Source organism: Electrophorus electricus, chromosome 3 (assembly GCF_013358815.1).
Source record: "Electrophorus electricus isolate fEleEle1 chromosome 3, fEleEle1.pri, whole genome shotgun sequence".
NCBI classification, from domain to species: domain Eukaryota; kingdom Metazoa; phylum Chordata; class Actinopteri; order Gymnotiformes; family Gymnotidae; genus Electrophorus; species Electrophorus electricus.
In genome coordinates this window covers 7,895,443-7,956,390 of record NC_049537.1, presented here as the reverse complement: position 1 = coordinate 7,956,390, position 60,948 = coordinate 7,895,443, and the positions used below count along the sequence as shown (strand labels likewise).

At 40.1% G+C, this 60,948-nt stretch overlaps 5 protein-coding genes and 1 non-coding gene across 10 annotated transcripts in view; 2 read left to right on the top strand and 4 right to left on the bottom strand.

Moving 5' to 3' along the window:
* Positions 1 to 356: 356 nt before the first annotated feature.
* On the bottom strand, positions 357 to 428 carry trnaq-uug. Its single transcript has one exon. It is a non-coding gene; the product is annotated as a tRNA-Gln (tRNA).
* Positions 429 to 3,572: 3,144 nt separating this feature from the next.
* vdrb (vitamin D receptor b) lies at positions 3,573 to 19,295 on the top strand. Of its 4 annotated transcripts, none has more exons than XM_027005581.2 (10): positions 3,573 to 4,177; positions 4,474 to 4,588; positions 11,416 to 11,560; positions 11,666 to 11,796; positions 11,959 to 12,143; positions 12,256 to 12,355; positions 13,014 to 13,194; positions 14,070 to 14,221; positions 14,505 to 14,621; positions 15,053 to 19,295. In XM_027005581.2, the coding sequence occupies exons 3-10, from the start codon at positions 11,418 to 11,420 to the stop codon at positions 15,304 to 15,306; spliced, it is 1,263 nt and encodes a 420-aa protein (XP_026861382.1). In that variant the 5' UTR covers positions 3,573 to 4,177; positions 4,474 to 4,588; positions 11,416 to 11,417; the 3' UTR covers positions 15,307 to 19,295. The 4 variants fall into 4 exon arrangements, with proteins under 4 accessions (XP_026861382.1, XP_026861381.1, XP_026861384.1 ...); XM_027005580.2 differs by having other exon boundaries at positions 4,457 to 4,588; XM_027005583.2 differs by lacking the exon at positions 4,474 to 4,588 and having other exon boundaries at positions 3,573 to 3,847.
* A 6,809-nt stretch (positions 19,296 to 26,104) lies between these two features.
* hdac7b (histone deacetylase 7b) lies at positions 26,105 to 39,787 on the top strand. 2 transcript variants are annotated; one of them, XM_027005566.2, is made up of 21 exons: positions 26,105 to 26,457; positions 28,187 to 28,275; positions 28,519 to 28,636; positions 29,015 to 29,117; positions 30,097 to 30,191; positions 31,902 to 32,018; positions 32,361 to 32,470; positions 32,986 to 33,178; positions 33,272 to 33,387; positions 33,922 to 34,006; positions 34,267 to 34,400; positions 34,492 to 34,662; positions 34,857 to 34,921; positions 35,019 to 35,088; positions 35,267 to 35,380; positions 35,956 to 36,053; positions 36,168 to 36,286; positions 37,382 to 37,515; positions 37,625 to 37,709; positions 37,849 to 37,969; positions 38,252 to 39,787. In XM_027005566.2, exons 2-21 carry the CDS (start codon positions 28,210 to 28,212, stop codon positions 38,355 to 38,357), a joined length of 2,220 nt encoding a protein of 739 aa, XP_026861367.2. In that variant the 5' UTR covers positions 26,105 to 26,457; positions 28,187 to 28,209; the 3' UTR covers positions 38,358 to 39,787. The 2 variants fall into 2 exon arrangements, with proteins under 2 accessions (XP_026861367.2, XP_026861369.2); XM_027005568.2 differs by lacking the exons at positions 26,105 to 26,457; positions 28,187 to 28,275; positions 28,519 to 28,636; positions 29,015 to 29,117 and adding an exon at positions 31,518 to 31,537 and having other exon boundaries at positions 30,145 to 30,191.
* A 3-nt stretch (positions 39,788 to 39,790) lies between these two features.
* Positions 39,791 to 43,289, bottom strand: slc48a1b (solute carrier family 48 member 1b). The gene is made up of 3 exons (XM_027005609.2): positions 42,801 to 43,289; positions 41,651 to 41,818; positions 39,791 to 40,895 (listed from the first exon to the last, which is right to left on the bottom strand). The coding sequence occupies exons 1-3, from the start codon at positions 42,928 to 42,930 to the stop codon at positions 40,759 to 40,761; spliced, it is 435 nt and encodes a 144-aa protein (XP_026861410.2). The 5' UTR covers positions 42,931 to 43,289; the 3' UTR covers positions 39,791 to 40,758.
* Positions 43,290 to 48,569: 5,280 nt separating this feature from the next.
* Positions 48,570 to 58,013, bottom strand: bin2b (bridging integrator 2b). Its single transcript, XM_027005639.2, has 12 exons — positions 57,853 to 58,013; positions 57,144 to 57,224; positions 54,067 to 54,121; positions 52,796 to 52,890; positions 52,619 to 52,714; positions 52,181 to 52,288; positions 51,978 to 52,063; positions 51,340 to 51,415; positions 50,940 to 51,022; positions 50,108 to 50,813; positions 49,932 to 50,030; positions 48,570 to 49,419 (listed from the first exon to the last, which is right to left on the bottom strand). The coding sequence occupies exons 1-12, from the start codon at positions 57,955 to 57,957 to the stop codon at positions 49,306 to 49,308; spliced, it is 1,704 nt and encodes a 567-aa protein (XP_026861440.2). The 5' UTR covers positions 57,958 to 58,013; the 3' UTR covers positions 48,570 to 49,305.
* A 2,105-nt stretch (positions 58,014 to 60,118) lies between these two features.
* stk35l (serine/threonine kinase 35, like) overlaps positions 60,119 to 60,948 on the bottom strand; it is a 10,508-nt gene continuing 9,678 nt past the window's right edge. The window contains exon 3 of the mRNA XM_027005565.2: positions 60,119 to 60,948. This exon is cut by the window's right edge and continues 5,298 nt beyond it. The gene's annotated coding sequence lies outside the window, so the exon portion shown is untranslated.

The following is a 60,948-nucleotide window of genomic DNA, read 5'->3' as shown; positions in this document are numbered from 1 at the left end:
GGCCTAGATGATTTCTATTGCACTTTAACCTGTAAAATCTATATGAACCTGAGTTACAAAATGTTTGTCACTCCTAATAATTCTGAACACAAGGTGGACTGACCTTTTATAAAGCTTATCACAATGTAAAGTATATGAGTAAATCAAGCGATGTAAAAAATAAAATAAAGAAAAAAAGTTACTCAGATTTCAAAGCAGGTTTTATACACAATAAATTGCCTAATAGGTTGTATGCTTTGTCATGAGCTATATGTGTCCTTTTGGCGGATTAAGATACAGCATGCAACACACCATACTTCTAAATTAATGGGGTATCGTGTCATTATTCCTTTCAAAGGTCATTCCTCAAAAGGACGAGGTCCCACCGAGATTTGAACTCGGATCGCTGGATTCAAAGTCCAGAGTGCTAACCATTACACCATGGGACCATGCGTACACCTAGCGAATGTTATCAAACACTATTTTGTAATTGTATTGCACAAAACATCTCATTTAAATGGCTTGTATATGGCTTAACTTGACGAGAAACCGCCGTCAATCGTATATACCAGCTTCCGTGAACGCTGGGATAGCTTCATTGTAATGAGCAATGTCAACAGACTAACGTTAGGTAAACCTAGCAAGCTAGCTAACATTGTCATCCATTTCCGACTTCACAGTCCGGCAAGAGCCATTTTCTGCTATACTAATAATGCATTTTGTCGTTTTTAGCTAAACATAGTATTCTAACATTTTAATATACATTAGCACGGTATTCTGCAGTAGTTCAAATAAACATCTTGATAACTAAATGTATACTTTTATATAAACCCTCGTATTATGATAGCTAGCTAGGTTAGCATACAGACTAAAAGGGTTAGGGTAGAATTTTAAGATAGCTAGCTAGCAAAAGGCATGCTGTGGCAAGACCTACTCAAAAAACTAGTTCGCATTTTCTTTTTTTCTAAATAGCTACAGCATCGGATATCTGTCTCGCTTGTCTGCTTTGCCACTCAAAATGTGCATTTCGCGGACTTTACGGGATAGCGTGGATACTGAAAGTTACATCCGTTGTTCTGGGAAAGTAACTTAAATAAGTATACACTTATTTAAAATATTACGTTGCCTTTTAAATTGAGAAAGCTAAATTATATGTAAATAATTTTAAAAACAGTTACTGCGATGTTTAAATTGCCATCTTCAGAGAGGAAGGATTACCAGTTCATAAAGAATCGCATGTAGTTGTTTAAGTTTGCACACACAGAATGGTGTACGGTCTAATTTTACCGTCTCATTTCAAGAGTTAAGAAATACTTTGTCATCCCATCCATGTAAAGATTTATAGTGTAGGCTAATTGAATAACGTTTCTTGAGGGCATAAATACACGTAGCATACAACACGGTTTATTGTAACACAGGTTGTAGGCTAAATCTGAGCATTTATACATGACACAGCAACCCAGTAAAATTGATAAGGTACACAAATGTAAGTGACAGTATGCGGTAGATTATGAACAGTACAAAGGTTTGCACCTATGCAGAAAGCCAATTACAGCTTGTCTACTTAGCTCTATGTTGTGATTATGAATAAGAAGGGTTAGGATCTTAAAATGACAGTAGGAGATCAGTTCCAATTTATGTTTATGAACTTACTAACAGTTCCAATTTATGTTTATGAAGGTGTTTTTCAGAGTTTGGCATGGAAATAATGGAAATTACTAAGAAATAAATAGAGCAAAACAGAAACATGCAAGATAACTGTAGGACTCCACAATAACATCCTGGAAGGCTTTTCAACCTTTCACACCATTTTTAATTCACCATCCTACTAAAACAAAGTCACACAAAAATAACTTTTTAAGACTGACTTGTCTTCTTGACTAAAAAGAAGTAAATTAATTAAATACTTTTACTTGAAATTGTAATAATGATTTGCCCCAGACCACATAAAACCAAAATGTGTCTTTTTGTTGTATTAAAACTGGCACTGTAATTCAGTGCAGGGCATTGTTCCTAGTTCCAAGCAGCTTAGTGGCACAAAATTAATATTTTAATGATACATTTGATTCTATATTTTGAGTTCAGTGCAATATCAACAATTAAAGCATTCACTCAACATAAAGTGAGAATACCTTTGGAATGAACTGTCAGGGCAATATGTGAATGACAGGTCTCTACTTCCCATGTCATCTTGTTTAATTGTACACATGTGCTATGTGATTTTCTGAAATAAAACAGAATATTTTAATTTGAAACACCATCTCCATCAAGAGAAGGAAAGACTTAAAGCTGTCCTAGAGACAGAAATGGGTTCTTCATGCCATCTGATGTTAGAGCTCAGTAATCAGTTTTCATTTAATGCCCTTTGAGTGCACACCACATCTACTTGATAAATCCCAACTCTTTAAATTATGAACCAACACATATGGAACATTGGTACAATACAACAAAACAGCAAAACAAATTAATATGTTACTGAACCTTGAGACAAAATGACACATTGGCCCTTTATCTCCTCACTGTCAGAGCAATGGTGACCACATTATTAAAGAATGGCAGACAGAACAGGGTTGTGACCTGGAGAAGAATGGTTGTGTGTCACTGTTAGACAGAGAAGGTTGAAACAGATGCACTTTCATCTGTGTTGTCAAAGATATAAACATATCCAAGTCAAATACTTTGATAAGTCTAAAGAAGGCATTCCTGTATTTGCTACATATTGAAATGAAAAACACTGTAAGAAGAAGGGCATCAGCCCCCATCCCCAACATACACACACACACACACACACACACTACAAATTGTACCATCTTTCTTGGCACTGTAGATTCCTCCACATCAGCTATTTTTTCCTGTCCCCTCATTGTCTGTCACTCACACCAGATTAGCAGCTCTGCCCTTGGCATAACCCTATCACACACATATACAGTACACAAAGATACATGCATACACGCTTGCACACATGAACACCTTCCCCCATCTCCTAGGTGCCACAGGGCTGGATTTCCCCCATGAAACTGACAATCACGCTGTCACATGAGTGCTCTCTTTCTCTCTTTCTTTCCCGCTGTCTCACTTACACACACACACACACACACACACACACACACACGCACACACACACACACACACACACACACACACACACACACACACACACACACACACACAAACCCACAAAGGCAATTTAGTCCTTCCAATGCATGCATACGACTACGACTGCATTATAGCTCAGGCTCAGACACACCCAAATGAAATATAAACCCTTCTGCGCAATGACCCACATCACCATTCAAAACATCCAGCAACTATACGTCTACTGTACATGTCCTTTATTTATTGGACTTATTATAAAGTCATAGAGCAAAATATCAGCTCAGCCATTGCGCTAGTCATCCTTTATGGTGCTGAACTGCATAGTGTCGCTTATGCTTATGATTTAACCATAAAAATGATGTCGTTTTCGCCGTCGCTCACGTGTACTCAGTTGTTTACCTCTTTGTCTTGTGACGTCATGACACACCCCTCGAGTGCGTGCGTGCGTATGTGTGTGTAGATGGAATGTGGGAGTTGTCCCCACGCGCGTTACAAGCGTCGATCCCTACCAAGCAGTGCGCGCGTGGCAGTGGATGTCACATTAACCAAAACGGCGGACGTACGCTTACAGCGGGGCGTTTTTATTGGAGGCCGTGCAGGGTAGAGCTTAGGCGGGGCGTAATTCCAGCGAGCACCATTTATTTAGGTCTAAGTTCAACATTGTTGCAGTCCTAACTAACGTGGGTTCAAAGTTTGTTTTGCCTCCGGAAAGCCATGACGGGATATCATTGCCTGCGCTGAAAGGAACCTTTATAGGATCATCGTTTGGTCTGTGAGCGCGATATATCAACATATATGCAACAAATCTGAATGGGATGTGTGGCAAAGCTCCGTAGCCTGCAACAATAACACGTTAGCATCACTTTAGCTAGCTACCCATTTCCGAACGTTCCCGTGTGCGGTGTTACGGTGCTGCTTGACGCGCTGCGAGGCGACCCTCTGCGGGTTTCGCTGCTGAGACGGTGGGCGTGTTTTCTCCGTTCCTTGGCGTTGCTAGCATGTGAGCTGGCGCCAACTTCACGGCACAAAAAAAGATTTACAAGTTAAGGGCAACAGGAGCAAACGAAAGTCACTGCGCACTTGATCGGAAAGTTATAGGCAGGTATGGATCAACCAGTTTACTATACTGTGATTGTGATCAAAGTCAAGCGAACAATTATGTATCAGCCCAGGCAACTCAACATAAAAGCTGCTCGCGTTTGTTCGCTAATGTTAGGTAACCTGCGCAAGTGACTGCGAACTTGGCATACGAGACCTGGCTAGCTAGCTAAATGTGTTAGATAGACTGTTAAATGTAACATAACGATTTCGTCTTTATTTCTGCATATAATATTTTTTGTTTTATATCTAACTTTAAATTGTCACAATGCACTGATTGTAGGTTACGTGTTAGTATAGACTGAAATGGTTTAGGCAACTCGGAAAACTTGGTTACGCCTCAAGAAGAAACACTCCCGACGGAAAATTAATTACGAAGAAAAATAATTAGTTTAAAGGCATGCAGAAAGCTCTGGTAAATATATTTATATTATTTTAATTATGTTCTGTTAACATTAACGTTACATCCTCACAGTCGCCTCGTTGCAGCCATTTGCAAGTGCGACATCATATAGACACTTTAAACTGCAAACTTCCCTTCCTGCTACAAACTTTAGATATTAGTTTTTGATCTGTAATATGTATCAACAAATGCATTTCTGTATTAATACGAGTAAAGCAATAATTTCTGCAGTAATTAAAAAAACAATCTTTTCGTAAACTCACTGGCGAATGAATGAGTAGTGTAAAGGCTCGTGCTGTACTTACTTTCCTTTTCGACTCTGAAGCTCGCCAAAATAAGAGCTATTCAAATCTTCTCAAAAATAGACGTGCACATTATCCTATCTTATAAATCTACGAATCTATCATGGACAGTAATAATGACGAGATTATTCTAAACTTGTTGGAATACACAACGTCCCTTTGCTGCTGTTTTTTTAAGATTTTCATTTCGTCTTTTGCAGTTATTGACATTTAATACATTTGTAATTAAGTGAAACTGTTTCTTTGTATCAGTTAGCTTATTGCAGTGTTTTCTTGTAAAATGCTGTATTGAACACTGTGGTACAGATGTTTTAGTTGTTCTGCTGTTTAGCATACATAGTTTGTTTAACATGTCTATGGGACTGGAACATCCTCTTTGAGCTTGCTCTGTGGATGTTAAACAGTTTTTAACATTGACTTAAACAGTGGGAGAATTAGATCCTATGTGCCTGGCCACACAAGCACATGTTGCTGTATTAGGTCAGTGATGATTCTCTTGTGAGTTGTCAAGCTCTGTAGCTGTTGTTGTGTTGACTGAAAACATTTGTAATGCTCAGATAAAGTTGTGTGTGTGTGTGAGAGAGAGAGAGAGTGATTGAGAGAGTGAGCGTGAGAGAGAAACCAGCAGTGGTTGACTTCTGACCACTGCTCTATTGTAGTACGGGACTGTGATTTGCTCATTTGTTGTGAAGGTGCATAATATGAGCCAATCATTTGTCAGAATTAGTTATGATATTTTGGATTCACATCTTTCTCTCTCATTCTCTCTCGCACACACACACACACACACACACACACACACACACACACACACACACACACACACACACACACCTTTCTGTCTCTTTCCTTCTTTTTATGATATCGTGCCTTTCAGTTCTAGTGTCCCCTCACAATGAGTTAGCAAAGCTGGATTTTTAGTTTCTCTGATTTCTAGCTCTGACAGGCTGAAGACACAGTTTAGGCCCCACGTGCAGCTTGGGTGTGCTCATATCACCCTAACTTCCCCTTTTCAGTATGAAACCTAACTATGGTGATTAAATTTGAATTTGTTGACATGTTTTGCTGATGAAGGTCTTGTCTTGTCTTGGAACGTGGAGTTTGATCGCATGTTTTCATTGCTGTTGTAGTCATGTGCATTTTAAGGGCTGGAATTTGTGTGTCTGTGTGCAGTTTCTGTAACTCTAGAAAGAAGCTGTGAGGCCTTGACTGCAGCCCTGCACAGAGGCCCATCGAAGGGGAAGCCGCCTGCGTGGATGTGTGTGTGTGTGTGTGCTTGCGTGCAGACCACTGGGATTGGACACGGGATTGAGGGACCCCCATACGGAAGGAGGGGAAAGGGAGGAAAATGGAAGGAGGAGTCATTCACCCTTTCTTGTAATGTGTGCTAGTGCTCCTGTATTGCACAGTGTGAATGTGTACTGAAGTTATTGAGAGACTCCTAGTTGAAGGTATAAGTGAGCTACGTATGTGGTGAAGAGCAGACCTTTGGCTCTTGTCAGTTCAAAGTGAGATACATGTAACTTAGTGAGCCTTGCTTTTAAATATTACTGCTAGATTAGGTGCTTGTACATTGAGGTCATTGTAAGAAACTCAGGTGAGACTATTCCACAGGTACATTTTGGACAGTTCAGGTACATTTTAAATAAATGCTGTCACTTAATAGAGAGGAGCATTTAAATGTTTAAAATTTTAAAATTAAAGTCCAAAATTCATTATTTAATGGTAAGTCATGTGGTTATCCATTGACGATAGACTATACATAGAATGTGAGTCTAGACTATGTATACTTTTGTTTTTCAGTGACTGGGTTCACAAGGAATGAAACAACAATGAATGGTCCTTGGTTTTCAAAACATTGACATTAAATGCAAGTCAATAATTCACACACATTTTATAAATCTTTACCAAATCGCAGTTTACTTGTGTTAATAACAAATAGATACCCTGAATTAAAGGCAGAGGGAGTTACATCACTTGCCTGATCACCCTGTCATGAGGTGTTCAGACAGATGTCTCTGATGCTAGAGATTTGTTCCATGTTTGTAATATAAGCTTATTTTGCCAATGCTGTTCTAGGAAAAATCAAGACGTTTACTGGAAAATATTCTTCCAGAGTGTTGCCTAGCCTAGACCTAAATTTGTGGAATTGCTGTGTTTTTGTGTGTGTTATAGGGATGGAGGGAGGAGAGAGAGAAAGAGGGAAACTTCTAGTGTATAAGTGCATATGTGTGTGTCTGGCTATGTCTTAGTTGCAGGGTTCGTTTAAGGACAGCGAAATTTTATGTGTTCTGGAGCCGAACTGACCCAACTGGCTCTGAGTATTAGACACATACAAACATCGCTTTGGTGTGCTGAGCAGTGGATCTGGAATTGGAGGCGATCAAGTGACTGTTGTACTGTGAAGGAATGGTGCAGGGCAATGTGCTTCTCCTCGTCTGTCTCCGTATCTCCTTCTGATTGTAGTGCTTTATGGATCTTCTGATCACTCCTGAAGTCTTCTGATCATTTGTAGAAGTGTTTTTAAGTGCATGTGTCTGCAAGTATGTGTCTGTCATTCCTCCAGCTGTAAATCTGTCAGTGTTTCTGCTTGTAGCCGTTTAGCCCTCAAAACAGTTTTCTCATCTTTTAGATTCAACACTGAAGGATTACACGCATTGATTTTAAACAGAAATTAATATTTATAGGAAGTCTTTAAAAATATGGGCACAATAAAAGGGTTCTATTGGGTAAAGGTTTATTGTTCATTCCACTTAAGTTCAGTTCAAATATTTGTTATGTTCATAGCAGATAAAAAGGTGCAGTGAATTGAAATGCAGCTCTGAAGACTGTGTAGCAAAACAATAAATTTAACAATGGTGAGATACAGGGTAAGGGGTGTGTAAGACAAAACAAGAGCATACAAAAAAACAAATATGAAATGTGTATAAATGTACATATGTATGCACACTTAAACATCCTGTGTATATGCGGATGTGCCAGGAGTCTGGTGTGGGTGTGTATATAGTGTCATTTACAGAGGAGCTGAAGAGTGAGATCACCAGTTCTAGGATCTGATGGTTTAAGGGGAAAAAGCTCCTCTTTAGCCTCTTGGTCCTGGCCAGGTGGTTATGGAGATGCTTTCCAGATCACACCCACTGAAAGCGACCATTGTTGGTGTGTGTGGGACACTTTGACGTCTTCGGTCATCTCCCTCCTGGTGTAGATGGCGTGCATGCTGGGCAGTGCTGACCTGAGTATTCATTTGGCAACCCTCACTACTCTCTGCACAGCAGTTACCCTACCGAGAGGTGATGTTCTTAGTGAAGATACCTTCTAAAGTGATGGCATGAAAGGGCTTCTGGAGAGCTGAGGAGATGTGGAGCTTCTTCAGCTGTTGGTGATGATACAGAGGCTGTCTTGTCTTCCAGAAAAGTCTTAAGTGTAAAGAGGTCCTCACAGGTGTGTACATTGAGGAAACCGCTCCTACTCTCCACCAGTGTCCTGTTGTTTGTAAGAGCTATATATGCCCAGGCACACAGTACAATGAAAAGAAGGTTTAGTTTGTCAATAACTCGAACCTAATACTGTTTAAGGTCTTGAATGAGTGACAGTGAAGTAAATTTAAAATTAATATGTCGAGCTGCACGTGTGTCTGATCTTTCCTCTGTCACGTGTGTCTGCACATGTGTGTTATGTTTCCTCTGTCAGAGATTCTGTTACTTTATCTGCATACATCTTACCACTTCGTGTACGATAGCCCATTCATTAAGGTTTGAATTGTTAAGTGCTTTGGCGTTTTTTTTGTTTGTTGTTTTCCACTGTTTGACACACCATGGTAAATGTCAGTCTTAATGACAGCCTATTGTGGTTTATTATTGCGATATTCTGATGCGGACTATAGCCATTGTTAGCTACATTTATGTTAGGAATCTACTCTTACACACCAAATGACTACCAAAGCCTTGACCTTTCACATTGTTTTTCTCAATTTCAATCTGGTCTCCTTTGTATAGCTCACTTTATCGCCTTTTCTAATAAACCAAGGGTGAATAGAGAAATGGTGTTAGAGCTAGAGTGTGCTACAAAGTGTCCATCACAGTGACAGAGACACAAAACAGCAAAATACTGGTGTCTTTTTTTTTCTTTTTTTTTCCCCTCTGTTTCCCAACTACAACACAGAAAAAGAATTTCAGGGTGTGATATATGTGAAACTATAAGCAAGGGCCTGATCGTGGAAGTGATGACACTATAAGCCGCGTCACTCGGATTGGGGTCAAAGTGCTGAATGAGGCTCTGCCTGTTTTCACGGCACAGGCAGCTATGTGGTTAACTCCGTACTATCTTAATGAATGCTGATTATGCCATATTTAGTGTAGTAGTGCGTCAAGCTATCACAAGCTGAAATGTCTTCCACGTGTTTGTAGATAATCTGAAATATCAGTGGTGTAAGTGGAACATAGTAAACTAGCAGTAAACTAATCAGATGTGCTAATGTATGTCTGAATGATGGAGTCATTGCTGTTGTTGTTTTTGTTGTTGATACTGCCAGCTGAACTTCATGTGACTGTAAACAGGTTTGAACAGGCTCTGTCTTCAGTGTGCCTGTAGACATATAGTGGAACACGTTCTTCCTGTAGTTGCATGATATGCACAAAATTCCATATTGCATTTCTTGTGATCATATTAGACAAATCTTCTACAGTATCAGTACCAAAGATAGAACATAAATCTTATTTTCTGTGATGTTTAGGAAGATTTCTTTGTAGATTTTGTAGTTTTCATCATGTGTTTGTGCATAAACCTAAGAGATCTGGAATATTAACAATGCTATTGGCAGATATTGGGTGGGGGATATAAGTTAAATTATTTTGTGCTTTATTATTAATGTCAAGCAAAAGCTTTGTGTTAGTGTGTGTATTGCACCTTTGGCCATAATAGGTTGGTTAATTATTTAAGAGGTTCCCCACAGGCTGCTGAAAGTGTGGGTCAGTCTGTTAGGAACCAGTAATCAAGCCAAATGACTTTACTTCTGCTCTGATCATGCTGATTGATGCTTATGTTTGTGTGTGCATATATGCATGTTCGTGCATGTGTTTTTTGTCTGTGTGTACATGCATGCATGTGGTTACAGTTTTCAGGCCCTTTTGCACATCATACAAGGCAACTGTGTGTGTGCATGTAGGGAAATCTGCAGTAGCATTTCTATAAGGGCACAGTAAAAGGACTACTATGGGCCTCTCAGCACATGCACCGGAAGACATACTGCGGTTATTTGAAAACCCCACCTTTCCCGCGACCCCCATGAGAGTTGGAATTTCCTCAGAACCTGGAATTCGGTGACGTCACTGGTCACGCTGCAGTGTGTTTGTTTAGGCTGCGCCATTCCTGTTTGCGGATTGTAAATGGCTCTCTGAACGCTCAGGCAAGGGTGGTGCAATTCTACCACAACCCCCTACCCCCCCTTAGAACAGCAGGTCTGCGGCAGACAACCACATATCCCTCGGCCTGCAGAACACCAGGCCTGTCACTCTGGGTGTTCTGCTCACTTGTGGAATGGCCTAAAACATGATTATCACGGTATCATGTAGATCAGTGTTTCCCATCCCAGCTCTCTGGGATCCCCAGACAGCTTTGCTGTGTCTCAGCACAACTGCAGCAGGTAATCGTTGCTCTTGTTTGCTTGCTGAGTGGCGCTATACACTGCAATAGAGCAAAAATGTGCTTCTAAGGCTGCCAGAGAACTGCATACACAAGTGCAGATGATCATACTATTGTGTCAGTGGTGTCAATATAGATTTATCATGGTATGAGTATTGATCATTAGGGTAGATTATTATAGCTCTGTACTTCAGTGTGATTTCAATGGTATGATGGGCTGACTCGTGCTCGTCACCCGGTGATGTTTATATCCAACACTGATCATGCTGATGAGCTGCTCAGCCCAGGTACTTCAGTGAACAGATAACAAACAGCACTGAGTTGTTACCATGAAATAACGACTGCAGAATTGGCAGATTGAATTTGAGCACCCTCTATAAATATAATAAACTAATAATGAAAATCCAAGTACCATGCTCCTAAATTTCACTTTGATCAATGAAACATGCTTTCTGTCTTGGATTACCCTTCTTCTTTTTCAAAGTGAAGCTCGTCAATATTCCACCTTGGCTCTGGATGTTCATTTCCCATGTGCATATCCATCAGCGCTGTTTTCTCCAAGGATCTTTCCTTTGCATCGGATGTTTTCTCAGTTTGTAGACTGTTGTACCCGTGACTGTGTCGCTGTTCAGATGATTTACAGCTCTATTAAAGTACTCTTAATTATTCAACATTGTGCTAAAGCTTGTCAGTTATGATTTGTGATTGTGTTGATATTGGTCAATGTTAAAGAACAGGGAGATTTCCAGCTGCGTTACCTGTTACGTACAGTCAATTCCTCTATCAGCTCCTCCCCCTCAGTCTGTAAATCAGTAAACCCACTACATAATGAAGTCTCTCTCCCTCTCCCTCTCTCTCACTCTCGCTCTTTCTTTCTATTTCTCTTCTCCTCTGTAGTGATGGAGTCCTCTGTAAGTACTTCCACGCAGGGGCCTGATGAATTTGATCGGAATGTTCCACGAATCTGTGGCGTGTGTGGAGACAAAGCCACTGGTTTCCACTTTAATGCCATGACCTGTGAGGGCTGCAAGGGCTTCTTTCGGTACACGCGCACACACACACACAAATGTAGTTTAAGCCCTCATTACATGATACTGCAAACATGTCAAATTGCTGGTGCTAAAATGTGAATTTAACTGTGTGCCAGACGCAGTATGAAGCGCAAGGCCAGTTTCACATGCCCATTTAGCGGGAACTGCACCATCACTAAAGACAACCGCCGGCACTGCCAGGCCTGTAGGCTGAAACGCTGTCTGGACATTGGCATGATGAAGGAGTGTGAGTAATTACATGCGTTTCGCACCTTGCAACAGTGCAGCCTCTCCACAAACTACAGAATCTTGGCTTGGTTGGTGTTCTGCTTCACTGTGATGTCTCGTTTTCCCTTTTTTACCTTTCCATGGTCTTTTGCAATTGATAATTATGGGATATCCCTGTTAGTTATCCTGACTGATGAGGAGGTGCAGAGGAAGAAGGATCTGATCCAGAGGAGAAAGGAGGAGGAGGCACAGAGGGAGGCACGGAAGCCACGCCTCACTGAGGAGCAGCGTGAGGTCATCGCCACACTGGTGGAGGCACACCACAAAACCTATGATGAATCCTACTCCGATTTTACAAGATTCCGAGTAATTCTCCATTCCTTATCACTTTGCTTGTACCTGTTGTTGCTCAGGAAGCTTTGCTCATGCGTGCGTGCGTGTGCGTGCATGCGTGTGCGTGTGTGTGCGTGTGCTGCAGCCTCCTGTGAGAAATGGCCCTGTGACACGCAGTGCCAGTCGAGCTGCTTCTCTCCATTCACTATCAGATGCTTCCTCTGACTCCTTCAGTCACTCTCCTGGTAAAACACACTCACATGCACAAAAACACATTCATGTGTATGCACACACAGTAGTCTCACAGTGGAAATGTCTTGCGGTACATGTATGTGTCTTTAGTACAGGGTTAATTTGAACAAGGCAGCATATTTTATTTTTGCTGAGCACTGATTCATAATTCACTACACTAAGTTGACACCTCACTAAGTTGACACATAAAAAGCAGAATCTTGCTAGTTCATGTGACCTACATGCAGATTCAGACAACAGCTGGGTATGTACAGCTGGCTATGTACAGCTGGATACACCCAGAATACCAGGAAGGACACCATTGCCAGCTAGTGGCAACTGTGAGAAGTTTCTTTTACCAGTGCTAGCTCCACATCCTTCCCCTGTTGGGAACTTATGCCTGGGTAATTATTTTAAGCGTTTATTTATTTTTGTTGGGAGTGTAACGTAACAGTAGGCTCTTTAAAATAATGCATGCAGTGTAAAGTGAGCCAGCAAGAAGCTGTTTGTACTGAACATTTTCTCACAAGTATATCACTTCAACAAACACACACACACACATTCACACCCACATGCATCACCCTTTGTGTGATGGTCTCTGTTGCTTAATTAGGTAGGATAACTTCCTTAAATAAACTCTCTGTTGCTCGCTCGCTCTCTCTCTGTCTGCAGAATCAGGCGACAGTAAGATGAATCTGAGTAACCTGCTGATGATGTACCAGGAGCACAGTTCTAGTCCTGAGTCCCAGGAGGGCGACAGCTCACGCCTCTCCATGCTGCCTCACCTGGCGGACCTGGTCAGTTACAGCATCCAGAAGGTTATCGGCTTTGCCAAGATGATTCCCGGGTTTAGGTACAGCTCTGTGTGTGTGTGTGTGTGTGTGTGTGTGTGTGTGTGTGTGTGTGTGTGTGTGTGTGTGTGTGTGTGTGTGTGTGTACATACATATGCAATTTGAAAGTGTGTTTGTATTTTATTTGTTAACGTTTTCCCATTAAAACCCAACAGACATAATGCTATGCTATAACTGATGTTTGACTTTTCATACAACACATATTTCGGTACTGTGAACTTTTAAGAACATCAGGGTAGAATGAAGCGATCGACCAGGACCATGGAGTGATATTATGGCCTATATCTAGCCAGTCTGGGGATCCTGCAGTGTGAAAGCATACTGACTAATTAGAACCAGTCCAGAGTGGTTTGGCATGACTTACCACATTTTAGTATAATGTGCTTAAGTAGAAGTTTCAAAGACAACTTGTTTGCATTAAAAAGCACAAAGACAAAGCACCAGATAACATGCAGAAAAAATGTTTTTGCTACCCTGATTAATTTCATTTCCTTTTTGAACAGGAAAATATAGCCCCTCTAAAAATGGGCTGTGTAGCATTTATTTTTGTGTTTTCCTGTGTTAACATGTCCTTGCACAATCATTATGAAACTCATGTTGTCATGGTAGCAAGAGAGAGAGAGAGAGGAAGAAGGTGAGAGAGAGAGAGAGACAGAGAGAGAGGTGGGGAGACTACACTTACTGTAACTGTCTTGAAGAGTATAATATAGACCATACCAAAGGATATACTGTGCAAAATTATACAAGGAGCAGTGTGTGTGTGTGTGTGTGTGTGTGTGTGTGTGTGCGCGCGCATGTGGGGTGGTTGGTGGATGTGTGTATTTGTGTGCGTGCATGGGTGGCTGGATGGGTGCGTGTGTGTGTACGTGTATCACAGAGATCTAACTGCAGAAGACCAGATCGCTCTGCTGAAGTCCAGTGCAATTGAAGTAATCATGCTGAGGTCCAATCAGTCTTTCAACCTGGAGGACATGAGCTGGAGCTGTGGAGGACCGGAGTTCAAGTACTGCATTAATGACGTCACTAAAGGTCCGTAAACACATGCAACATGGTGTGGATATTTGGCTCCTACAATAAGTAATTCAGCCTTGAGCATTTCACCAAATACTCAGCACTCAACAGCTTCACAGCAGACATATCTCAAGTGAGTTAAACATACATACGTCCCGCACAAATACCCGCACAAAGAACATCTACGCCACAGTATGCCATAAGCCCGATTAAATCAACGTGTGTGTGTGTGTGTGTGTGTGTGTGTGTGTGTGTGTGTGTGTGTGTGTGTGTGTGTGTACGCGCATGCGTGCGTATGTAGCTGGACACACTCTGGAGCTGCTGGAGCCTCTGGTTAAGTTTCAGGTGGGCCTAAAGAAACTGAATCTACATGAGGCAGAGCATGTGCTACTCATGGCCATCTGCCTGCTGTCCCCTGGTACGTCTCTCCTCTGTGTGTGTGTGTGTGTGTGTGTGTGTGAGAAAAAATCCTTTTAAATCCTTCTATCATTTGTAGATGCATTGTTGATGTAGTGGTAGATAGTGCAGGCACCCAGCCGTCGCAGGCTGTTGCTGCGTTAACTGATCGCGTGTGTTTTCTTGTGTGTGTATATGTGCCTGTGCGCGTGTGTGTACGTGTCTGTGCACGTGTGTGGATGTGCCTGTGTGTATGTGGATGTGCCTGTGTGTGGATGTGCCTGTGTGTATGTGGATGTGCCTGTGTGTGTATGTGCCTGTGTGTGTATGTGCCTATGAGTGTGCGTGCGTGTGTGTTTGTTTGTGTGTGTGTGTGCGCGTGCGCGCGTGTGTATGTGTGTGTGTGTGTGTGTGTGTGCGTGTGTGTGTGTTCACACCTGCCGTTGGCTTCAGATCGCCCTGGTGTGCAGGACCATGCACGAGTGGAGGTCCTCCAGGACCGATTGTCGGAAGTGCTGCAGGCGTACATCCGCGTGCACCGGCCTGGCGGACGCCTGCTCTACGCCAGAATGATCCAAAAGCTGGCTGACCTGCGCAGCCTCAACGAGGAGCACTCCAAGCAGTACCGCTCACTCTCTTTCCAGCCAGAGCACAGCATGCAGCTCACGCCCCTCGTGCTCGAGGTGTTCGGCAGCCAGGTCACCTAGCTGATCCCAGGCCCACATAGATCGTCGGGGGAGGTCAAAGAGCGTGACCCGACGAGTCTTGGTGGCAAAGGAGTGAATGTAAGGACTCGGGAGTGATGTGTGCATGTCTGTTTGAGTGAAAGGGAAACATTGTGTGCTTCTATCAGATGCATTGGTTTATGAGGTGGTAGAAGGTATATGAGTGTTTATCACAATATTCAGATAATAATGCAGCTCCACCACATGCCGTGGTGCACATTACCAGGTATTTTATTCCATAAACACTAGCCAACAGTACTACACTGTGTGTACCTCTTCGGTGTGTGCGTGCATGCGTGTGTCTGTCTGTCTGTCTGTCTGTCTGTCTGTCTGTCTATGTACATATGTGACAGACCTATTTTAAAGCTCTGCTTGATCCCCAAAGTGCTGTCCACTACTGCTGATTCTCTCGTTTCACCTCCTGCCTTTAAATGCACATGGTCCCCAGGGCTAATGCTAGCACACAACTCTACCTTGGCTCCACAAAGCACCATGATCCTAGCCACTGAACCAATCACAGAGCACTGTGATCCTAGCCACTGAACCAATCACACAGCAGGGCTACTCCCTCAGACCTTCTCCCCAGAGCTCTAGTTGGCTGCTAAATAGATGCCTGTCAGTTCCTCTTCTGATATGCACCTTGTAGTTACTGAGTGAATATCTTAGGTCTATGTGGAGTGGCCAGTGCTTTCAAAAGCATTAATCGCTAAGCTAATGTGTAAATATAACTGTATTCTTTAACTCCATATTCTTAAACTTTATACGTATACTCTTTACTTCTGATATGAGATCTGTATATAGAAACAAATTTCCCTGAAAGCTGTCTATAACTAACTGCAGGACAGGCATGCTCTATAATGCTGACTGGATTGAATGGTGGCTATACAAATGCACATATATACTCTGAAACCATAAGCTGATTGCCATGTAACCTCTGGGCTGAAATTGCAAATGGGGCTTTGAGGTATAACTATACTTTCCTTTTTTAGCACTGTTGTAGGTACAGTGAATTGTTAAGCTTTTAAAAGCTAATATATAGTCAACTTACATTATGTAAGCTCATTAGGTATAGATTTTCTCATAGTTGTTCTTTCACTTCCCAATAGTTATTTAGTTTGCTTTCTCCTAAAGGCCCTAGATGAACTAACATGTACATGGTGTTTAAATGTTTTGGGAAATAGCCTTGAAGTGCAGATCTCCCATGATTCTTTTTAAAAATGTTGAAAAAGTCAGGGGTTTATGGGTCTTGCAGTCCTTTGTGTCCCTTCAGTGGCCAGACTTCGTGTGAAGCCATGAGGCTACATTTTTAAGCGAGCAGGGAGTTGAGGACATTCTCTGCACATTGTCACTCTTGTGCAGTCTCTCATAGATTTGCTGCTCTAGTGCTCTCTAAAGGCTGATCATGTGTTACTTCTAGTGATTGGAAACTGAAGCGATTTGTTCATATGTAGTATGACTCGTATTGTTAGCATTTTCTTTGATGCATTTCTGGGGCACTATCTCTTATGTAGAATACATTACCATAACTGCTTATGAGTTCATGTGTATACTCTTTTTAATCATATTGTAAGTTTGCTTAGTCTGGTAGGTAAGGTCATAATTACATGGCACTGCATAAGGCTCCAAGCCACCACAAAATGCTCAAACGTGTTTGGAGGTATAATACATCCAGAAAAATACTAAATGTTTGTAAGTAATGCTCATGCATAAGGCTGCGGTTTTCAACTGTCCCCATGCGGTCATCTATGCAGAACACGAACGCCTTATGTCTGGGCTACTGTCCTCTTCATCTGTCTGTGTGTACTGCTCGCAGACACCTCGTGACCACCTCGCGGACTCGTGTAGCGTCCAGCCTCCCAATTCGGTGGGACTCGCCATGCCGGAGCTTCTGGGGGAGCATTCGGTGGAAGGGGTGTGCAGGGGCGGTGTGCAGGGGCGGGGTAACAGGCCAAAGCTGCTTGTTGTAGGCTCAGGGTAGAACACAGAATGTTCTTGTGTGATTTATCGTTCAAGCTGGTGGAGTGCTGCTTTTGGGAAGTAGGCGTGGCGTTTCAGTAGGGATGATCGCTCAGCCCGAAAGGAAAACATAACTACCTGGAGACTGAAGATAATTCAGTAGTGCAGGCATTTTGAATGTGTGTTTGTAGTACAGCAGAACTGTAAAGCACTTATCTACACTATATGTATATTCATATTTCTTTCTGGGCCTGGAATGTCTCGGTCTGGGTTGGTAGTGAATATGTGGGGGATGATTTCCCAATACAGTTATTTGCATAAAATAACTTAGTCATGGCACTTAAAATTTGTTGTTATTGAGATTTTGATTCACATGTATCTATGAATGTTATTTTCATCTTTTTTAGTCTTTGTTTATTTTCCCCCATATAGCCGTTCAACTTTACAGGTCCCACATGAGGTCTCTCTGCTCTGTCAGCCCCAGTCTGGGAAGGGTAAGCCCTGCAGGTGTCTCCTCACAGAGACATGACGTCTGGCACCGTGTTGTCCCACGCTGCCAGCACAGTGAGGGCAAGCACCTCCATGCACCTGAGGGCAGTACTGTGCACCCTTCTGCACGATACCTCACACGATTAGGAATTCAACCCCAAATCTGTGGTGCAGTGTTTCTCTGCACAACTGCACTGCTAGGTGCACCCTATTTTTGGTAGATTCAATATGGCACAGAATGGCAGATAGTTTGTGTAGGTGTGGGCATGTGCGTGTTTGTGCACGCATCTGTGTGTGAGTCCATGTGTGTATTTGTAGATATGCAGTGATGGAGGACAAGAGGACTTTTATGGTAACCCCTAGCCCCACAACCCAACATAACACAGGTTAAGGAAAACTCATAATTTCTTTCTCTCTTTCCTGTTCTCTTCATCTAACGCTGCTCATTTATATGTTGAATTTATATTTTCATCAGATTTCAAACTGGACAAATGACTATACTTTTCAGTCAAACTTTGTTGATTTTAAGGAATCATAGGACTTCATGATGATGATTTTATCATTTACAGTATATGTTGTCTTTGGTCTCTGGTTCTGTGATGCTGGATATACCAGGATCTACATGTGACATAAAAACAAACATGACAACTACAAAGCTGATGTTGATGATGATGATGATGGTGATGATGGAAACGAGGATGATATTGATGTTGGTCTCTCTCTCTCTCTCTCTCTCTCTCTCTCTCTCTCTCTCTCTCTTTGAGTCCAATCACAGTGTTGTGTTTGGCTGGAGTGAAGAGAGTAAGCAGGTTCCTATGTGAAGCTCTAATGGTGTTCTATTGGCATAGGATATTCAACACCCTATCCTGTGTAATATATACAATTACTCTCTCTCTTTTTTTTTGAGTCCAAAATGTAACCATAACAAACTACCTCACTGGGCTACAGACACATTTAATTTTGTATTTTTTTATGATTCATGTTTGTATTTATTATAATGCAGTGGCTGACATGGATGACTCAGTACCTCAGAATTTATGAATTCACACAGCGCAACAAAATCGCCTTAACATAATGGCTCTTTATTTGTTATCTTTGCATACAGTGTTTTTTTATCTTTAGCTTTCTCTCCAAGCACATCATCTGCACACACGCACATACAAACACAAAGAAGGACACACACACACACACACACACACACACACACACACACACACACGAGAAAGCTGAAAGCTCTTGTAGGTGTGGTCACTCCTGTGACTGACAGTGTTCAGTAGCTGCTGGGATTGGTTGGCCCCCCTCAGGCCCCTCCCCTTCTGAATTCTGACTGCTTGGTTGGATTTTGCTGCTCCTCAAAAACATTTACATAAATTAACTTAATCACCTCTGAGTCTTGCTCATTTCCCCTTTAAATGGTGATATTGCTTCAACAGTTTGATCTGGTGTACTGCAAAAGAACATATAGGACTTTTAAACTTAAAAACATCCACATATTAACATAATGGCCATAGAAACAGGAGTATCTACTCAATACACATATTCACATGGAGTTGCCAAAGTGTCAGTGCCTCTGATCAGGTCGCTATAAAGCAAGTATGCTTGAAGACACTCACTTTTAAAAGGGGAAAATACTCTCTCTTTGTGTCCTATTTCTTCTCTGGGCCACCACAGGGACAGCATATATACAAATTATTCAAGACAGTAACCTGTCCTAAATGATGTTGAAGAGCTCTCCACTGTGCCTGAGTGATTAGGTAATGTAAAATTCACTGTCATGAAGAAGGTATCTATGTAAGCAGGTTAACATTTGTATGCCTTCTCACCAGGAAGTCAGTCTGTTGGTAAATTAATAAAATTCAGCAGTTATTTTTAAAGTTGCCATTCCCTTCTTCCTTCAGCATTATTGTAAATTCATGTCTTTTGATTTGATGTAATGTTTGTCTAATGTTTTACAAATCAAAACAATAAATAACAGTGTATATTATAACAAAAAGTGTGCTCTTTTCTTGTAGGTAGCTTTGCGTACCTCTTACTTTAATGTAAAATATCTAAATATTTCTACCTGGAAATGTTATGTAATTTAATGAAGTTTTGATTTCCTCCACATCTTTTACTGCAGTACACTACAGTTACTCCCAATTCATGGCATCATTTAAGTTACCAGTAAATTTAGTATGCTCATTCCTGCTCCTGGAAGACCTGACACTGCAAGCTGTACCGCTTTATATTGTTAATGGTTTATCTAAATGGCCAATGTATTTTCTACACTGACGCACCCATTTTAAACCCGTGTCGTGCAGGTTAAATAGCTGTAAACTGAGTAATATTAGTACCAGAGCTGGAAAGACTGAGCTAGGTTATCTAGATTTGCTACTCTTTAAGAGTGCATTACATTTTAATGAAAGATCAGAGAATATCTGTTGAATACTTAAGTCAACAGACAGATTAGAACTTAGAACTTCATAAGCACTTTGTTCGCACAGCTCTACAGACTTTGACATTTTCAGCAGGTGGTAACCTAGCCTTTCTGTTCTTGAGGCTTCTCTGTGGTTTGTATTTTGTGCTAAATTCTCCAAGGTCTTGCTAATATAGTCTTTCCTTCACTTTCCTTAACTGGACAGCATTCTTGATTTCTTTGTCAGTTTTTCTTCAGAATTTTAAACTTTATTATACTCTAGTGTTGTATACTGTGGTCTTTTGCATTTACTGAGGTCAATGGTTCTTTCTTTCCTCTTCACAATGAAAGTGGGTTTATATATCTGATCAATTTTGTAAGCAGTTGATCTGATTTAATTCATATTTATATTTTGTAACTTCATGGAGGTATTGGCACGTTGATCCTGATGTTGAGAGCCAACAGCAACTACATACTTCACTTGATATGCACATCCTCTAGAGTTACAGCTCAGCAGTGTCATCATTTTATTTTTATATACAATTTGCCATTGTACAGACCCAAAAACCACAAACTGTCTCTGTGGGGTGAGTAGATATGGCCTTCAGGTCACTGTGATACCATGCAGTGTACCGTGGGGGATTGGTGCTGGTGCCTGTAGGGTGACGGTTGCTTTCTTAGCCAGGCTGAGGGCTGGCTATCTCTGTACCTAACGAGCAGCTCCTTAATATCTCATCTCGAGCAGCCACAGCCGTTCTCTCATTCCACTTCCTGCTCCACGTTGCTGTATCTGCACGCACGTGTGTATGAATGAATGTGAAAGGCCACTGATTTTATTGATGTGTACATTTGTGGGCTGATTACTGAGAGAGGTGATGTTCTGTGCCAGGCCAAAGAGGAGAGATAACAGGCGCTGGTGTACCCAGCAGTGACTGCGGACTGGTGATCCAGGACAGCGAGGAAGGGCCATGGGGAATGGGGTGGTGCTGAGGCCAGACTAGGGGGCCTACATGTACATTTCTCGAAATGATGAGGAAACTGCCAGCTAAAACTAACCTCCGTCCTAAATCAAAAACAGGTTATTTCTATAACCAGGCCTTGCTATCACATCAGAGATGTTCTCACGCTATTGCATAGCATTGCATGTGCTGCGATGATATCTGCACCCTGAACTCTTTCTTTCTTTACTCAAAGGATAGCAGGCCTATGGCTTCTTGCGCTGAAGAGCTGAGGCTAGCACAGTCTGCTCATAGTTTGCTCTCTAGGCAGAATTGTTCTGTTGAGTGTTTAGGGAAGCATTGGGGTGTCATGAAGCCTTAGGCAGTTTCTGTGAGGTTCTGCACAGCATGGAGGCTTTAAAAACTTGTGTGTTTCAATTTTTTCACACGATGGCTTTGAACAGTAACTGTAGTAAATAGTAAGAAATGTGTTAATGTTAGGGTGTAATGAGGAAGTACTAAAGGAGACAGTAGACATGAGGGGTTTTTTTTTTGCAGTAAGTCAGTTGGAATAACAGTAGATAAGAGTGGGAGGAACTCAGTGTATCTAAGAGAGAGAGAGAGAGTTACATCCTAATAGAATAAAGTAAAATAGCACAGCTGTCTCAATTGCTGTCCAATGCATACTGCTACATGCAGAGCACTCTCAGGAGAAATGTGCTTTCATTTTTGGAAGTTTTAGTAGCATGAAGGGATGTGGTGCATGTGTGTGTGAGATCAGGAGAAATGTGTGTGTGTGTGTGTGTGTGTGTGTACATGCATGTTTGTGTGTGTTTGTGGAGTAAGAACAGTGGTCTGTGTGTGTGTGTGTGTGTGCGCATGTGTGTGCATGTGGAGTAAGCGCTGTGGATGGTGTGGGGGTGTGTGTAAGGCAAAAGCAGGCATATTTGTGTCTTCAGGAAAGGGAGAGATGTGTTTTTGTGTATGGTCCTGTCTGCTCTCTGTTTCGAGCTCTACATGATAAATTAATGCTTCCAGAGTGCTTTCTTTCAGCTGACCTCTCTTGACCTTAGCCGATAAGTCTCCTGGTTAAAAGCAACTGCACTGCTTACTGAGAATCTTTCAGGGACTCATAAATGCATTACAGTAATAGGCCCACACACACTCATTCTTTCTCTCTCTGTCTTTCTCTCTCTCTTTCATACACACACAACACAAAAAATTCCCTATTATGTACGAAGCAAAATCATTTAGGTTGGTTGTAAAATACTTCAAATTTAAGTTCTGAGAATAATAATTATAATTAAAAAATATAGAGAATATGCATATAATCAAATAGAATACATTAAGAGCATTGTTTCTACTGTTAAATTATTACATTTGAATAAATTTCATATTGATGAACATATTGCATATCATCAGTAAACATAATGTCACATTACATAGTATATTTGTCTTAGTTAAACTGAAGCTTTAAAATTGTAAATTATCTCTTGCTATCATTCAACATTTAACAATTTAACAGTTTTCTGTTGATTCGTATTTTATTTCTGTTTCTATTTCTATTATGGAACCCAAGGAGGGTGGTAAAAATAACAAGCACACAATTGGTTGCTAAGGTACACAGTTAATGAATTCAGGTTTATCAATTATGCGAATTACTACAAGAAAAAGTTAAATTACTTCATTCATGTTAATAAAATTTGATTTCCTGTATCTCCATTTCCTCACAACACAGAGCTGTTACAAAGACATGCCTGAATTAATTTGTGGATATATACAGATATATACAGATATCCCACAACAAGCCTTTTAATATTAATGTCACATGTAACATAGCTATTGCTATGGTTATACCATACTATCCAAAGATTTAGTGCAGTGTCTCTGTAACTATATCCCAAACCCCAACAGAGTTACATGGTCATGTTATACACAAATGCAAAATTCCCTTTCAAGCTCTGGTATATAGTATACACTGGTATACTACTTTGAGTATCTGGTGAAATTAGCAGGGAAATGAAATGTTAGTCGGTGAAAAATATTTCTAATCTGGTTTGATTCTTTGACTAGACATATTTTATGCCATGTACCAACAAACTATTTTATTACTGCCCCTGAGGTGACAAGGAGGATTTACCCCAGCTTAAGGGTTAAAAAAACATGAATGCGTTTTTATTCACATTTAAGATTATATGTTTAATATAGCAGCCTTTGAAATTTTCTATCACAAACACTCCTCCAGAGCTTCAAACTTGTGGAAACCCCCTACAACATGTCCCTCCATTTCCAAATGTCACTGTGTCAGTAAAATGTATCACACACACACAAACAAAAATAGATGCCTGAAGTGAGGTTAGTGGTAATGTTTACTGGAAAAGAGACCAGAAACATTACATGGTTTGTGTGTGTGTGTTAAGGGCTGGGGAGTTACTGTGCAGGGCCAGTGCTGTTCAAATTTGCAAGTGGCCTGTGGTGATTCTCATGTGGATCAGCCTGTATGCATGTAAATATTTCAGAGTAAAGCCACATAGTGCTGTTTGCTGGTTCACACCTGTAGAGGGACAGCCCAAATCATATTTACACAGTGAAACAAATACACAACCACAGCTCACACACACAGAGAGAGAGAGAGAGAGAGAGAGAGAGAGAGAGAGAGAGAGAGAGAGAGAGAGAGAGAGAGAGAGAGAGAGAGCAATAAATAAACTGAGCTGCATGAGTAGGTGCAGTAGTAGTTCAGGTGAATTTTAGGGAAAGCTGCTGCTGTCCTCCAGCGACAATGACAATCTGAAGAACTAAGAGTATTGATTGGTAAGATGCATGATTTTAAACCATATATGTGCCACTGTAGTAGTACCATTCTACCATTTACATCTTTCAGTTTATCTATCTAATTTGGGTATTTTTCATATTTCTTCAGTTCATTGCTGAAATGCATGCCTGTCAAATAAATCGTGCTAAGGCAATTTTTACAGTTTATAAAACTGAGCTTGTATCCCAGGATCTGTTGAGTTTAATTACACTGCATTTATTAAGCACTTTTTACTATAGACATTGTGAAAAAATTGCATTCGTTGAGTCCAGGTTTAGAAGGCAGGACCAAGCCATACCAAGCCAGGAGTGAGACAAACCTTCTTACCAAAGCATGAACAAGAAAACTTGAGAAGTGTCAGACTTTAAATGATGTCCTCTCCTTCTGGGGGACCTATGAATTCTCCTGCAAGGATGTTGAGCTGGAAGCATAAAAAATTCAGGGATTCAGGGAAAAGATTGTAGCCTTCAAACATTTGAGAGAAAAACCTTCTAAACTACTAGTACTCAGAGAGCTGGAATAATATCAGCTGGATTCAACTTAGACTGGAGCCAGTGGCAAGCTATCACCATGGCAAGCTATTATCCCATCCATAGACATCAGAATAGACCAGAGGAGTGCATTTTTTTTAGCTAGTTCAGCTGATCCTACTGTTCTGCAATAGGGGAGAGACACACTGTATTTAGGAGAACTGGACTAAATTGAGAAACATATTCCTACAGTTTGGATTCCTTTACAGTTTGGACAGCTACTCTTGATGAAAAATCTCCTTTCCATGAACACTTTCACTCATCAACCACTTTATTAGGTATAACTGTTCAACTGCTTGTTAAGGCAAATATCTAATCAGCCAATCACATTGTTGCAGCTCAATGCATTTAGGCATGTAGACATGGCTGAGCATCAGAATGGGGAAGAAAGGTGATTTATGTCACTTTGAACATGGAATGGTTGTTGGTGCTCGCTGGGCTGGTATTTGAGTAACTGCTCATCTACTGGGATTTTCAGGCACAACCATCTCTAGGGTTTACAGAGAATGTTCCAAAAAAGATGCCAGATGTCAGAGAAGAATGGCCAGACTGGTTTGAGCAGATAGAAAGGCAATAAATGGTCAAATAACCACTTTTTACAACCGAAGTATGCAGAAGAGCATCTCTGAATGTGCAACACATTGAACCTTGAAGCAGATGGGCTACAGCAGAAGACCACTCCAGTTGCTGCTGTGAGCTAAGAACAGGCAACTGAGGCTACAATTCGCAAGGGCTCACCAAAATAGGACAATAGAGCATTGGAAAAATGTTGCCTGCTCTGATGAGTCTTGATTTTTGATGTGACATTCGAATGGTAGATTCAGAATTTGGTGTAAACAAGACGAAAGCATGGATCCATCCTACCTTGTATCATTGGTTCAGGCTGGTGGTAGTGTAATGGTGTGGGGGATATTTCCCTGGCACACTTTGAGCCCCTTAATACCAATTGAGCATGGTTTATATACCACAGCCTGAGTATTGTTGCTGACCATAAACGTCCATTTATAACCATAGTCTATCCATCTTCTGATGGCTACTTTCAGCAGGACAACATGTCATGTCACAAAGCTCAAATCATCTCAAACTGGTTTCTTGAACTCTGTACTCAAGTCACCAGATCTCAATCCAATAGTGCACTTTGGAATGTGGTGGAATGGGAGATACACATCATGTATGTGCAGCTGACAAATCTGCAGCAACTGTGTGATGCTATCCTGTCAGTATGGACCAAAATCTCTGAGGAATGTTTCCATTATCTTGTTGAATATATGCCACAAATGATTAATGAGTTCTGAAGGCAAAAGTGGGTTCAACCCTGTCCTAGCAAGGTGTACCTAATAAAGTGGCCAGTGTAAATCCACAACTACTTTTGTGGAAAGCTTTGGAGAACCTGTTCGTTTCAGGTGCAACCATTCCTCCAGCTTTATAGAACGTCTATACTGAGGCTCTGCTTATAGCAATAGCCTGAAAGACAAAAAAAAAAAAAAAAGAGTTCTACATGGATTTTTGATTATTTACTGTCATACTGTTTACTGCATTCAATCTTCTCTCTTACTCATTTTTTAATCAGTGGATGTGGGTGAGGTCATAAATAATGCACGATTTAGTTGTATGGGGTATTCCCTACCCACCTTATCTTCCCGAGCACGCACACAACAGACTCTCTTTACGTGACCTCATCAACGGTCATATTACTTATACCACTATGCTCGTTTGAGCTTTTGTTTGGGGAATGGTGTGTCTTCTAATTCGATGGGGATGGCTCAGTAGATTAATCTGAGGAGCGACGGTTAAACAAATAGGGTATTATAATTATATTAACTCATTTAGTGATACCTGCACCACAGATGGTATAACTGAATCTGAAAGGCATTATTTGTTCAGGCGGAGCTCTAGAAGCGAGAAACAGCAAAGAGCAAACGTCTAAATAGAATCAACCTCGTTCTGTTTTTTTATTTCTAATTCTCTGTGGACGTGACATGCAGATCTGTTGATTGAAAAAGCAGTTTAAAGGTCAGTACTAATATGTCTGGATTCATTTGTCTTTCGATATGTCGAAAATTGCTGTGAATACTATAGCGTATTTTCGAAAATGCTGTGGGATGATAAGTAAAGCATCTTTAGGCGTCTTTGGCTTAAATATATTGATTGTAAAAAGGAAAATTTGTTAAACCTTTTAATACTTCCAAAAACTGCCAAAAACATGATGTGAGTTACCCCAGACTCTACCTTGAATTCGCACTAGGGGACCCAGCTCCAGGACTGCTCTTATTCACGGGACGACACAGGAAGTTTTCACAAGACTCTTGTTTAAAGTAGTTCTGTCTGTTCCTAATTCCAACTATCGTGAAGTGCAGGTCATGATAAGTGCGATGTAGGCGTTCAAGAAATTGTTTGGGGTCATCGCTGCGTTTTAACAAATAGTCTATGAGATTGTCATTTGTTTTTCTTTATTTCAGCAACGGAAAACTATGCAGTTGTGATAGGAAATGTAAAGTTGATTTTTAGCCTGTGCAACCTATTCGTGCGGTTTGATTAGAGTGTATAACTTGGTGGGTTTACCGGGCATACACAATCAGGACCTTCCGTTCGAGCATCTCTAGAAGACGCACACCACCACCAATTAAAATAATTAGTAATGCACATCCAGCTCTAGCTTCTTTTCTTGAGTAAGTAAGCTATGAGAATAAGTAGGTCTTCTGTTAATACTGTTAGAACCTTGAATTAAAAAAAATCTCCACTCAAGTTTATTTTAGGTCTCATTAACAAAACTTAATACCAACTTACTAAATAAAACCTGACGTTATTTAAATGAATTTGCTTAATATAATATTATGACATTAATAATACTTTTAATAAGCAAAAACTTGTGAATTCTTTCTAAAATTATTTTGTGAGTAATGTACTTGAAGGTTTCACTTTCACAGTGATTAACTTACTTAGGATCAGAGATTTATGGAATTAACATTTGAAACATTTCATGTTTGTTTAGCCTCTTTGTAGTAGATATTTATGTTTTAAAGTGTTGGAAAGTCATTTGGAGGTTGCATTTTCATAATGTCAACAACACGATTAATGTTGAGCGTTTTCAGACACAGGTCATATGTTGAGGTTGAGGTTGAGAATAATAGAACATGCTGTCATAAATAATACCAGAGGAGCAGAAAACCCTCTAACTACAGTGAAAGGAAGTGAATGTTTTGTTAAGTGTATGCTTTAATAGAGCACTTCCTCATTAGTTGTAAGGTTACCATAGTGATTCGCTCCAGATTGAGTATGAAGTGGTTTCCGTGGGAGCGCGAAGAGGAGTCTGTGGTGAGGTATCACATATATTCACAGAGAAGGCTAAAAAAAGACTATGCACATACTGCCTGTGTCCTTACTCCATACAGCACAACATCCACAACACAACAAGCTGTGTTTTTCTTCTTCATTTTCCCCTCTATGTTTCATCTATGACTTTTATGGTGGGTCTTTTACGATATCAAAAGATGCTACAGCCCCAAATTTTGCCACAACGTATTCCAGAGCTTTGATCTTTTTGTACAAAAACAGAAGTTTGAGGAGTTCATCTGCTGTAGCTGTGTGTGCCTTGTGACACACTGATTTAAAAAAATATATTCACATTATGCATACACATATGCAAAATTTGTTCCTCTCTCTCTCTCTCTCTCTCTCTCTCTCTCTCTCTCTCTCTCTCTCTCTCTCACACACACTCTCTTTTGCCCCTTTTCTTTCCTAGTGCATGGTGTATTTTCTGTCCCCATGGATCCACAATCATCTCCAGGGAGGTTGACCTGCCACCCGCTCCTTTATGGCCTACAGCGACAGGTAGCAGGCTGTAGATTAGTTCTGTGCCTATACACTTCATCAAAGCTTAGAGGGACATTAATCTAGATCTCCCTTACTATTCAGCAGGCTAACTGTTCACAAGGAGCTTCATCACACAATCAGATTCACATTACTTTCATGGTGTCCAACTGAGACACCAAGGCTGTGCATGAGAAATGTACATATGCTGTAGCATGCCTTGGTCCCCTCCTACCTAGCATTTGTTTCTTGGTCTCTATACAGACGTGTGAGCAGCACCTGAGCCTGGAGACACCAGGGGGGAAGCAGAGGGAGAGAGAGGAAAAGGGAGGTGAAAAAGAGGCTTTTATTCGGCTTTGGAATAAACAGAAGAGCCAACACAGTAATCTACATCCCACCTACCCGTTTCTCTTAAGGAAATTTCAATATGAAGAGAGAGAGGAAGAGATAGAGTTTCCAGCATTCTAAAAAGGGAACACAGGGGAATTCCATAGGCCAATGCCATGAAATTGGTGTCCTCGTGAAGAAGCACACACTCCAGTGTGTGCTTTTGTCTCTGTCTTCCTTTCTCTATCTCTTTCTTTCTCGCTGTCTCCTGGACTTATCTTAGTCTATACTGTGCATTCAGAGTCTTGGTTTTAGTATTCTGTAAGCACACTGTTGGGTCACAACTTTAAACGCCTACACATACATCACACGTATTTCAGTGTCAGAGAGACATCCACTTGTGCATTGCATCTTTGATTGTTTGCCTGGACAGGCGCAGTGGCAAGTCCTTGGGTGAAACAGAGGCTACATGACTGGATTCTAATGAAGCCACATCAGGCTGCACTCACCCACAGCAAACCCCCCATGAATTTCCGGTCAGACAGAGCCTCATTACAACATTCTTTCTCGCTCATAACAACTGCTAAAGGCATGTCTTAAAGCAACAAAATGCCTATCTCTCGGAAATTATAACATTTAGTTTCCACGCCTAATGTATTTTTAAAATTTTGTTTGTAAACATTCTAATTGTGAAATGTATGCTGTTGCTTAAATATTATGTAATGGTCTTCCACATAGAGCTTTTGTGTTGATTTGTAAATCACTGTGATAGTAAATAATGACTAAGTCATTGAAATCATAAAGCACTCTACCTCCATGCTCTAATGATCCTGCAGTTTGATTTCTTTGACCAAGGAGGTGAGCAGCTGCCATCACTATAATAGACATCCATATGATCAGTAACAGTCCATTATGGGGGACTAGGTTGAAGGCAGATGCATATATTAGCAATAACTGCAATTTAGAGTATAGCTTGTCCTGAGGTGGCTCACCAAGGACCATAGCAGTATGTAATGAATGTTATTTCCCAAAAGATGCAGAAAAATCCTAGTCTGTACTGTGACTAAAAAGATGACATATAATCTTAACTTTGTTGTAATAGAATACATTTATATGGCTGTACATTTTTTTAGTATTCTTTGCCTGCTTTTTTGAAAGCTTGAGCTTAGACCATGGTACTTTGAAGTGTCATGTACATTTTCTGTAAGACAGGCAGTTATATTTAAGAAAAGTAAAATGGACACTGGTGAAACTCACATGGAGCATGCTTGCTGTTCTGCAACCTGGTCCTGTTTGACAGTTCTCATGTGAAAATCACAATTAACTGTACTACTAAGATGAAATTCAAAGTTTTTGAGACTTTTTGGCAATCTTTGACCCTGATGTGCAGTAAAGATCACACAGTAAATCCAGAAGAACTAAGGGCTCCCACACAGTTGGCTTCATACCAGTTAAGATTTTCAGTCTGTAATGTTTAAGTGTTCTTGGCAGTAAATGTCTGTGACCATTGTTTAGGGTGCTGGCCCCTATTCCTGACCTAGCCTTTCATCAGGACCAACAGTGCTCATCTGTATCTCAAACTCACAGTAGCAAGCATCTTCGGAGAACAGGTAATATACTCACTGATCTCTGAGTGGGAACAAAAAGTTACCTGTTGAGTAATTCCAGTCTTTCCCAGCCACTTAACCACATTGCACTTAACAGGAACCACATTCTCCTACCATCTAACACAGCCTGTGAAACAGTAACACAACTTATAAAACATTTCATCCTCTATTTGCAACTCTCTACTTCAATGAAAACAATAAATTCATGCTGCAAGGGACATAGTGTTTAAAAGTGTATAACTCATAACTGTATAACTCCCTCAAACAGTAGCACACATCAGTTCAACAGTAAAACATATACAAACATTTACGAACTATTCACAGGCAAAACACTAACTACATGCCTCAAAGATGCAGATAACAACTGTGGTTGGTTCTAAAGTATTTAAACAGTTTCTTACCACGGTACAATGCTAATGGATACCTAACGTAACCCTCTGTGACCCACTAAAATGATAGTAAAATCTGTACACACACACAAACACACACACACACATACACACACAGAGAGAGAGAGAGAGAGAGAGAGAGAGAGAGAGAGAGAGAGAGAGAGAGATGGTCCATTACAGTGAAGGCAAAAATGAGAAAAGACATCTTTACTGTAAGTACAGTAATTTTATTGGGCTTCATATAATATTGTACTGTATGAAGCTATAATACAGTACTGAAATATAGGTGAATACTCAACCTCAAAATATCAAACAACCTAAAATACTATTATAAGATACAGCAAAATGCAAGACAAAGGTTTTCCATTTGCATTTCTCATGCCCTGATATTGGGCTACATGTGTTCATCAGCATGACAGATATTTTACCAGGCAATGCAGCATGGGAAACATCTCTGGACATAGCTAATCCAGCCTTGGCAGTCTGCTGTCTCTGTCATAGTGTTTAAAAGTGTCAATTAGTCATAGGGACAATGATCATATACTTTCCATCTTTAGACAGAAAAGAATTCCTCAATAGCACTGAGAAATGGGGAATATGATGTCTTTTTAGACACCACTAGTAGTCTGTTGATCGGTTTTGAGTTACATTTGCAGGCAGTGGTTAAGCAGTTGCAAGTCGGACCCAATTTGAGGAAGTGTTTTGGGATTAGTAATTAGCAACTGCAGCCAGAGTGTTGTGATTTGCGTGTTCAGACACTTTCATGTGATTTTTGTGTTATCAAATGATCACTGTGTCTACTGTTTTGCAAAAAGGCCATTAGGAATGGAAACTGATGTGTAAGTGGTGAGAAAGTGTTCACTGTTGTGCAAAAATGTTTCCTGTTTTGTTCTTATGAATTTGGAATGGACATCATGCACTGATGCCTTGGCCAATGCAGTTTAGCACCAGAGAAAAACAGTAAGTAATTAAGCTTGAGCAATGTTAATTATACCGTGGAATTTATTTTGCTTACTTTTTCCAGCTGGATACTGACACTACATAAGTGTGAGGTTGAGAAGAATAATTTCCCTGAGCCAATGTATTAGATAGACCCTGTAGGGGTATAGAAACAGGCTTTCTGCCAGGCCCAGTTTAGATTGTCTCTCCTCTACAACTTTATTAGTGATTACATTTTGATTGCACCTGTATGATAGGTGAACCTAATGAAGTGGCTGGTGAGTGTATGTTGTGCAATGTACATTTGACATTATATGAATTAGATGCAGTACCATCTATAACTGGTGTGATTTTTTTATCTGTGTGTCTGTGTGTATGTTCTTAGCCTCAGAACCAATTCGGAAACTGAAACCAAAAAGAAGTATGAACAGTCGAAAAAATCATCTTTGCCGTAAATCAAGTGCCCCCTCTCCAGGCAAACCATCCTCGCATGACACATATGGTATGATGATCATAATCTCAGTTCTTGTATTTGTAATTCTAGTCCCTGGGGGTCACCTTTAACTAGAGGCCTAAATCCAGATTTAGGACCATTTTATTGCAAACTAAAAGGAGAGCTGTAATTCTGATTTTTAATGCATCCCAGTTACTTATTATTTCTATTGCACCCCTCCGTGTGTGTGTACGTGTGCGTGTGTGTGCATGTGTGTGTGCTCATGCATGTGTGTGCATGCGTGTGTACGTGTGTGCGTGCGTGTGTGTGTGTGTGCGCGTGAGCGCGCGAGTGTGCGTGTGTTTTTACCTGTGCCTTCTTTTGTGCGTGCGTGTGTGTGTGTGTTTACAGATTCCTGGTCTAGCAGCAGTAGCACTCCAGTATCTCGGCGCAGTTCGCCCTCCAGTCTGTCAGACAGTGGAGCACAATTCTGCGACTACAACACAGGACTGTCTCATGAGGTCTTTCTTTCTCTTTCTCTCTCTCTCTCACACACACACACACACACACAAACACACACACCGACAACTTTAGATCTTATAGGATATATGGTAGATTGTTTCATATGACAATTTCAAAAGGTGAAGAGTGTTGATTGCTGGATATATCATCTAAATACACTTAAAAACAGCCTTTACCTTGGTATAATGAACTGTTGAAATGACTCTTTACAGTTATGCTGTCTGTTTTTTTTATTTTTACTTTTTTTGTGCATCATGACATTTGGATGCTATCGTAAACTTCTACATGCACTCTTTCTCCTCTCTCTCTCTCACACACACACACACACACACACAAGCACAGAGTGAGCCAACATGCTCCTCTCCTTCAAACGCCTTCACTCATCCTACCAGCTCTCCCCCAGCCTCAGTGCATTCATGGGACTAACCTCCAACACATGCTGATGATACTGTGCATAGAACACGCATGGTTTACTGCTCTGACTGTAGTGTACTTCCATTGATGTCTCCTGTAGAGCAAGAGGAATATGAGCAGCTTGAGGTGGGGGAATGTCTGCATGTCCTCTTCCCCAGCCATATATGCTTTACCTAGGCAGGAGGTAGGGGCAGGGGCCAGTTCCTCCACCTTGCTATCAGTGAACATCCTGAACCATCCTGTTATCCTACCCATGACAATGCTACCTACGGCTCCCTCACCACATCTCCCAGGTGAGCATGGCACACACCGCAATGAGCCAGTGGAGACTCAATACTTCAGCTGGCCCTGTGTAGAATCATGACATGTATTGTTCATTGTCACAGTGCATGTGGGTGCAGAGCAGCATAAGCTCCAGTGCAGAACTCGGTCCCTGCAGCTGTGCCAAGGTTACCGAGAGAACTGCAGCAAGCGACCTCAGAAAGCCTCACATATACATGAGGTGAGAGAAGCAAGCATACCCACACACATGCATGTGCACACACACAATCTTTCTCATTCCTGGTTCTGGAGAGTTTAGTGTTTTTCTCCCGCTCACAACACACCTGGTTCAGCTCATAGGTAATGGTAAGATAAGGTTTATGGTGTGGGGAGTACTTCAGCAGTAGGACAGGGAACTGTTCCATTCCTTATGCTGTCTGATTCCTCCTTTCATCTCTGCTACAAATAGATAATACAATACTGTACTACAAATGTGTATTTTAATATGAAGTACCATGTATGTTAAGGGACTATTGGAATTTTAGGATGAAATATGTACTTCCACATATTGTACATCAAACACTACCTATAAACATGCACTTTATAACAGCATTTTTATTATTTAAGCATTATTTAAGCATATGTATATGGCATATGTGATTCTTATATGGTTTATACAGGCCTTTTGGCATATGGGATTTCTCATGTCTGTACAGTCTCTCTCTCTCTCTCTCTCTCTCTCTCTCTCTCTCTCTCTCTCTCATGTGGCCTGCAGCAGTTGACCCGCACCAGGTCCTTTCCTCTCTTTAAGCAACAGATCACCCATCATGCTTCCGTTATCACGAATTCCCAACGCACAGGTAAGAGCAGGAGATGAAGTGCACTCAGAACTAGACAAAATGACATGGCCAGACTGAACTGTTTCACTTTACTGAAGAAGTTTCCAAATAAATACAGCTGTGACTAGTATCAGGCTCATGACAAGTCTCTGGCTCATGTTTGCTGAAACTTTGGATATTGTTAGACAATCAGACATTGTGCAGTGAAAGTTTATTCAGAACCTTCAATTTATAGACTTGTTACAGGTATTGCTTTCTGATGCATCTGTGTGTATGTTTAGGGTTGGTGTGTACCTCACAGATACTGAAGCAACAGGGTACCTGCACTGAGCTCAGCTCTCCTCCTGAGCATGCTGGGAAAATCCAGAGTCTGTGGTCCAGACTGCAGGAATGTGGGCTCAGAAATCAGTGTCAGGTACAGACCGGAACATTTCAGTATAGGCCTATGTCAAACGCCATAAGGGCCACCAGAGAGCCCCTCAAGCATGCTGTGTGCCATGTTTCAGTGGGTCCCAGGCCGCCAAGCCACACTGGAGGAGCTCCAGGTTGTTCGACCGGAGAGCCTCATTCATCCCTATGGAACGAACCCCCTGAGCCGGCTGCACCTGGCTGGGACGCGCATGGCAGCAGGCAGTGTGACAGAGCTGGCACTGCGGGTGGCACAGGGTGAACTGAGGGTGAGATACTAGCTGCCCCAGGGCAACAACTCCGCCACACTTTCCCCTTTTGTAGGGTTTCTCATCTCGAGCCTTTTTCTGGACTTTTGTTCAATGAAAATCATGGACAAGGGAGGAGCAATAGAGGCCAAGCCGATACTATGTAATGGAGCTCACTATCTCTTATCTACTCTGTCTCTTTGTACTCAAACCAGAATGGTTTTGCAATAGTTAAACCCCATGGACATGATGCTTCACTGTCCTCCAACACCAAACCCATGTGAGTAGCACAGTGCTCCCACACACACATAAGAAAAATCACATACACATTCATATTTACTTTCTGCCACTCATATATTTTTTATGGCTTTTTTTAGTTCAGTGGCCATAGCTGCTAAGCAGCTTCAGTGCAGACTGAATGTCAGAAAGATTCTCATTGTGGACTGGGTGAGACACTCACACACACACACACACACACACACACATGCATACACATGCACACACACTCTCACTCTCTTTCTCATACACACATGCACGTATTTAATGATTTTCAAATTCAAAATATCTAAAAATATCTAGGACACTACCCCTAACATATGGTTTCACATCTTGTGCCCTGTTTCAGGATATTCACCATGGTAACATAACTCAGGAAGTATTCTACACAGATCCCAGGGTTCTCTACATCTCCCTACATCGCCATGGCTTTGGAAACTCTCATAGAGGAGGACCCACTGAAGTTAGTCCCAAAGAACCCAGTCTACTGGGCAAAGTCATTCACAAGCATGGCATGCTTCTGTTCAAGAAAGATAGAGAGTGTCTATGGGGGGAGGGAAGGTTGGTTTGTAACTGTACTGCCAAAAAAAATAAATTACTAAAACTGAATTTAATGAGAGTTAAAAACACAAATTGAAATATAAATCATCCTAATTTCAACCAAATAGTACTAAATAGTAAAATATCCAAAAAATGGTGAGAAATTATTTTTGTTCTTTATTTTTCCTGGTGAAATAAGCATTCGACATATTCACAGAGAAACTAAAAATAATATAGAAATTGAAAAATGCATTAAGAACATCTGTGTGCATGTGTGTGACCTTATAACTGATAAATGTTGGTTTGCCTGCTTCAGAATTTAAATGCATGTGTGTGTGTGGTGTAGATTTGTGAATATGGGTGTTGATTTTGTGTATTATGCACAGTGGGCCATGTGTGTATTTATTTGTGTGTTGTGACCAGTAGAGCATGTGTGTTTGTTTGTGCATTATGTACAGTACAGGGTTTGAATGTTTATTTTGTGTGCACCCTGTACAGGTTGGCTCAGGCCAAGGAGAAGGCTACAATGTTAATGTAGCTTGGTCTGCAGAACTGGATTGTTCATTAGGAGATAAAGAATACTTGACAGCATTTAGGTATGGTGTCACAGTCTTCTCTGCTTGGCTAGGTAGTTGTGCATGATCAACAGTGAAAAAATGATGCTAGAGGTGTGCGATGCCCTAAACTTACATTCTCCTGTCTGTTTGCAGGACTGTGGTCATGCCTATTGCTCAGGAGTTCTCTCCCGATGTGGTGCTGGTGTCCTCCGAGTTTAATGCAGTTGAAGGCCACCCAGCCTCCCTTGGAGGACATGGGGTGTCTGCTAAATGTACGTACCAAACGTCCACTGTGGATGCAACGTCTTGTGTGATTGTTGGATAAAAGTTGGATAAACAATGTGTTCAAGATATCACACCAAACACCAAAAACTGGTTATACTATAACACTGTACCAGTCTGAAAGAGACGAGCTGCCACTTTTTTTAAATGTAGTGTCAACAACCTACACAAATGAGCCCCAGTGTTAACTTCAGGATGTACATTTGAAAAGTTCTCTTTTTGGTCTGAGGAGAACCTTTCAGTCTTCTAGAGCCCAACTCAAACTGGACTTTATTCTAATATGTCTGTAGCTGTGTCAAGGTGCTTAAGGATTGACCTGAGACAAAATCTCAACTGTTTAGAACAAATGTAAATATTTATTGGCTCATGACATAATTAGGTAGGGCCTTTTGCATCAGTATTACAGTAACATTTAACATCTTTATCCATACAGACCTAATATGTAATTCAGTTAAGAAACACCAAAAATATCTTGACTTTGTCATAGCCATTTTTGTAAATCTAATAAACTGACTTTACCTTTCATTCTAATCATCATTATCTAATTATTCTAACAGCATTCGAGTCATGTCATGTGGCTGAATTACATTTAGACTTTTTCCCACAGCACTTGTCATTAGTGCTGTTCAGGGATTTCACAACAAGTAAGTGTTTGGTGGATTTGGACACCGTGGATTTAGGAAAAAACCATGAAAAACTTTATTAAATTTGTCATTACCTTACAGTACAGATAGCTCTTATCAGACCATGCAATTTCAATTTCACATGACTGCTTAGTGTAGCTGGCACGTGGATCATGTAAACACTGTATATGACTAACCATTCACATGTGATACTGTACTCATTTTATCCTGCTGAAGCAACACGAGATGAAAAGTATTTGTTCACCGAAAAATGGGAAGTGAAAGGGTTTGTGTCAGGATAACGCCTGTGCAAGGCTGTTTAGTTTGCCAACTCATGTGTATTTTAACCATGACTCAGTATATTGTTTCTTTTTTTCTGAATTTTAGAAATTTGTTTCTGTTGTGATCAGTGGTTTATGGAGCAATGGCTCCAGTGTTGTATTGTGCTTCTGTGTGTTTCAGGTTTCGGCTTGCTGACACGGCAACTGATGGAGGTGGCCCAGGATCATGTGGTCCTGGCGTTGGAGGGCGGTCATGACATCAGGGAGATATGGGATGCTTCTGAAGCATGCATCAATGCTTTGCTGGACAATGAGGTGATGCACATTACTTGTTCAAGAGGCCCTCTACCTAGCACCACTATAACAAACAGAACATCTCAAAAGCTGGCTGTGTGTGTGTGTGTGTGTGTGTGTGTGTACACAGGTCGCACCCCTGTCTGAAGATTCAGTTATGAATATGACATGTGCTAACACCATGCAGTCCTTGCAGAAAGTGCTCCAAATCCAGAGTGAGTGTGTGCTTGGAGTGTTCACAGCTAGCCTGGCCTCACCTACGCTGGGACTGTGCCTCTTATATTTCCCCTTCTTGGAGTGTCTGCTGAACCCCCCAATTCCCCAACCCACCCCACCCCCGCCTCTCTCTTTCAGGTAAGTACTGGTGCTCGGTGAGGGCTGTAGTGAACACATTGGCACAAAGCACATGCTCTGCAGCCACCGAGGCGACCTTAGCCCTGGCTTCTCTCAGCATGGCTGGCCCTAAGAGCACAAGGTAAAACCACATCTGCTCAGCCTGCCATAATAACCTTGTCACTTCCAACCAGCTTTAAAGTTCAAGCCTTACCTATGTAGAAGCTTGTCAGCTTACTTTTGTTATTCTGCACTGGTGACACCTTATGACATTATTGTTATGAAAATATTAATACAATGCTCCAATATATACTAGCCTACATTTATTTGGACATATCTTTTAATATCTACATATCACAATCAGGTACAAGTACACAACCTGTGATATTGAGTGCAACATTTTTTGTCCAAATTTCTGTCATAGCTGTCAAGACTTGGGTGGGCTGTTTTGGTGCTGCCATGACCAGAATCAGCCCATAGAACATGATGAGAATATGACTGACTTACTGGAGAAGGAGACCACTGCCTGAACACAGAACACAGAACACAGAGAGGTACTTTCAGCGTTTATTGTTGTAGTTTTTGTTCAACACAGCTCTGTAAAATGCCCTGCCAGTATTTTTATACAAATAAGTATGGTATTGCATGTCCAAACCAAAATACATTTCTCTTGTTCTTAATGTTGGAAGAACATATACCTAAAATGTTAAATACTTAATTTTAATATATCATGAGCATGATATATGAGTAAAACATTGATAAAATTCATGACACAAGTTTCTGAGAAACTGTACATAAAATGTACATTATTTTAACAATGCGTGATCAGGCTACAGGCATTTTTCAAAACTGATGTGAATAAACTGGAAACATGACTCCAGACTCCAAAGCTTTGTTTAAAACTAAAAATACTTCACAAATGTGTGTTGTGCTCAAAATATTCAAACATGATTGTTTGTGAAAGGGTTTTTAAGATTGTCAATGCCACTGTATGCAGTTGTGTTCGTAGGTGTTTAATTTTTCCTTTGGTACTGACTGAAAATGTGTTTACATTTAATGAACTTTCCTATAGGCCTTTTCTGTGCCTTTCATGTTATAACATTTTATGTCCTGTCTGACGAGTGTCTTCATTAAGAACATAAGTTCCTGAGACAGCATTTGAAGTTTTTTCAGGAAGGCCTTTAAAATATCTGTACAGTAAATTATACAGTAGATGATGCCACTCTCGACTGTATACTTTTCTTAAAATAACTTTTTAAAACTTCTTTATAAATCTATAAAAATACAATTTTTTAAAATTAAATTCTTCAAAAAGAAGTGTCAAGTGTTTTGACCACTGTTCATAGTAAAATCTAACTTTCTTCTGAATTTCATGTCTATACAGACAAGGCAGCTTTATATTTAATGTTATTTTTTAAAGAACAGAAATAACCTGTTTTGCATTAACTCTGAATAAACTTGTTTTGCATATTTATGGTTTTTATACTTCTCTCATGATTATAAAAACATGGTTCAGTGTCAAAATATCTTTTGTTACAAAATTGTATTCACATTATTCCATGAGATGGAATTACCCGATTTGTACATATAAAGGCATGAGTACATGATGAATTAACAAACTGTATTGTATTTTATATATGTGGTGTCCACACATACATGTACACGGAGACCCACATTCATAAGATAACTCAACATTAGTTATATGGATACATTTATAAAATGGCTTGAAAGATAAATAAATGCAGTGAAAGACACAATCAAATTTACACATCATTTGCGTTTCTGTGAATAAAAGGAAAGCTGCATATAATAAGATATGTTAAGGGACTGTTACCCAGCCAGCCCAGATAATGCTCTAACTCAACCCTCAAGACACTTACCCACAATGGCCAAAAAAGGTTTAAAAAAAAAAATAAAAATATATATATATATATATATTATTATTATTATTCATAATTTGGCTTTACACAAAATATTAAAAATATATGGCGGTTTTTAAAAACCATGACTGGTTTTTGGTTTTTGGTTTAACAACCATAACTTACTCAAAAAACAGTCTGATGAATTCAACTGTACTCTTAAAGCCCACAGAACATCTGTGCTTGGCAGCAGTACACTGCACCAAACATTTACTACTGCAGTGATCACTGATCCTCAGGCTTAACTGAAACAGAAAGTGCTCATTCAAAAAGCCATAGTCATTATTCTAGTCATGTGTTTGCATTGCTTGCCCAATGGGGAAAAAAAAAAAAAAAAACTCTTAATAAAATGATTCAAACCATACATACAGTTTGCACAACAGTGCAACACAGGACATTTTTAATAAAGTGGGTAAAAGCACAGAGTCTGCAGAACAGGGCAACACAGGACAAATACATAAGGAAAAAGGTTTTTGGGTTGTCATGTCTAACTAGAGAGTGAACACCCTTGCACAAATTTTTTTCTATCTTTATGCCCTTCTATATCCCCTATATAATGAGACCACAGAACAAGAGCCCACACAGCTCTCAGCCAGCAGCATGGTACATTCGGCTCTTTCAACAACAACTTTCTAAAAAGGTCAAATTAGTCCAAAATCTACACATCTACCACAAGACAAATGTCAAAACCCATGATAATCATACTTGATAAAATTACCCAAACACCTAACTGTGTTGATAAGAAGAAACCAGGAAAAGGGGTGGATGGTGAAAAGAAAAATCTGTAAGAACTGTTTATCTCCTGTACATACAAGACACCTATGACGAGACGTCATTTTCAACTGTTAACTGAGGTCGTCACTATCCGTAGTCCCTTGCATCTTCTTGGACACTCATATCATCAGTTCTCCCCTGTGCTCAACAAGGGTGTATCCATTAAAAGCATAACTGCTGAACATGTTCTTATCACCTTTTGTAGATATGTGTTTATCTGTCTGAGTGAGTAAGTGTTTCAGAAGTCACTGAGGATGGAGATATCAGCAAATTCTTTACAGTATCGGTAGGAATACAGAGCCAGCAGGAATGACCACTTCAAACTCATAAAGCTCCACACACATGACAGGAACAGGCTGTGAGGGTTCATCAGAGCTGTGACACACACACACACACACACACACACACACACACACACACACACACTTAAGGTAATAATGTAATGTTAGCGCCCCCCCCCCCCCCCCCCCACACACACACAAAGACAGACAGAGTTAAGGTAATAAATGTTTGCCCTTTTACGACTCCTACTATCCCTAGGAGTTGAGGATTAAACTTATTTTGGTATTTCATTATCCTGTACAGAATAAACAGTCATGAAGTTATCTTAAACACTGTAGTGAAGGCTTTCAGGCACTTTCGCAATATAACCAAGCAGTAATGTTGGTTACAGGGCAATAAAGCCTATATGGAGCTAGAGACTATTTACTAACACTTACTGTGTCTCGTGTTTGGAGTCCTTGCTTCAGAGCTGTGGGACTGATGTGCTAATCTGTAGTATCTCTATGCAGGCATCACAATATGATGCATTCATGGTCCAGACACTATTTGGAACTTAAGCTTTTTCAGTAACATGATTCTCACATCACAATGCGAAGGACAAATGTTATGCAGTATTTTGAAGGACAGGGCTTGAGATGAAGACAACTTAATGCACAGTGGGGATGCCCAGATCCAGCCCTGGAAATCTACTAAACTCTCCAGAGTCACTAGGACCAGCCTAGGGAACACCAATCTATGAAATGTAACTACATTCCTGTCGCAGCAGGGAACATGGGAAAGGTGCACCCAGAAATATCAGTTGAGTACAGACTGTACCCTGCTGATCTTGAGAGGCAAGCTCCACTTACATTCTTTGCGAGAGATGGCAATGCACAGGAAAGTGATGAATGCGATGATTGACAGGAGGGAGAAAAAGGCACCCATGACCAAGAAAAACTTCAGTCCCTTCAGCCATGTCCTCCAGTAGTCCTGCAGGTACATGATGTGAGTAACCAGTGTCCACAGTGCAAGAATGCCTGCCAAAACACAGAAGTACAATGCCATCGGCCACAGTGCGTACAAGCACACTCAAGAGATCCCAGTCAGCAGTCAGTTTTGCAGTGTCATTCTCACACATGAGCATGTGCACACACAAAGTTCCTGTCTGGTTTTCATGACTGAGCGCTTTCCACTCTGGTGAGAAAATGCATTGAGACTCCCTGAACATTGTTTTATAAAAAACATTACAGAGAGCCTTAAATGGTGTGCACAGTTTTGTGCACTCGCACGCACACACACCAAACACATGTAAACACACTCAAATACATAAGCACCTAACAGCATATCATACATGTCAACACACCAGAAACAACCTTGTACACACATTAATGCACTTATTTTAGCTTATTAAACTGGACAATGTTAAGCAAAATTACTTGCATTTAAACCAATAATTATTTGAAGATTCTGACAGAAACAAGATTAAAATTAGTAGCTAATAACTTACTGTTACAGCAGGATACTTGACAGATAGCAAGCTAACAAATCTATGTACTTTGACTTCTTACAAAGATGTTACAAACTTGCACTGGAGATTTAGGATCGATAAATAAAAGTTCGTCTAATCAAGTTTCTTATTATAATAAGTGTCCTCTTCTACACAGCAGAACTATAAGTTGTAGCCATTCCAAACAATTCGTGAAACCTTCATAAATGTATTTCAGTTTTACAATTACTCTATACATCCTTTTGCTTGGCTAAAGATATGTTTACCTAATACAGTGGTTTTCAATACACAACTGCGCTAGGTTTTACCAGGTATAACTGAACGGGGAAAACACTACAAGTGCTGTGCATGAGGTTCCAAGAAACTTATGGGTGCAAAGATTTGGGGGGAAACTCGGAAGAAGGGCAGTAAATGCATACATATTTTATGCTGTAAGTTGTAGGACAGAAAATCTAGCTAAGACCAACTTCTATCCTATGCCAGAACGCACTCCGTGTAGTAATTCAATGTACCTGATAGTCCCCCCATCGCAGCTGTCCATGGCTGATAGTAGGCGACGTTCCATACGAGGAAAGCGGAAAATCCAACCAATATACCCACAAATGCATATCCCAAGCGAACATACGTTTTACTGATATCCATCAAAGCTGATATCAAGACACCAAATTCCAATGCTTTGGACGTTAGTGCTAAAAATAAAATAAATAAAAATAAAAACTTTAAAGATCAACTTTGCATAACACTAAAAGCACCACCTATAAAATTATCGCTCCATCTCTAGTTGGCTACCTACTAATCGAACCTGCAGCTAGCTAGATTTCAAGAGGTACAACTGCTATGCGTCCGTGTACACCATCAGAAATATCCGAAACAATAAAGATAAGTGGGCGGATGCCTACTATTACGAAGTTTGTTTTAAAACAAGCAGCCGTTTCCCTTTTACAGCACCATTCATGGCAATTTATAGCTACAGTAACCTTTGTTTATTATGCAATTCACAGCCAAGGGAATGTTTGACGAATCCGTTCATCAAATATAGATGAAACTGCGGCACCAACTGACTTGGAAGACACATTGCAGCGAATACGTGACCGCTACTCATCCATCGTTGCATTTTGAGATTAATTAAAGGGGCAGTTCACCTTTTTTACATTTAATCTATAGGGTGATGTTTAGGCAACTGAGATAGAATGTTTTAAATCAGCTGCTCGAATATTTTGTTAAAACGAATTTAAATAATGCAGTTCTCTCCCATTGCACTCCATTCAATAGACGGTTTCAGGAGCAGCATCACCAAAAACATGTGGAAACAAAAGTGGAGATTTGCGGCACTGATTGACAGTGTTGATCCAAGTTCTTTAACAGCTAAATCAGTTAATAAATGATCATATTTCAATATACTCTATGTATGTGTATCAAAAATCTATTCCACACTCTTGCACAATGAAGATACCTGGACAAAGGGAGGGGTAATTATGTTAAAATGCTGTTTGTAGACTACAGTTCAGCATTTAACACCATCATCCCCTCCCTACTCACTACTAAGTTGGAGGATCTAAGACTGCATACATCCCTGTGCGACTGGATCTCCAACTTCTTAACAGACAGACCACAATCAGTATGGGTGGGCAACTGTGTCTCATCCACCCTCACCCTCAGCACTGGAGCTCCTCAGGTTTGTGTCCTAAGCCCCCTGCTCTACTCACTGTACACCTACGACTGCACAGCCACTTCCAGCTCCACCATCATTGTCAAGTTTGCTGACAATACCGTTGTCATGGGCCTGATCTCGGACAATGATGAGAGGGCCTACCTGGAGGAGATTAAACACCTGGAAAACTGGTGCCAGGAAAATAATCTCCTCCTAAATCTCAGCAACACAAAGGAGCTGATCGTGGATTGCAGCAAGAAGCAGGAGCGGCACTACCAACCTGTGAGGATTAGTGGAACCACGGTGGAGAGAATAGATAGTTTCAGGTACCTTGGTGTTCACATCTCGCAGGACCTGTCCTGGTCTCGCCACACCAACTCCCTGGCAAAGAAGGCTCGTCAGTATCTTTACCACCTCAGACGGCTAAGAGACTTCAGACTGCCCTCCAAGGTACTGTGGAACTTCTACACCTGCACTATCGAGAGCATCCTCACGGGGAACATCACAGTCTAGTTTGGGAACAGCACCAAGCAGGACAGACAAGCACTCCAAAGGGTGGTGCGTTCAGCAGAGCGCATCACTCATACAGAACTTCCTGACCTGCAGAGCATCTATTACAAGCGGTGGCAGACCAAGGCCAGGAGGATTGTGAAGGACCCCACCCATCCCAACAATAGACTCTTCTCTCTGTTGAGGTCAGGGAAGTGCTTTCACTCCCTGATGACCAAGACAGAGAGACTGAAGAGGAGCTTCTTCCCACAGGTCATTCTCAAACCATTTCACTGCGAGTTATACTGTGTATGACTATGTATGTGACAAATAAACCAAACTTGAACTTGAACTTGAGATACATATATGCAGGTAATTTGATTTAATAAGGTAACTCAAAAATAAAGGTCTCTTATCTCCTAGGAGACTTAACATTGGTATAGAGTGAACAATACTTTTTGAAAATGCTGCTTTGTTTTGTTTTATTTCTGTGAATGTTATAATTAAATGTAAACTTTAATGTTAATGGCCCTCATTCATTCAAACTGAGAGTAAACTATAAGTAAAATGGACATTCCACCAGATTCACAAATACTGTGTAAAAACCATATTGATTAGTAGTACATGTTTATCTTAATAAATACCAATGGTCTGCAAATTGGATGCATGCACATTCAATTAAAACAATTAATATACAATTATCACAATTCACACACATTAATTAAGCCAAATAGCAATAGCCAACATAAAAGTAAGTCCTCGGACTGATGAAAGCCTACAAAACGTTGCAGACTGCAAGTTTGGGCTCAACAAAAGGTGGGGCGTGTCAAAAGGTGATGTGGGCATGCCAAAAGGTTACTCCTATAGGACAAAAAGTGCCAAAAGGGTACTCCTTTGTTGTCAGTGTTGTCAGTCACACAATGAGTCAGACAAGGTTTCCAGTGTTGTGCTGAATTCCAACTCCACAGCAAAATGTTTCATTCACTTTCAGTATAAAAAAAATACGAAAGCTCCCAAGGATACATCTTCATTACCTTTAATTAGCATATGTGAATTAACATTTAATTTTAATTCATGAAGATGTTTCATCTCTCACCCAAAAGCCTTCTTCAGTTCTAGAAGCTAATGCCCCTTCTCCTTTAAATGCAGATGTACAGCTGTGTTCTGTCCTGATGATCTGGCTCTCCTAAGTTGGGCTATACACCTTTGCAGTAGTTGTTTGGTTTCTTCTGTGCATAAATTTGTACACTGCTCAATGCACATATATAATGCATATATAATGTTGCATATAAGCATATATAATGTTGTTTAGTTTGTGCTTGGGTGTTTTGTGCTTGGGAAGAACAAGTTTTTGTCTAAGGGTGTTGCTGGGTCTGAAATGCAATGGGATGTTATATTTGGAGAAGTTTCTCAGACAAACCTGCCACATATGGGATGACAATGTTTTTTTTCCCATTTGTTATTCTGTTCCTCACTGGCTGAAGTCTGAGGTTCCTCTGTCTCTTTGCTGCCTTGACGAAGGCCCATTTGGGGTAGCCACATGTTTTAAGTGTTCTCTTGATGTGTGTGTTCCTCTTCCTTTCCGTTTGTCCCTGTGAGTGCTCTATGCCTGGTGGTGTAAGGTCCTGATAACCCCAAGTTTCTGTTCCAGTGAGTGATCGGAGTCAAAGGGTAGCTACTGATCTGTGTGTGTTGTTGAATCTTTTATCCTTTGTATCCTCCCTGGTGAACTTGATGTTTCTGTCCACTTAGTTGATGCGTTCTGTAAAAGCCTCTATGTCCTGGGTTTTGATTTTTACCCAGGTGTCATCTACATACCTCAAGTTTTACTTTCTACCTCTTCCTTCTTGATGTTGGCTACAATAAGTGACATTGGGGAGCCCACCATAGTTTCATCCAAAGCCAGTTTGAGTTTTTGGACCTTGTTACTGAAGTCTGTGGAGTTTTTGATGTAGTGAGGAGTGTTTCCCACAAGTGGCACTAAGATGGTAGCAAAGTGTTTTGCAACATTGTAGCTGGTTGAGTTTAAACTGCTGACTATGGGTCTGAGTAGAGCTCCTTCCTTGTGTATTTTGCGAAGACCATGTTTGTGGGGTGTAGCATCCAGGGTAAAGGCATTAGTAAATTTAGCAATCAATTTTCCTTTTCTAGTTCTTGCAGGCAGTCTATAATCTTGCAGCTGCTCATTGGGTCTCTCCTCAAAATCTTGTAAATGTTATTGTCACTGAAGAGTGTGGTGATTTTAGTGTGGTAATCCTCTGTATAATGAGGGACAGTGCACATCCCCTTGGCTGATAGCAGTATGGTGATGCTTTGGTCTTTGCTCAGGTATGTAATAGCCTTCCCGGAAGGTAGGTTTGTAAGGTTGTTTTTTTTTGCACTGTTCTACTTAAGATTAGGCCAGACCATCAATCCTTATTGATTGCTGATTCTGTGGCTGTGATAAGGTCTACTATGGGCAGCTGTTGAGGTGATATGGTAAAGTTGAGTCCTTTGGCTAGAACACCCATTTATGGTTAATAAAGTCAAGGGGGACCAGCTCGACTGGATAAATAGTAGCATGCTATCTAATACTGTCAAGGGGGATATCAGCCCAGGTGGATAACTAGTAGCATGCTAGTTAAAACTGTCAAGAGGAAATTGCAAATTGCAGTATTAAATATGTCCTTGTAAAAATTTGCTTTGGGTAAGCTGCTGATTATCTGCTTACTATCCCAACATTTGGTAGAGGACTATATTCTCTATGGTCCTTCCGTATGGATGACGTCAGAGAGGAATGGCTTCTCTATGGCCCCTCTGTATGACGTCAGAACGGATACTTCAAAAGGTTACTTCGAAAGTTACGCGCGTGGTTCCACCTAGTCAACACACCCACCTTTGGACACACCCACTGTCCTTTGGAAACGCCCGCTACTTCGAGCTGCAGAGACTCACATCTCAGGACCTGTACCTAGCTAGTTAGCTAGCTTAGTTATTTTTGAGAGGGAGGCTTAAGTTAGCTAACTAGCCAGTTACAAAATATGACAGTCTGGTCACTCATTAGCGTATTGCAAAATGTAACATTTGTGTGCTAGTAACTCAAAAATATTTTTATCTAACTAACATTAACATTAAACAAACACAGTAAAGGTAATCTTAACTTTCTAAAATGACCTATATCACAACTTTTCTGTCTCTTTTCATTTTTGTCCGATTTGTTTTGCGCAAGTTTTTCGTAATTTGTAATTGATTTGCGACGAAGGAGGGCGCAGAGCCCCGTAGAATCTATATGGAGAGAGGTCATATTTTGAAGCATTAAAGAACGGAATATGCTCTCATAAAACAAAAGGTTTGGGTGGTGAAAATATGTGAAATGTTTAATTCATTAAGGGGGCATTTTAAATCAGCTCGATATTTGTGACATTGCTGAATTTAGGTTGCTGGATGACTTGCAGCCACATTTTGCACATGGAAAATGTTAAGGGAAATACGTGGAAATGAACGCTTCGTGCTCTCAACTCATATTTACAGCCCACGACAGCGGACTTCTTGTTGCTATTACGAGAACGCGTTGTGAGTGAGACAAAAAAAAATCGGCTCCCAGTTTTTTTTAATCCAATCAAAAACCGCCTCCATGTCATTTATCATGCCTCCATCGCCCCAATACTAGGCACCAAGAAGAAAATAGACCGAATTACACCAGGAATTTGTTGACCATCACGTAGAAAAGTAGGTATTTTTAAAATGCCTTTTTAAAAAATTAAAGAAATGAATTTAAGTTGCCTGCTTAGTTATCGTACTTAATGACAGTGTCTGATGTGACGAGAAATCGTCCCATACGTGTTTAGGATTTCAAGTTATTTGAACTTCCCCTTTAAGAAAATAGAGTAAGTGCTGTATTTCTTCTTCCCAAAATGAATAAATAAATAAATAAATAAATACATAAAATTTAAAAATGGGGAGACCCATTTCAGTAATTTCTGGTATACAAGAATAAACAAATTAAATAAATAAAAAAAAATCCTTATCATTTTGCAGTTGTTTTTGGTGGAACTGGAATTTTGTACAATGGGTATGATGAAGACAATGAATATTTAACATGGCCCAAAAAAGTAGCAATAAATTGATGAACCTGTCAAAAGTGGCATTTCAGTATCAGACACTAGTTTTCTCTTAATCTTTATTTAACACAAAACAAGCATTACACATTTTAAAACATACAACTTATATATTTCATTTACTTCAATAGATATTACAGATCAGGAAATGTTTCCAGGATATCACATGGAGCACATGTGGAATAGTATGTATAATCATATACACGCTTAAATACTGAGTGAATGAATGACTGAAGTATATTTGAAGCGAGTGGGATAGAGCTCCAGCTCTTACATTTACATATACTCATCAGTGAACAAGAAAATTGCTTTAGAAATATGTCTATATATTAAATATATGTATATACTTTAAAAAGAGTAAATGGAATCATTGACATTGTCAGTGTAAATGATTTGTGGCAATTACTGTGAAGACAAAAAAGCTTTTTTTTCCTCCCCTCTTTTTTTCCTTATTTTTCTTTTATTTAAACAAATTCAGTTTCTATTTTAGTATTGACCACTCAAAGACTCCAGTGAAAGTAACGTTCATGACGCAAGCCATATAATTAACATGAGGGTCCTGTGGAATCCAGAAAAAAAAGCTGGATGAACAAGTGAACTTGACCACTGAAACGAGGCCGTATGAAGGGGGATCCCAGAACACATTCCAAATTAAATTCACATTGTCTTTGGTCACAAGGGCCAGTGCACAGTGAGCTAGAGCACCATTTCTCCATGCTGCCAAATTATGGGTTGAGTCAAGAAGCAGTAAAAAGTGACCTTCATTGTTGTTGTTTTGGCCTAGTCAGAGTCGATGCGTTGGATCATGGTTTCATCGACAATGCCAGAAAGAAGTGTTAGGTCTTTATACTGGATCCAGTCCTGCTCCCTCACTCCCCACACAGAGCCCTCTGGCTGCAACAGAGCATTCAGACAATATTTCATAAAACATTTTATGCAGTGTTCCTACAAGGTTTAGTGAACACTCTAGGTCAGGCTTCAAAAACGAAAGGCAGTGAGTAATGTAGTTAGGACTGCTGAGTAGGAACCACATGTTCAATCTGCATGTGTTTAGTCCTATAGGGGTCTTTTGTTACACAACTGCAGGGCTATAGTTTCTAAAAGGTCCTTTCTGTATTGCACTTGAGCAGAGAACAAATGCAGGCCTGGCATATTCATGCCCACAGCACTTTTCTGTAATGACTTTATCAATGTTTTAATGTTTTTTGATCAATGTTTTATAAACGGTCAGGCTTTAAACATAAGAATTTTCTTAATGCACTTTCCCCTAATAAAAAAAGTTTCCAAAGAATCACAACGTGTTATAAAAGCTGAATTCAAAAGGAGGTATTGTTCAGAAAAGTCCATCAGCACATTATGTCAGCACTGTTCACAATACTGCTCACTTCACAATACTGCTCACTTACCGTTTCCTCTTCATTGTCAACAAATATGAGGAGCACATCTCCTTTAGTGAAGAGCAGAAGAACACCTTCATCTGACTCTTGGTGCTCCAAAGCAACAGCCTAAATAAACAAAGACGTTCTAATAATCTAAATCACCAGTATTTATAATCTTGATTAAAAAACAAAAAATCTCATACCTTGTAGAGAAAGCCAGGAGGGCTTGAAGCTTCATTGTTTTGGCTTGTGACCACCTGTTTTTCTTTCTTTAACTCTTTTGTTTTACCATTTTCTCTTCCACTCTCATCTGTCTCCCCGTTTCCTGCCCCTCGCACCTCTTTCCCACTTTTGTTCAGAGAGCTGGCAGATTCTAACAAACAAGTATCAGGCTCTGGATCTGCTTGGCCGCTCTCATTCAGAGGAGGTTCAGACTCAACACCACCACATTCAGACAAGTGGGACATCTGTGTGTCCTCTGATGCTGATGCATCTGTGTCCCCATACTCGCATGGTGAGGCACTCTCACTCTGCTCCTCTTCATCTTGTTCACCCATAGCTGAGCTTCCTGGGTGATCCTTATTGTTTGATTGCACCGATTCGTTTGCAGCTGTTTCTTTTGTGTTCTCACTGGCTGATTCATGCTTAATGCCCTCCCCCTCTGAGAACATTAACTGTGTATTGGTTGTGCTGGGGCCACTGTCAGTGGAGCTAAGGTCATCTGAATCTGACATTTCGGTCATTGAGTGTTCAGTCTTTGCTGGAGGAGGGTGGGAGTGGGAGTCTGTGGGGTCTGAGAGTTCATCAGGAATGCTGAATTTGCTCAGAGCTGGATGACCAGCAGGAAAGGCAGTATTACAGGGAATTGGTGCAGATATAGTAAGAGATTTCCTTTTCTTGGACTTAGTGCTGGGGAAAAGCACAAAGAAACACACATAAGAATATGCATCGCAGTTATACAGAATCTGGAGATAATTATAATAAACTGCTTCTAGCGCCAGCTAGAATCGAGGCTATTGAAGCTTAGACTTGTACCTGTTGAGGCCCTTGATGATAAATGTTTTGGTGGAGTGCTGGGTCTCAAGTTTCATCATTACATTATATATGTCGTGATTTAACTGGAAAAGAAATATCACAACTCAGATGCACTCAATTCATAGATCATCAAAATGACAATAAAATCACCAAAATTTCCAAAAAAGGCTGGTACTAGTTTACAAAGCACAAACTGATGTATAAGGCCATATCTCTGTTTAGAATTAGGAGCAAAACCAAATCCAGAGGGAACAATACAGAGAAAAAAGTAATAGATAACTAAAATAACAACTGTATAAAGGCAACAATCATTCTGAGGGCATGTTTCTGTAGGTCTTAATTAATATTTCCTGATGGCTCAGACACAAGCACACTTTTATGCACACATATCTTGTCTTACCACACTCATTTCTTTGTAAAAGATATCCCGCAGGTTTGAGATGTTCTGAAACACTGTCACATAGCATCCAATGCGACTGAGGACAAAGAGAGAAACAGAGCACAACATTTACACACTAATGCCAATGATTAAAGAAGCAGTGAACAACACATCGTCTTGTTACAGCCCCCAGCTGTTACAGCTGTAGATTTTTAGCAAGCGGTCATACTTAAAAACCTACTACCCAAAGCAGTCACACTGTGACAGGACCATCCACCACTAAACCACATGTGTAGCTAATGATAGGAATTTGTGGGAGTGTCTTTGTGTGAGTGTTTTGTACCACAGTGCCTATGCATCCAAGGTCGTGACTGTAGCAATTATTAGGACTGTGTTCTGGGGCAGAGAAGTTGCGAGGTTAATTAATCAAAAATCTCTTTGAATACACGCATAAAATATTTCTGGGTGAATTTCTGTCATGTGGTGAGCACATCCCACCATATGCTTTTATATGGTACCACAGCATAAAAGTATAGCTGTTAAATCAGCGAGCACCTCTTGCAAACAGTTTGTGAACAGTCACAAACAGTATGCTGTTGTGGTGTACTGTGGCACCATGCTGTTGCTGGTCTTGTCTTTCTCTCTGCTCGGATTCTGACCTTTGATAGAGGACAGGCAGCTCCTCCCGTAGTTCCTTATTAATCTCTTCAAACACACTTTGTGATTTGTTGAACTCCTCCTCTGCCTGAGGAACAGCAGCAGCCATTAAATCCAAATAATCCCATTATCATATCCTTGATATATGAGGTTTTTACTCAGTTGCATTTTACAGAGGGCAAAAATGTCACACATGATCACTCACTTTAACTACTTTGGCTTCATCCTTCTTCTTAGCATTTTGCAGTGCCTCCAAATGGTGGCGTGCTGAGTCGTAATCGACAAGCTTGCGTCCACGCTTAGCCACTCGCTCCTAGAAGGACATGGGACATTTAGCCTTCCCTGGAAAGCGGGAGTCCAACAACTCTCCCCTTTCATCGAACCCAACAAACCGTTTCTAAGATTTCTTCAGAAATTCAACATTACAAGAACCTGAAGAATAGACTCTGTCCATTTACTATACAAAAACTTTATTGTAAATAAATAAGTGTTATAAATCACTAGCATCAATTTGTTAACATAATTTCTATGAATGTGTGTTCAATTATATTTTCATATATAAACAGAGAAACTGTCTCTGTAATTTATAGGCACTCAAAAAAATAATGACAAAATAGAAGCTGGTTATACCTCACATACTCACTTTGACATCTGGGAACTGGCCGATATAGTTCTCCATTGTGCGAATGATCTGGTCACTTAACTTCTCTTCATAATCATTCCACAACAGGTCCTCACTCTGAAAGGGGAAAGGAAGTACAAAGTTTAATTTCATGAATTTCTGAGAAATATACAGATACATTTATGAAAACTGACTTACCTCCATAATGGCAGACAGGTCTTCCACACCCTGCCAATCAGACTCATAGACATCTTTCAGAGTCTGAGACAAGCGTTTAGATGACTCATGCATTGCTAGAAATCAGGAATATTCACACGTTTATTTGTATATTGCCAGTCTTCTTTGCTTTTTCTTCTTTTTTTTTCCAGTTTAATTTTAAGATGTTTTGTCCTAAGCGGACTGGTCATTTCACTCAACATCAAATACAATGCTACAAATATAAAAGCAGCATATAAAATAAGATCAAATGTGAAAGAGCTTGACTGGCTAAAATGTTCCAGCATGATTAATCTAGGATAGAAATTAAGGTAACTATATATTTTAATAGATTTTGCTTCATTTTTAGTCTCATGTTATCTTAAAGAAACAATAACTTTATAGAAGTTTAAAGTATGCTAAACAGCTTGTAGCTAGGAAAATGATTAGATTTGGGCTATAATGCTTAGTAAATGGTAGCTATCAAAGGAGTTCCAGGTAATGAGACATGCCATATAGGTATAATGTAGCACTTACTGACTTGAATTATTTGTATACTCTGAACTGAACTGAATTTCTCATCTGCTCTGCATGAAAACTGCACCTACAACTGAAGGATCAAAAAACAAGCAGTTTCCTGTGAGATCAGAAGTACGTTCTAACTTGCTGCAGACATGTTATAAAATTTCTAATCTCCTGTTTGGAATCATATAAGATGGTGCATTTTCACATACAGAATGGCCATGAGTATAAAGTGAGGGCTGGCTCACATTGTTAAACATGCAGAGGCAGGATTTCATAATGAGCATTCTGGGTGTACTATTGATAGCCAACATTCACATTAGCCAGAGCTGAAAAGGACAAACATCCCCAGAGATATTTTTTCCAGTCCCTTCCTCTAATGCAAAGGCACATTAATGCTTTCACTCTTAAGTTCTTGTCCAGCTGAAAACATAAACCAAACACTGAGCAGTGAATGAATGGAGGCTACACAGGCAACAGGGGCATGACCAAGTGGAAAACGTGTCTAGGTTTTCTTTATAGTCTCTCCCTCGAGTGTCATACCCATAACACATCCATTGGACACATTCACATTTGAAATTGCGCTTGGGGGGACATGAAGAAAATTGTCCCAGGTAAAAAAATAACTAAAGTAAGTAAAGCACAGCTTGCTAGCATACAAAATCAGTTAATACTGTAAGTGCACATCTTTTTCATTTGTAACAGCAACTGTGATTTTAAATATGTCCACAGCTTTAGAAAGGGGGTGGTACCTTTGACTGCACTGTGGTAGGCCTTTACATCCTTGTATAGCCTGTTACCATCCATCTGGTGGAAAAAAAACAATTTTTAAATTAATATTATATTAATACTCAGCATCAACTTTACTAGAAACACTCACTGGTTTAGGAGCACTTGTAGGTGTTAAATTCTAGACTGTAGACTGTCACCATGAACAAATTTAACCACTCTCTCTACACTGTGCATCACTGGTCAGTTGCCAGGACCACTGCTGACAGAAATCTTACCACAGGATATGATATAGATGGTGGGCCACTCTCTCAAAGCAGTGACACTGCAATGCGAGTGAAAAGGCTATGGGTGTATCGGTGTTGGGCACAGCAGTACTAAGCTTTTTATTTAAAAAAAACCCCCCAAAAAACCACCACACATCAGCATCACTGATGAATTGTGTGGACCACAACCCAAAAATATTCAACCAACATTGGCCCTATGGTCAGAAAACCACTAGTGAAGAGCTAGAAGATAGTGAACAGCAACCTGCATGGCTGTACATTTCAATTAAAGGTTTTTTATATATATATATATATATATATATATATATATATATATATATATATATATATATATATATATATATATATATATATATATCTCAAGCTCAGTTTAAACAGATATTTCCTTAGAGCAGCTTTTACAGGAATTGAGAACTGTCCAGGTCTAGAACCCCAAATGAGAAGTTCAAAGGTGACAGTTGCATGGCAGGACCCCCTTAGCAACATAAGGAAGAAACTTTAGAAGAAACCAGACTCAAGAGGGAAATCAGTCCGGCATGGGCAACATTTGACAGTAGGGTTCATACCTAATAATGCATAATATAAAGAAACAGAGATGCAGTAATACATACATTATGACATTCCAGTTATAGTAAATTATGATAGATACCACAGACTAGGTAATTCATCTACTTATTTACACAAATATGGTTCATGACAGTGAAGCATGTCAGAGGTAAAGGGGTGTACCTGGTGTACCTACAAAAAGCAGGCATTTCTAATAAAATGGCTCATATATTGCATATATTTACATCAGGAAGCCATGGTGTGTGTGGGTGTGTATATATAGTATAATTCTGCATTTTGTCTCTTATACAGTGCAGCATGCACAATTATTAGGCAAGTTGGAAAAGAATTTATAATTCTAATACAAGCACATTTTTTCAACTCTAAGCCATATCAGCCTAAAGAAAACCACTGTGTAGAATCATGAGAGGGTGTGAATGAAAGTAAAAAATAGCATATATTCAGGTGTGCCTAATTATTAAGAAACTTTTTATTGCAGGTAAAAAAAAGAAAGAAAAGGAGCCACAAAGATCTAATACTGAAAAAAACAAGTTGTAAAATTTCTAAGTTGCAATCAATGTGCAATCAAAAGCATTATTAATAAGTCACCATGATTGCAAAAATCATGCTGAGAAAATATTTCAATGATCTGCAAAAGACTTGAAGAATTAGGTGAGATTACGAGACCAGGCCTAGAATGCATTAATAATTTTATTTTTATTTTTTCAAAAGGTTTTATAGACAGATGAGATTAGTGAACTAGGTAGGTGAAACGTGGCTGGAAAATAACCTAATGAATATGATACCATTTTGAGTCAGTCACAAGCAAGATCGGTGAGGTGTAATGGTGTGGGCAGCCATCGTGAACTATCTGTATGCATCTTTTCAGGTTGTATAAAATGAAAATCAGCTCTCAAAACTGCCAGTTTCTGGAAATTACTTTCTCCAAACAGAGGTACAGGAAAAGGTCAGCAGTATTAAAGATGTTGACATTTATGCAGGACAGTGCACATCATATCTAAATACTCCCATGCTTGGCTAGCTAGTATAGGATCTGAGGATGTCCAATTAATGACCTACCCCCTTCCCAGTAAGGGACAACAATGCACATTTTTTAATAGCATCTGGGAGACTGTTAAGAAGGCTGTTAAGACCGTTTAAAAACACTCAAGTGTAAAGAAGGTATTTGTAGACTACCTTACCAAAAGTATTGCGTCATCCTCTATAATTGCAGACAAAATATGTTTTGGAGAATTGGTGTTTAAAAAAAATTAATAAAATACCAGTAGGTTGACTGTGCAGTGTTGTGAATTCTGAGAGTTAACAGTCAATTCTGTTAGGTGACAGTTCCTGTAGGTTTTCATCAGTATGAATCATCACAGACCAACTAATGATCACAATGTCTTAAAGAAATGGACACTAAAAAAAGAAGAGTGGGTTCAGCACATGTTCTGATGCAATGAGAACATTAAGGTGTTCAGTGTTGCAAAACATGGCTACCCAACTTGGATATAAAAAGACAATGATAGAGAGCCCTCCACAACTATTTGGGCCAGAAGCAAAACTATACTTCTGGTACACTGAAGTATTTTTTTGTAATGTCTTTTTTCAGCTAGGCTTTCAATACTGTAAATAATAACAAGAAAAAAAAACTTTAACACAAGGGGCTTCAATCAAGTGCAAAGAAAATAACATTCTAACCCACAAAGCAAACTGTGATAAATGTCAGGGGTGGCAAAAGTGCATTCTGACTGTGGGTGGAGCCATTTCCTGTTATACATTCACAAATATTATGATCAAATATGACATTTACTGAGTTATTTGGATTGTAAAATAAATTTGAAACAATGCATAATTAATTAAAAGGTCCTAGTCATTCTTACAGAAAGGCCCATGGGGGTTTAGTGCAAGTGCGCCATAAAAGTAGTTCACATGTTTTCAGAGAACATATAGACTTAAGACACAGTGATGAATCTCACAAGGCACCCAAAGATGATCAACTGCTTAATTTGTATTTAATCAGAAAAACACAAAGTATGAATGTGAGTATATGTCAAACCTGCATGCTGTACTTGAGCACACAACTTATACGTTTTCGGGAAGCATTCAGAACAGTAATGCTTTCCTTTAGATATACTGCATGGAGCCCACAGTTCACACTTGTGTGCACACATCCGCGCGCACGCACGCACACACACACACACACACACACACACACACACACACACACACACACACACGCACACGTGTGCATACACAAACATTACCTGTTGCTTGTTCAGATCAGCTGCACACAGCTCAAACTGTTCATCTTTCGTCTCCATGGTTTTCCCAAGTTTCTGCAGAACCTGTGCCACAAACATGAAGACCTTCAAACTTAGATTGCACTCAGACAGAAGTACAATAACAAGACCATACGTTCTGAGACTGATACTGAACACTGCTGACTCTTCTTGAGTTGCGAAACCTTTTTGCAGTTTAAAAAAAAAAAAAATCAAGGACAAGGACAGACTGCAGCTAAAATTATCCCCTAGGCCATATCGCAACTGTTCTTCAGTCTACCCTTTTCACAGAAGCTCTCTACATGTTCCATCCATAACTTTGTTGTTTTCTTGTTACTTCCAACAATTTTATGAGTGCTGAATTGTAGTTGGTACTGACAGAAATTATGGTCCATTACAATAACATTACGAGAGAGAGAGAGAGAGAGAGAGAGAGAGAGAGAGAGAGAGAGAGAGAGAGAGGAGAGAGAGAGAGAGGGGAAGTCATAGCAGGAAGTAGTATTCTTTATGTTCAACCAAACTTCAACAGCTGAAAACACAAACACATGAATTACTCTATACATTAAACCTTGGTATAGTCTTGAATGGCTATCTTCATGACTACAATGAAGTAATTTAGAACAAATTATTAAGTGATCACTGAGATACAGAGACAATGAAAAGGCACACCAAATAACCCAAAGCAGTCACAAACCTTCTCTTGAGCCCTGTTCATTGATTTCTGAAAACGTTTAGCCAGGATGCCAGCTCCAGCGCCTATGTTGCCCCCAAGGTTAGTACCAAGCTTACCCTCAGCCATCTTGCCTTGTTCTTGCTCAAGACTCAAGCACAAACTTTCTCCCCTATGCGTCTTTACTTCCTTTTTATGTGGTAGCTTTTCTGACTTCCTTCAAACGCTAGCATGGGCGGAGTGAGAAGGCAGAATGAGTTTTGGAGCCAGACTAGTCATATTCCGAGTTGTAGATGCTGTGTTGCAACAGTCCGCTAGGCAAAGTAAATAGGGTATAGCATGGTCATGTTCCAACGTGTCTGCTTGTTTAAAGACTTGGCGAACTGCACGCTTTACGTCTACAGTAATCAGGAAAGGCCAAATTGTGAAATGTAGTTTATTTCCATCTGTTTTTGATCTCAACAATGACAGAGATCTGGTGCAAATTCATTAGTTCCTCATAGTTGATTCATGTGATCGAGCCGACCACAAGTGTGACACGTAGTCGCTAACTTGCAGTCATAATTAAACGTAAACGCTCTACTTTCCTAAATTTAACCTGAACTGGGGGTACAGTTGAAATGTCTAGCTACGCCTGGGTGAACCTCATGTCAATACATAGACAGTGATTACGAATAACGTGATATTAAGCCTGTTACTGTCCCTGGCATTTAAATATTATCGAATTTACACCGCGTTTTCCCTTATTTTGCAGCCTGGTCTAAACCACAGCACCGCACCCATCCTAGATATTACATCAGATTATTTCCCATCCCATTCCCCACCCACTTTGTTAGAAACATTTACTTTTTAGAATATTAGACATGCCGTTGAAGCCTTTTGTTGCCTATGAACAATTTGTTAGACATACTCCAGCTCTTCATCAGTGCTCTGTTTTTGACCTGGGCCTCCTGTTAGCCCCACACTTCTGGTTGGGGGACTACTCTTAGCTTCGCAGCTAATGAAATAGAAAACAACACTAATGCCAGACACTGACCAATTGTGCTTTACAATAGTTGGACTATACATATACACGTGCAGCAATTAAACCTTGCGATCAGGTCATTAATTGAAAAGCAAAATAACTCATGTTCAGTAAGTAGCAGACCCTGCTTTATTGGCAGTAGCCTCAGATGTTTCCTATAACTGCTGATCTGTCTTGCATAGTGGTTAGGAGTTACTTTGGCACATTCCTGTTTATAAAACTGTTTCCGATCCTGTTTATAGACATAACATATACATAACAGTAAATATATGAGTTAGCAGTTTTCAAGTAATTGGGTTAATTGGAAAAAATGTATCTATTAAGCATGAATACTGTTAGCATTCAGTACTTGGCAGCACTTGTATTGTTGTATGGCATTTGTTAGTTGCTTCACTCTTCTGTCCAGTTCATCCTACAAGTAACTGAGGTCTGAAGACTGCAGGTCAGTACATCACTTTCTTTCTTCACAGCTTTTTAGGCTAGCCATCTTACTGATGTTTGAAGGACTAATTGAGATGTTTAATATATCATATTTATTTATAATGTTCCATGCTATCTGAGATTACCAACAAATTGGTAAAACTCATCATGTGACACAAGCAAAAAAACAACAACTCCAGACCATGACACTTGCTTTTCCATGCTCAGTATTGGAAACACCATATGTACTCAATTAGCTAATAAGTGCTAATAAGTGAATCTGAAATATAAATAAGACCAACTTGCTCCTGTCTGATTTTTGTGTTTTTGTGGCCAGTGGAAATCTCAATCTGCAATTCTGACATTGGCTTATTAGCGGAAGTAAATGGTTTATTGAAAAGAATAATGAATCAGGACTAAGGCCAAGTTTATCGACAGTGCTATAGCTTCAACACTAGTGGGCAGTGTTGATAGTGTTTTTAGTACAACGCTACCTCGTGAACACAAAAGCTTAGGAATTAATGTGGTTTTTTTTAATGCATATCTCATAATTTTAGATTTATTAATCCACTTATGTACAATATTTAATAATATTTTACAGAATAATATGAATATTAATCTATAAGTGTGAAGTTTTATTCTATGATGGCAGAAAGACAATTCTTGAGTGTTTCCAAAATGTTTCCTACATATCAGATCAGCTTTCTCCTTTGTGTGTGTTTAAGCAGTATCAAACTCTGTACGTTCAAGTTTGTGTTTTGATGAATTTGTGCTTAATATTACCTCATTCAAACGAAACATACATTTTTACAACATATTAGTAAAATTCAGCATTGCTGACAAATGTTTAATCAGACGTGAGCTTTATTTCTCAATTAAATTCTTAGCATGGACAGGACAGCAGTGAAAACAGAGTTACAAGATGCTTTGAGAAGACTGAAATACATGAAAGATATTAGAATGAAAGTTATGTAGTCAATACCATACAAAGATTTTAAATGGTACTCTGCACAGTGGTGACGTGTTTGCTTGGCTAATGTATCTTATATGGGTAGCTTCAAACAGACTGAGGATCCCAACTGGCCAGACTGTTTACTTTAAACCTGTTTAGATTAGACCTGCAAGTTCAGACCTGTTTGAGCAGGTCTGTAATGCCATGGACAGAGCAATGCTTAAACCCACCTAATTCAAACACCACCAGTGCCCATCTCTCCCCTACACACTCTGACCCTCTCACACAATGCTGTTAGTGAGCTCACAGGTTAAGCACTCCCTGGAGGGAGTTAATGATGGTCAGTCGTTGTAGCTGCTTTGGAGTTGGTGCCTTGGTCAGAGGAAATTTGAGGACAGGAGTCACAACTGCCCCTGAAAGGAGAGGGCCCACACATCGCTCTCTCGTACTGCAGTAGTTTTAGTAGTAGCAGCAGTATAACAAATGTACCGGCTAAAGATGATAAGATTCTAAAATTACAACACAGGGCTTACCTTCAATGACATTTTGGATCATTAATCTTATTAACAAGCAATACAGTACAATTTAGATGTTTAATTAGGCATGTATCTATTTGAAAAGCAACTTGACTCTGTCTGCTATTCTATAGGACAGGGTCAAGGCTTGTACTCTGCTGCCTTCCACTTTATTTTCAGTGGGGGAAGGTCTCATTGTCTACACCTTC

Excerpts from the sequence above, each read along its gene's own strand:
- vdrb (XM_027005583.2), top strand. The coding sequence starts at position 11,418 with ATGGAGTCCTCTGTAAGTACTTCCACGCAGGGGCCTGATGAATTTGAT. Across the intron at positions 11,797-11,958 it reads CATTGGCATGATGAAGGAGT|TTATCCTGACTGATGAGGAG; the intron begins GTGAGTAATTAC and ends TATCCCTGTTAG. Across the intron at positions 14,222-14,504 it reads CATTAATGACGTCACTAAAG|CTGGACACACTCTGGAGCTG; the intron begins GTCCGTAAACAC and ends GTGCGTATGTAG.
- hdac7b (XM_027005566.2), top strand. The coding sequence starts at position 28,210 with ATGGATCCACAATCATCTCCAGGGAGGTTGACCTGCCACCCGCTCCTT. Across the intron at positions 28,276-28,518 it reads TTTATGGCCTACAGCGACAG|ACGTGTGAGCAGCACCTGAG; the intron begins GTAGCAGGCTGT and ends GTCTCTATACAG. Across the intron at positions 36,054-36,167 it reads GAATACTTGACAGCATTTAG|GACTGTGGTCATGCCTATTG; the intron begins GTATGGTGTCAC and ends GTCTGTTTGCAG.
- slc48a1b (XM_027005609.2), bottom strand. The coding sequence starts at position 42,930 with ATGGATATCAGTAAAACGTATGTTCGCTTGGGATATGCATTTGTGGGT. Across the intron at positions 41,819-42,800 it reads TGCGATGGGGGGACTATCAG|GCATTCTTGCACTGTGGACA; the intron begins GTACATTGAATT and ends GTGTTTTGGCAG. Across the intron at positions 40,896-41,650 it reads TGCCATCTCTCGCAAAGAAT|CTCTGATGAACCCTCACAGC; the intron begins GTAAGTGGAGCT and ends TGTGTGTCACAG.
- bin2b (XM_027005639.2), bottom strand. The coding sequence starts at position 57,957 with ATGGCTGAGGGTAAGCTTGGTACTAACCTTGGGGGCAACATAGGCGCT. Across the intron at positions 57,225-57,852 it reads TGAACAGGGCTCAAGAGAAG|GTTCTGCAGAAACTTGGGAA; the intron begins GTTTGTGACTGC and ends TTTGTGGCACAG. Across the intron at positions 50,814-50,939 it reads ATCATCAAGGGCCTCAACAG|CACTAAGTCCAAGAAAAGGA; the intron begins GTACAAGTCTAA and ends GCTTTTCCCCAG.